Below are 72,089 nucleotides of genomic sequence, written 5' to 3' on the forward strand. Positions count from 1 at the left end.
GATTTTCCTCAAAATCATCCTTGTTACTAGGGAAGCATGACTTTTCTTCTTCCATCTTCTCTTGGAGAACAATAGCTAAGGTATTTTTTACATGAGTGTGGTATAATGTTAATAGGAGGAGGGCACCAATAGGGTTCTCATTATAGTCAAACTTCATTTTATGGAGCTTCCCCTCTTGTTGGTAAAAATGGAATATTACAACCTTATGATTATATTCCCTTACTAACCCCCTACATGACATAATATATTCTTCCATTCTTTCTTGCATGATTTGAAGGCTTTCCGGATTCTCAGAGGATATGTTCCCCACCTCTTTGCTATTGGCCTCCAATTCTATAGCTTATATTTTCTCGTCATCCTCTTTTTCTTGATCATGTTGGTCATCCAAATCCTCATATGGTAATGAGCCATATTTTTGTTCGATATTATGAGACAAGGAATTGAATGCAATATTATAATAGGAAAGCTCAGAGAAAAGATAATATGTGGGGCTCTCTTCATACTATTTCCTTATGTTGTGGAGGTCTAACCTAATCTTGTTATAGAAATTGAGTATGAATTCTTCGTTCTCATGCTCTATGAAATGGCCACAAAGCTCATCCCTCAAATTCAATCTCTCCCATAGGTTTTGGATTTCTTTGGGTCTAATATCACAAATACTTATCAAAATCATCAATTTTTCATGATTTTGCATATAATACCAAAATGGAGTCCCCGGGGTGAATCTAAGTGCCTTGATAGATGCTTTCTCCACCCTACAAGCAATAATCTTCAAAGCTAAATCAAGAACTACGATTTCGTTCTTCCAATGGAGTCATTGAGAAAGATATTCCAATGTTTTTCATAAGGGAGTAAGGCACACGTCTTGTGTCCTCGACAACAACGCGAAAAATGTTACCACTTAGATTAGAAAGGGTCCTAGGAGGGGATCCTATAGAGAAACTGCTAGATTAAGGGGCAATAATGGAGTGATAGCCAACTGCCACCTTATCTAAGGTTCCCTACTTTTTATGGACTTTCATCGATGGGAGGAGACTCGGTATAAGGGAAATCACTAGATGAATGGATCAATAAGAGGATAAGGAGCAAGCCTAAGTCCTATTCACAAGATGATCTCAATTAGATATCATTCTTGCTTCAAAATCAAGGTGGAGGACTCTCTAGGAAGGGCTAAGATGACTCTTGAGGCTAGGCTTTGGGGATATATCTTATTAGGAGCGCTCCTATATAGGAGAATCATTATGGAGAATTATCCTTTATGTTATCTTTATGAAATTAGAGTTATAAATTCCAGGACCACACAAGACCAAGTGGACCCAAAATTAAGTTAAGTATAGAGTTGGTCAGCCAAGGAGGGGCTTGATCTAATTAAGGAAGAGAAGAGGATCAAAGGAAAAGTTTTCTTTTGAGGATTTGATGCAATGAACCAAATGAGGACACTAGCCAAGGGAAACTTAGGGCAATAAATGATCCTTGAGCTAGGGATTGGTATATCTCAGGATCCCACCACCGGAATTGCTTCAAATTTGGAGGGCCTTTAGAGCGAACTGTAGCTCATTTATGGACCAACAATCGAGGTGTTTTTATGGCTACAATGGAATTTATTTGATTCCCTAGGTGACTTATTAGGGCTAGGTCTAGAAAGAAAAGGAGGTGAGAAAGGTAATCGTTTTAAGTGACCACCAGTGGATGTATCTATGATTTTCCTTTGTGAGAGATAGAGTTAAGGTGAATTCATGATATGGAGAGAATTAAACCAATCAAGGAGGCCTTTAGGCAACTTCGCATGGAAATCAGGGCATGGGAGAAGCTACCCAAGGACTATATACTTTGATGTGAAATGTTTGTTGAATTATCAAGGTATATTCAACAAAAATAACCTCTAGGAACAATCATGCATTCACAAATGACACATGCAATGATGTGACACTTCAAAAGATTAGAATTTCCACAATTTCACTTAGAATGGTAGTAAATTTTATACATAGATAGCGAAAATCCTAGCAACATTCATGTGATATGATAAATACAAGAATAAACATGAAAAATAGATCACTTACATGTACAAAGATTATATCCAATCATCAAATCATGAAAATAATGAAACTCCAAGATCAAGAGAATAATATCCAAACATCAAAATTCATCCATGAAACCAAACTTGTCCTACAAAATGGAATGCGAAATTCTCCAAGTGACTACTAATTCCAAATCCAAGTAATAATGAGAGAAATCAATCACCTCTCATCTATTTATACCATCTCTAATGAGTTTGATTTTCCTAATTAGCCTAATTGAGCCCCAAATAATAAAATAATGTGCAATAATAACATCCAATGGTGACAAGCCCACCAAGATAGCTCAATAACACAAAAATAAGCCTCTCAAAAGGGCATAATGACCAATAGAATGATTCGTTGGGCCTTTGAGGAGGCCTAATGAAGTCCAAAGTGTGCCATGGTGAGAAAATGAACTCCAAACATAGTGGACAAGGGGTTGGCCCCAAGTTTTCCAAGCAAGTCACTGTGGTGCTCCCAAGTGGGTGTGGGGGAATAAGGACATCCTCATGGGTTTCCAAGTGGATAAAAAATTCTGTAAACCATCTGTAAGGGCTAGGATGATGACATAACCTCCCTTTGTCTCCTAAAGTGAGACACATCCTCATCTATACCTTGGAACATCTACCAAGTGTATGGTGCAAGTGTGGAGCCCGTTTGACATGGCGAACTAGGTGCATCATCTTCTTCCAAAAGGTGGAACACAAGAAACCAACGAGTGGTTATAGGGATCCATGAAGAACTCTCTGCTATGGTAGAGGCCCATGGCTCTTAATGCTCACCCTACAAGTGTCAATGTGGCCCTCTAGAGGGCTAGGACCCTGTATAAGGAGACCAAGCCCCAAATGGAGACCAACCTATAGTCCTACATAATATCCAATGCATCCCCTTGTCCTCCAATACAACAAATCATTAGAATAATTAAGTAAAATAGCTTACAAGCCATCTATTTAATGGGGCATTTCAAGGTGGCATGCCCTTCCATAATGGACTTTGGCATGTACAAGTGTCTCCAAGCTCAATAAGGGGTTAATCAAGGACCCTATTAGGTGGTTTCAACCTTTAAAGGGGGTGACATGTCTATGGTACATCCATTAGGTGGAACATGATAAATGATATAGTGATGGAACAGAGTGGGGGTTAGGGGAATGCTCCAAGCCACATGCCATGGTACAAGGGTAGTTATAATAATGGAATCCCACACTTGGGTATATGAGTGTAGGAGGGAGTAAATCGTGGTACATGAGTTACCTTAGACTTTGTTTATCCACCCTTCTTCATATGCCTTTTTCCTTTAAATGATTTTTTTCTTCATAACTTCTTAGGGCTCTAGGGGATGAGAGCATGATGTGTAGGATATAGCAGTAGGTACCCTCATTTAAGGTGGGGCATTTCATTTCCCACCAGATGTTGGGAAAATCATGGGTTCCTTTATGTGGAGGGGGCTTATCTAGGGCCCATAGGAACAAGGGTGATGGCCATGGGTAAGGGGTAGAGCCCATATTTAGCTTTTGCTCACGTGCTAAATTTGTATGTCCCCACCATATTTTTCATTTGTGGTACATTTCCAATTGAGAGTGGCCAAATTATGCCTTTTCTTTTCTTTTTAGCTACATCAACCTTCAGGTCATTGTTGCAAGCCTAACCCAAGGTGTGGACAAGGGGAAGGGGAGGCCAACACTATGTGGACCCAGATGGGAAAAATGATAAATGGGGTTAGAATGAGTGGAAGGGAGTGAAGTATATGGTGTCAGGAATCAAGACCACACAACCAAAAACAATATTTCCCATGTAGTTTCAATTCTAAAGCCAATGCCCAGTAAAAGGAGATCTCACGGGACTAGGATACAAGGGTAACCACCAAATTAGGCAGAGGAGACAAGAGTACAAACGTAGCCCACTCTTTCTGTCGAATCACTCCACCAATCCATGCCTAAAAGTGTCCATGATAAGTAAGGAAAATTACTCAACTATATTAATGAAAAGCCATACCTCCGGGGTTGGGAGGACCACCTTCAAATATATGATCATAATAGATGGGTGAGGGACCATATGGCTAGCTCAAGTGGCAGAGATAATGGCACATAAAGATATCTGGTGGCAGCAAGGGGTTATTGGCTATTGTCTGAGGACCATCTAGGAGAAAAATTATATCTTATGGATACTACCCATAGGTAGTAGGTAATAGGAAACATTGAGGAATAATAAGTTAATGCACAACGTTCAATTATTGGCAAATGCATCAAATACAGGCATTTAGAGACGTGCAACAGAAGTGAATAATGTATTGGAGGCATGCATTATATACTTAATACACAATATAGGGCTAATTATTGGTTTTGATAAGTGTTCCACTCCTGACCACATTGAGAGAGAGGCCCAATGAGTCCTTTCCAAATAATTCTAAAAGCTACTAGAACCCATCTACTCTAAGTCAATATTACATTGGTTTGTAGCATTCATACTGTTTGCAGCGATAAATATGGCACATATTTTCATTTACAACATTGACATTTATCTCATTTGGAAACAACCTATTAAATGGAACAACACCTATGGTTTTATACCCTAATTTGGAGCAATGTATTCATGTACAATTGCATTGAGTTATTCATACATAATTACAAAGCCAATGATTGTTACAACCTTACATTACAAAACCAACAGTTATTACAAAGTTATAACATATATTCTATGTATTAAAACGTCATGAACACAGTGTTGATTCACATATAGGCATGCTCGCATCGATATTACAATAAACAAGGATACAATGAGTTGGCATTGGGGTTGGCGTTGAAACTTATTCTTCTACTCAGACATTCGTTGTCTACAAGGAAAAAAGAATTGAAATAAAACTCACCACAACATTGATATGTGGCGCTATATGATGGAATTATATATTATGGCAGCTTTATAAGATGGGGGCATTATATTATTATCACAAGGGTGTGAGAATTTAAGAAAATCTTAGTGTTATAAATTGTTGCATTTAATTTGTTGTAGAGTGAGTTGAACGTGTTCGTGGACCTGTGTGTGTAAGCAATAAGCACCTACATTTTGAGTGCATACGTTTCTAGTGTTGAACAATGTTGACCTCTCGCACATAATATCATATGATACATTTGATGGAACATAATATGGGCAATGTAGGGACCTTATTATTTGAACATTATATATTATATATATATATATATATATATATATATATATATATATATATATATATATATATATATATATATATATAGATAACAATGTTGACATCTCGCGCACAATATCATATGATACGTTTGATGGAACATAATATGGACAACGCAGGGACCTTATTATTTGAATGTTGGATATATTTGAGCATTGGATATATATGTGTTTGTGTGTGTGTGTGTGGATACAATATATATTTTATGCTTCAATGATATATGGTCTAATGCTTCAACAATATATGGAATGACATACAATCTTATATGTTATAAGATATGTTCTTTACAATGCACATTTATCCTATGCAATAATATATGTTCTTCAATGTAATAATTTACAGTGAACGTTGTTCCTATACATTTAGGATATTCCTTTGAAATGTCTTAGATTACAATGAATTTCAAATGTTGTTGGTAGCACAATGTGATATGTTCGTTGCAATGTGTTAGATTGCAATGAATTTGCAAATAAATTGGTATAAGGTTAATGTTATAGCGTTACAATGTTGCAAACGATATTACAATAGGATATTACGATGTGTGGAGAGCAACATATCTATTATAGAGAGTAATGTATACAATTTGGAAAGCAATGTTAATAGGTTTTGAAGCAAATTTTTGTGTGTGTTAATTTACAAACTTATTATGGAGTGGGTTACATTATCTATTATTTTGGAGAGTGTTAATACATTTCGAATCAACCAAAAATTTGCTAGTGGAGCTATCTTATTATTGGAGCATTGATTATATTGGAGGTTTGTGTATATCATTTGATTATCACTTAAATTGGAGCAGCATTAGATTATGGAATAAGTATTGGCATTACATTGTGTCAGTTTAAATAAATTACAAACATTTCATTGTGTACAATATATCATGGAAACATTCATATATTATGAAGAACATAATTATTCACATCAATTGTTGGTGTGAATCATAGTTTTGATTGATATTAATACTCATCATCAAAAGAAAAATGCCCAGATTATAAGCTAAGAATGAAGGACAAACAAATTTCCAAGAACCTAATTTTGAAATCAATGCTCAAAGAGTTGATAAGACTACCAACAAATACAACATAAATATAGATGTTGGCATTCAAGGATGAACTGACTTGTTGATAGGCTTTAAACTCCCTTTCCATTGATGTCAAAGGGGGAGGTAAACAAAGGAGAGGATAAGTGTTTTCTTACAACAAAATGGGGAGGAGAAAAGTTTTTCCATCAATGCCAAAGGGGGATATTGATGGCATTATTGTCATTGATGGAAAAGGAGTAGAAAAAGAGAAACAAAGGCATAGGAGAAGAAAGGTATGTTGCAGTGATATTTGACAACAAAATATGAAGGTGATGGCAAAGGAACAACAAGAACAACAAAGGGTAAAGGAGCAAGAAAATATGATGGCACATGTATTGTTGATGACACACTTCTATTGATACAAGAATTCTCATACCTTGGAGGTAAAGGAAAACAACTTGTTAGCCTATTTCATATGTTGTTTGCATATATTGTTATAGCAAAGAAGCACGAAGGTATACTATATATGGTTGTTATGTTTGCAAAGCAGATTGGTATGCTTGGTATGCTTGTTGTCTAAGGCTGATTTGAAGACTAGTTTGGTTGAGTTGAATTATTGTGATGCAAGGCAAATACAAGACTCCATGATAGCAAAGGCAAGACAAAAGACATTATGCAAGGCAAGGCAAGATGTAAGGCAAAGGCAAAGACATTAATTTTTTTGTGATGTGGGGCTATTTGAATATGAATGCAATATTGTATTATTGCATGCTATTTATTTATTTTATTGACATGAAGAATATGAATGCATGACATTTGGATATGATGAAATTCATTTTATGTATTTTAATATTCAAGAGTTTAAGCAATTTTGGAATTGAAGAGACACCTTTGGAATGCAAAGAGACAAGTCTTGTCATTTCATATTCATGTGAGTGGAACAAAAACAACCATCAAAGTTCATTTATAAATTTGTGCAAGGTTGGAGAGCTGGGGCTTAGATTATTAGAGAATGTGAGAGCTTATTGAGATGTTACGCATTAGTTACTTGACACATATAGAGCAAATGTGATGAAGGTTTATGGAGAAGAAGAATCCAAATCATAGATGGAGATATCCAAAACTATAGACTAGGTAAACCAACATATTGTTTTCATTTTGCATGAGGGGATTGGGTTCTCCTTTCAAGTTGTTGCTTGAAAAATATCAAGTTAGAGTTTTTTGAGGTAGGATCCTCTTGTAGGTTGTAGCCTACGGAAAATGTGCGAGAGTTGAAGCTTCCTTGCATGTTGTAGCTTGCAGAAAATTGAGGTGGCAACTACCTCTAGGTTGGAGCCTACAGAAAATCAAATGTAATAAGGGAGTAGGAGTTTGCCTTTGCATTACAACAATAACAAAATTTTGGTTTTCTCCCTTTATAGGTTTCCACTTATATCTGGTGTCCATATGTGCTTGATTTTATGTGTTGATGTGATGTTATGGTTTAGTTTACTTATTACTTGTTCTTCACATATTTAATATGCTGGTCATTATGTGTTAAGATGCTACTTTAAAAGTTCAGTTAATGAGTATTAAAAAAATAAATTAATGTCCATGAATGTACTAAATTGATTGATCCCCACCCCTCCCCCTTCTCACCTCGGTTTGGTTAAGTTTTCATCATTTCATGCTACCAACTTTCTAAACGTTTAAACTTAACAAAACTACATTGATCTTGGAGTAATTCTCTTATAAAGATAAACCGAATTTGATTTTAGTGAACATTAATCATAACATGAATTATAATTATTGAATAATAAACTAGATAGTAGAGATGCAAATTGAAGAAATAAACATCATCCACTCATAACACACTACAAAAAACTTTTAAAAATGAAATGAAGTATATGGAAATCATATACTTGTTTATGTATAAATGAAAATTATATAAACTACAGTTTTTGTTTTTGTTTTGCTTTCTTTCTTGTGTCTAGAGGAACCAATTACTGGGGTAGGCTCGTACTCGTGTGACATGAAGTTGATTATGGCCGCTACCACTAAACCTCTAAGTGAACCCATGCACGCCCCTACACACGAATCACAAGGCTTTTGTGGGGGGGGGGGGGGTTTGAACCTTGAATCATGCACTTCACAAAGACTTCATATCATGGTGATCACCAATTGAGCTACCCCTTGGGGGCATAAACCACTTAGTTTTAAACTAAGATTTCTAATAAAAATTTATGAGATGACTTTTATTAGTGGCTAAACTCATAACAAATATTTATGAGTTCCTTATTAAAACTTTTGGATTGCTCAACTCCCAAAACTTTGTAGAATGAAAAAAAATCTCTCTTTAAAAATATCCAACATATATCTAGATGTCCAATATATATCTAGATTAAATTTCAATTTGAGGAAGATTGTCACTATACAGCTTTATAAACTCTTAACTTTACAAAACTATAATGATCTTAAAACACTTTTTTCATTTCTTTTGAGTATATAAATAATATTGTGAAAAATTCTAAATAATTTTTTATTTCTTAAAAATAAACCAAATTTAATTTCAATAAACATTAACATCATCATCATCATTATTATTAAAAATCAATAAATAAATGGAAAAAAATAACATTATCCACTTAAAACAACACAAAAATATTTAAAAGAAAGAAATAAAGTGCATGAAAATCATATAACTCATTATATGTAAATTAAAATTATATAAGACGCAATCTTAAAATTAAAGTTTCAACTAAATTTTTCATGAAACATTTTATTATTATTGAATGAGAAATGGTCCAGTTGAAGAGGAGGGAAGGAATCAAGTAGTGGACTATGGGCCCTCCACCCAACTTTCATGTTGGTCGCTTGGATCACGATGGGCAATCACATAGGAACATGGATGGAGGCCGTACGTTCCAATATTGACTAGCATTATATGTTGGATTATTTTAAATATTTTTTAAAGTTGGATTTTTATTTTTATTTTTTTAAGAGTGAAAAGGTTTATTATAATTGAGTAGTTATTTAGTATTAGGTAGATATTATATAAGTATTTATTATTAAGTTTATTAAAATGATTTTTGGCAATAATTACATCGAATTTATTTGTTGCATTTAGAACCAAGCAGTGTGGTTTATTGTCGAGACAAGATTAAGAATGAGATCAAGGCCACAAGTTAAATAGAGAGATCCATTGGCTATAAAAATGGCTATTTTAGACTAAGGAACCAACTACTATTCACTAAGGAAAAGACTACTTTTCACCAAGGAAACAACTACAAGGCATTGGGCACCAACTACAATTCCCTGTAAAATAAAACTAATTTAATTAATTAATTAAATAAATGGTTAGTTTGTTAAATGAAATCTTTTTTTTAATAATTTGTCCAATTATAAAACTAGTTCGTTAATTAATTAATATAATTCTGAGATTATTTACTTAATATTTAGTTATATATAACTAATTTGTTTTAATGAACTAAAACTCAAAACCTAAAACATTAGTTATTTAATTAGTTAATATGATGCTAAGTTTATTTATTTACACCATATAAGTAACTCAATAGGTAATAAATTAAGGATTAGTATTATGAATATTTTTGGGATAAATTGTTTATAATTATTTAACTTACATATTAAATTTATTTAAGTTCAATTATGAAAGGTATCATGGGATAATTAGGGAATAATCACCAAGGTTTATTAATTAACCCACTAATTATTTAATGAGTTTATAAAAAAATAAAACAAAATAAATAATAAGTCAAGTTCAAAAGTATTTTAAAACAAAACCAAGAAAATATAACATAATAAAATAAAAATAGGGAAGCTTTATAAACCTTTTTTTTTCCAAAGAAAAAAATCGAACTTTTTATATAATTGATAAAAAGTTACAAGTATATATGCAGATGCATTCAGTTTGCTGTATGAGAAAATCCTACAGCTGCTCCAGAAAAACAGTCTATCTTCTTTGTACAAAAACTGGGTAGGAAGAGACTCTGGACACCTGGGTCAAAAGATTTTAACACCCATTCCAGTTACTTTCTACAATCAGCCCATATAGAGACCAAAAAATGACAAAGTTCCAGGTCGCGTATCTACTCCTGGGCCTCCTCGTTGAGGAAAACAACCCACATATGGAAGTTAGATACCATGGAGATGATAAAAAATAGACAACAGTTTGCCAATAGAAAGACTGTACTTACATCCGGTTTACATCAGTTTTTTATATAGCATATGTAATAACAAACAGAAAAAACAGTAAAGACTAAACATAGGGAGGTTGATCTGACACACGGATCTGATCATGATCTTGTTCAGCTATTTTCCAACTGCCCATAATTTGCTGCAAACCATCTTTAGAAAGCCTATCTGCTGCTTCATTTTTGTCCCTGTAAATATTTCTAATTGAAAAAACATTAAAAGAAAGCTTTAAATTCAAAATTTCTTCTAATAGAGGTCTCAACATGTAATTTTGACATCTACTTTGACCATTAACCCACTTTACAACATTTAAAGAGTCTCTGAAGGTCTGAACTGTGAAGATGTTCCTGTGGATAAGCCAGCAAAGAAGAAACTTTAAAGCGGAGAGTTCAACAAAATTGTTTGTTTCGCTGCCAAGGCCCACTGAAGCTTTTAGAATATGATTTTCATTTAGATGTATGATTATCCCTGCTCTTGCTGAGTTGATCTGAGAAGCCCCATCGAAGTAAGCCCATGGGATCCTTGCTTTAATTTGTTCTTCTTTGCTCTTTTTAGGATTCCTTGCCTCCTCTGTTTCTGGGATATTGGATAGGATAGCAGTGCATTGGAGAGCAATAATTCCACCCGGGGTTTCTTTATCTGAAAAAATACACCTGTTCCTTGATATCCAAACGCCCTAGCAAATGATGGGAGGCAGGTTCCGCAGATTTCCTTCTGTATACTGCCTCCACCACTTTTCCCAGACCACGGATAGATGATCCCCTTCCTAGCTTAACTGCTTTTGTAAAATATTTTGGACCTCTCCCCACATTCTTTTGGCAAAAGGACATTTTAAGAACAGATGATTGATCGTCTCCGAGTCATCTTTACATAAGGGACATATCCCCGGGCCTTGCTTATATCTGGACTGGAGTATGTCCCATGATGGAATTTTCCTTTTTAGAGTACACCAGAAGAAAAGCCTGGCTTTTTTTGGGCATTTAAGTTTCCATAACTGTTTGGCCCACCACTCCGGCTCTTCCCATCCTTTTTTTGTCATTAAAAATTTATAACCGAACTTTGGAGAGTAGGCCCCAGATTCTGCATGAGCCCATACCAACTGGTCTGGGCTGTCTTTCAGTCTTACATTTGATCTAATTAGTTCCTAAATGAAAGCCTTCCACTCGTTCCACCAGTAGGGTCTGAGATCTAATTCTTCACCAGATTTCCATGCTTGCCCCCAGATTGTGGATTGAGCGATCTTCTCAACCTGATTCAGATAGAGAATGTCCTTTGATTCCAAATGTCTGATCAAACTTGGGGAGAGATCGAACTGTCCATTACAGCCAACCCACGGATCTTTCCCTATTCTCAAATTTTCTCCATTTCCAACCTGCCAAGCCAATCCTTGTTCGATAATTTTAAATGCTTCTGTAGTAGCTTTCCACACCACCGAAGAATTCCTTCCTTTCTTATTTGGGTTTCTGATCCATTCTTCTAGGGGTACAAGGTCTACATATTTCCACTTTACCACTCTTGTCCACAGATTTTCTGAGTTTATGAAATTCCACCCAGATTTTGCTGCCAATGAAAGGCTAAAGTCATAAAGATTTTTGATTCCCCATCCTCCCCATTCTTTTGGTCTTGCCACTTTCTCCCATGCAACCCAGGGGAGGACAGAGTCCTCCTTTGAGCCAGACCAAAGGAATCTGCTGCATATTCTTCTGCTCTTGTTTAGGATCCCTTTAGGAACCCAGGTCAAGGCTGCCCAAACAACCGTCATGGCTTGCAGAACAGATTTTACTAGAGTCAATCTACCAGCTCTAGATAGCCACTTGAAACTCCAATGTGTGATTTTTGCTTCGATTTTTGCCACTAGCTAGTTCCAATCCTGTTTTTTGTACACATTTGGCTTCAGCCAGAAACCCAAATACTTGAAAGGATTTTCCATGTTGTTTACATCAGAAGGCAGAATAGAGGTGATCAGGCTTTTCTCATGTCTATTGAAACCTTCCATAATGAGATAAGATTTCCTAAAATTTACTTGCATCCCTATGGCTTTCATGAACAAATCAAGAATGTTTTTTAGTTCTTTAATTTCATTCAAACTCCGATTTGTAAATAATAAAATATCGTCTACAAAAAGGAGGTGAGAAATGAACATGTTTATAGCAACTTCCAAACCTTTTACCAAACCTGCTCTTCTGGCTTCTAGAATCAGTTGACTTAGCCCCTCAGCCACTAGAAGAAAAAGCAGAGGCGACAAAGGGCATCCCTGTCTTAGGCCCCTTTGTCCTTTGAAAAAGGAGGATGCGGCTCCATTGATTAAAACATCAAAGCTGACACTAGTGATTCATCCCATTACCGAGTTAATGAAGTCCAACTTAAAGCCTAGATGGGTTAATAGCATCCTTAGATAAGTCCAGCAGATCCTGTCATAGGCTTTTGACAAATCAATTTTAATCACAGCTCCTTTCTTGTTTGACTGTCTGATACTGTGTATTGTCTCCTGTGCTAATCCAATGGCTTCATGGATTTGTCGACCATCTAGGAACCCAAACTGTTCACTTGAAATGCATTTTGACAGGATCGGTTTTAACCGGACAGCTATCACTTTTGCAATAATTTTGTATATACAGTTACACAATGAGATAGGCCTGAAGTCTTCAAAGGATTCCGAATCCTCCTTTTTAGGAATAAGGGCTATGAATGTAGAGTTGAAGGGGGAATAAACACTACAACAAAACCAGCGATTAGCGTCCCTTTTTACTTATTTTTTTGCATCTAGAGCCCATTTTTGGTGCTATTTGCATCCATTTATCAAATATGGTGCAAAACTTGACACAAAATTTGCATCAAGTTTTGCACCAAATCTTACACCAAGTTTAGCACCAGGTATTGCAATAGGTTTTGCACCACGTTTTGCACCAAATTTTATGCCAAGTTTTGTGTCATCCTTTACACCAAGTTTTGTTCCAAGTTTTGCATCAAGTTTGGCACCTAATTTTGTTTGACATACTTTTGCATCCTCATTTGCATCCACTTTTTTCACCTACACTTGCATCAACTTTTGCATCGACTTTTTCATCCTTTTTTGCATCCTTTTTTAAATCATTTTTTGCATCCATTTTTTCATCCATTTGTGCATCCCTTTTGCGCCAAGTTTTACATCGAGTTTTGTGTCTAGTTTTGCATAAAATTTTGCATCTACTTTTGTTGCATCCACTTTTCCCTCTTGTTTGGCATCCATATTTACATCCTCTTTTGCATCTATTATTGTACCCACTATTGCATCTAATATTTTTGTGCCACAATTAGCGCCTAGTTTGGCACCTCCTTTTGCACCCACTTTTGATTATAATTTTGCATCCACGTTTGCATCCTCATTTGCGTCTAGGTTTTCATCAACTACTACATCAATTTTTGCATCCCTTTTTGTATCCAATTTTGGACCGGGATTTGCATCGGGTTTTGTGTCTCGTTTTGCATCTACTTTTGCAAATACTTCTATTGCATCCACTTTTTCACACAATTTTGCATCCACTGTTGCACCCATTTTAAATTTCACTTTTTGCATCCCTTTTTACATCTTCATTTGCATCATACTTTGATTCTTTTTTTGCATCTATCATTACATCTACTTTTGTTATGCCACAATTTGCACCATGTTTTGCACTCACTGTTGTATCCACGTTTGCTTCCAATTTTGCATCCATGTTCACATCCTCTTTTGCATCAAATATTGCATCTATTTTTGCATCCACTTTTATGTCAGGTTTATGCATTGGGTTTTGCATCTCGTTTTGTATCTACTTTTGCATCTACTTACATTATATCCATTTTTTGCATCCAATTTTGTTTTGCCTGTTGCATCAATGTTTGCTTCCACTTTTACATCCATTTTTGCATCTTATTTTGCATATTTTTTGTCTATTGTTACATCCACTTTTGTTGCACCATATCTTGCGCCTACCATTGCAACCACATTTGCTTCCACGTTTGCATCCCCTATTGCATCCACTTTTGTTTCATCCATTTTTGCATATACTTTTGTTTCCGTTGTTGCATCCACATTTGTTTCACCACAATTTGTGCCAAGTTTTACACCTACCATTGGACCCATGTTTGCTTCCACTTTTGCCTTCATGTTTGCATCCAAGTTTGCATTGACAACTGCATCTACTTTTGCATCCACTTTTGTGTCAAGTTTTTCATGTTGTTGTGCATCTACTTATGTTGTATCCACTTTTCATCCAATTTTACTTCTATTGTTGCCCCGATTTCTATGTTCGCTTTTGCATCCCTTTTCCAACACTCATCATATTTTCTGCATTGATGATATTCCTTATGGCATTGACAATTATGAACAATTGATGACAATGTCAATAATATTGACAATGATGAAAATGAAGATGATGGCGATGACATGAATTGTGATTATGATGATAAAGACGATAGTGGTTACAATGACAATGATGATGATGGCAATGATTATGATGATGACGATGCTAATGACATTGGAGAATCTTCCCAATTTTAGATGTTGTCATTGTCATAATCATAAGAATTATCTTTGGTGTCATGATCATCATTTTCATCTAGGTCATCATCAAAAACAATAATGGCATGAATGATGATGATGCATGATTACAACAATGTCGATAGAAATTACATTAATGATGATGATGGGGATGATAAAAATGACAATGACGATGATAATGGTGGTGATGATGATCATCATCGATCATCTGTCAAAAATAGAGTTGTCATTTCTCTTACGTACATCAATGTGTCCTAAACAACCCTTTTCTAGCACTGATCACATTTTTTGGGTTGATGATATTTCTTACAACATCTACAATTATGAACAATTGCAAACAATGTCCATAATGATGATGATGATGGCATGAATGGTGATTATGATGATAATGTAATGATGGAAATAACAATGACAAGGATGATGGTGATGATGATGACAATGATGATGATAATGAGAATGACCTTACAATCTTATGGATTCGTGAACAATTACTAGTTTCAATACCATCTTCTGGATACGTATTACTATCATACTTTTTAAATTTTTTGTCTCTCTTGAGGTGTCTTACTATAATGGTGTTGTCAACACTAGAAAGATATCTTGTTGTAATGGTGGTTCTAATGTTAGCACTAGCAAAGTTTTTGTTAAATTTTGGTTAAAAAAAACCGATTTATGCAATTATTTTGACAATCTATGTAAAAAAGTAAATAACATCCAATTATTTTGACTGTAGTCCCATTGATTATCATGAATTCACCAGTCTGAAGACCATCTTCTACATACATATTATTATTAAACTTTTTGCATTATATCCCTCTTATATCTTGTGGTAATGGCAATATTAGCACTAGAAAAATATCTTGTTGTAATGGTGATGTTAGTATTAGCACTAAAAAAATCACTAAATTTTGGTAAAAAAAGTTTATCATTTATTTATTTTTAATTTGGGAAATTTTTGTTTTTAATTCTATTTTTATGAAGTAATATTTTTTTTGGTTGAATTTTGGTAGTAACTAGTTTTTGGTCTAATCATATGTATTAACCATGTTCTTTATGCTACAAGTATAATTGTTGGGACAAAATTGCTCTTTCAAATAAGTTGCAAAAAGCATATAAATGGAAGAATAGTGATGACAACTATTTTCATTGTCCAACTGTTCAGTATATCATGTATGAAAATATTCAACATTTTTATAAACAATGGATTAGAGGTGAGTCTGTAATTGTACATAATGTTTGGATGATACATAAAAACAAATTTTGTTTCATTGATGTGGTTAGGATCTACTTTGGATACGAAACCCTAGGTTTGGAAGTATGCAAATAATGAATTTGGTTTACCTTTGATAACAAATGAAATTTTATTTCTTTTTCCTTGTAAAACCAAGGAAGATATGGCAATAATTCTCGTTAGAAAACTACTTCTTGTTGAAGGTTTATAATTGGTTGCAAAAGTTCAACAACTGGGTATAGAAGTTTTTAGTTGCTATTAAGGAAACAATGTGATTATAGGTTTTAGCAGACATAGATCATTCTTGGTATTTGATTCACTTTGACGATGGCCTCTTCTGACTAATATATGAGATTGTGAATTTGTTGATATTTTTTAGATTACCAAGTAGATATAGTTGTTTATAGGAATTTTGTAAAACCTGAAGTATTGACAAATGGTTTTTCACTGTTAAGCAAATTTAAGTCAAATTGGGTTGCAAAACTTAAGGAGAAAGCAAAAACAATTGTTAGTAGTTGTGAATTGATATAGTCATTAAATAATTCCCAACCATTTTCTTTGTGCCACAAGTCTAATTTTCAAGACAAAATTAATAATTTTGTTCAGTTACAAAGAGCATATAAGTAGAATAATATCAACCGTACTGGAAACTATTTGTAGTGTCCATTAACTATTCAGTATATCATGCGTGAAAATATTTAACATTTTAAAAAACAATGAAAATGACAAGTGAACTTGTAAATATACAGAATTCTTGGATGATACATCCGAGACAAAGTTGCATTCATCAATGTGTTCAAGATCTACCTTGGAATAGAAACCATATGTTTTGGAAGTGTGCAAAAAAATAATTTGATCTACCTTTAAAGATAGTCTAGTATGGTAACCTTTTATGACCAATGATTTTTTTTTTTTTTCTCATCATCATCATATACATATATATATTAGAAACCAAGGAAGATATGATGATAATCGTCATCAAAAATGACCTATGATAGTGGTGGCGATTGTGAATATGATGACGATGACAATGGCAATGAGGATGATGATTAAATGATGATAACGATGACAACAATACAATGATAGGGACCCTATGCCATTAGGGATTCCCTATATGGGGAAAATATTACCTGCGTGTGGGAAAGTTATTATTGATCACAAAAATGAATAAACTCAGTAGAAAATTTGAATCACCTTCATTACCCATCCAAATATCCTAAATAATTCGAATTTTTATTGTAGTGTAGTTTAATATATTTGTGTTAATTAATTCCATAAATTCAACTTAACAAGTTATATTTGTGTGTTAAGCTATATTTGTCTATATTCACAATATAATATGAAGAACAAATGGGTACCTACTTCATATGGATTAAAAATGCTTCTACTACTTAATGTGAATTACAAGTGTAATCTTAGTTGGATCTCCAATGTATCTTAAGCCATATTTTCATTTTATTTTTAGTACTATTAAATGTTATTATGTCCTACCTCATTTTATTGTTAGCATTGTAATAAAAATATGCATTTTGCTATAGAATTAGTACTAACATCTAATATTGTTTTTTTCTAGAACGCTATAGGTAATGACCACGAAGATGATGATATAGACTATGTTTAGGTTACATCATATATTAGAGATCATGATGATGAGGATGGTGATGGCATTGGTGATGATTATGTGGATGACATTATCAAGATGGTCAGGATGATGATCATGGAAATGATCATGAGGATGAGTTTGGCTATGATTTTCATGGTGCTAGCTAGCCATGCGTTATTTTTTATATTTAGTTGGATGTCTTAATATGGTAATCATACATTTGAATTTTAGTTTATTTGAATAATGATGATGATACTATCTTGTTACCTTGTGAATATGTCGAAATTTTTTTACAATTTTTTTATGAAGAATTATTGTGTATGATGAGATTCCTATTTTTTTATGGATGTTGTGAATTTATCTTATCATAATGATATCTATGAAAAATTTCTATTTGGTAATATTACATTGACTTTTAGTTGATTGATTAAATATGATGATGATATTATCATTTTTCTCTTGTCATTTTATGTATATATTGAAAATTATCAACATTATTTTGATGAAGAATTATTATGTATGATGATATTACTATCTTTTGATAGATGTTGTAAATTTACCTTAGAATAATGGTGTTCATGAAATATTTTGATATGATAATCACAAATTTGAATCTTAGTTGATTTGATTAAGGATGATGAGGATAGTATTAGTATTATCTTGTTACTTTATATATGTGTTGAAACCTATCAATGTTTTTTTATGGAGAATGATTATGTATGATGACATCACTATTTTTGGATGTAATGTTGTGAATTTACCTTAGAATAATGATATCTGCAATAGATGTTGATTTAGTAGTAATATATGTATATTGAAAATTGTCAATGATTTTTTCATGGAGAATTGTTATATATGAGGATACTGATATATTTTTTATGAATATTGTCAATTACCCTTAAATTTGTTTACAAATACTAAATTATGAATTTGAATTGTGATATATTCTTAAATGTGTTATACATGAAAATACCTCCTCATTATTTTGGAGGAGAATACTATGTTGTTAGTTGAAATACCCCTTTCTCCTAAACTATATAAGCCTACAAGTTACATACCATGAGGACCACGGGATCCTAGTCTATAACAAGTTGTCCCCTTCATCTAACTTTTGTTACCAAAATAATAACCACCTAAGAAAAAATTAAGAAACTAATAAAATTATGCCATGTAGACAATTTTTTAATATATCATTTTATATTCTTTTACCAAAACTACCCAAAAGATTGTCACATTTATCAAAATAACTGTATATGTATTTTATATTTAAATTAATATATTAGCACAAGAATTAATAAAATATAAATTAAAAAAGCAAATTCAAAAGTTAAAGGAAATTTAAATTTAAATTTAATTTACCAAAATAAACGTCACTTTTATAAAAAATAACCATCTACATGTATTTTATATTGAAATTAATTTAGTAACACAAGATTTAAGAAAATTTAAATTTAAAAGGAAAATTTAAAATATAAATTTAAGTTACTCAAATAAATGCACTTTTATCAAAAGAACCATATATTTATAATTTATATTTAAATTAATTTATCAATACATAAGATTTAAATTAAGAAAGTAAATTTAAAATTTAAATTAAATTTAGGATTTAGGATTTTATATTTAAATTTATTTATTTAACATGCCATGATTTACCCTTCATTAAAAATATTCTAGATATTCTAACTTTTATAGATTAAGATATTAAATTTATTTTTAATATTTAATATAGTTTTGGGTCACTTGGGCAGCATTCATAGTTAAATTAGGTAAGTTATATTATTAAAAAAATCCACTGCCTAGTCACAACTATATGTCTTTTAAATTTTAAAGGATTTTGATTGGCTTACACATTATGACATGGAAATTCAATGTTAACATTTTAAAATGAAAATTCCTCTAATGTGATGAAAAAAGCTTGAGTTAACTACAGTTTGACTCTCTTGTTCACTTGCGGAAACTCATATGGTGGAATGTGATCTCTTTATCCTCATATTTAGATTTTTCCTAAAAAATAAAAGCATACAAAAGTGGGAAAGAGCCATAAAGCATGGGGAAGCTTTTTCCTAAGCACGAAAGCATCTAAAAGGTGGAAAATGCCATTTTTATATGAGGAAACATTATTCACCCAAAAGCTTTTGCCAAGATTGAACTAATGAGGAATTTGGGAAAGCTTCATAGCCTTCACATTCCTATATATTGGAGGCTTGGCCATTGAGGAAATAATGGGAATTCATGTATTGTCATGCTGCTGAGATCTATCTTGAGATGGAGAGTTTTGGAGCTAGGAGTTGGGGGAAGGTGTTGTTGCAACTGTATCTGATGGTTGTAACTTTCCTCCAACTCCTTTATTAATATAGATTAGTCGTTCTTCCTTCCATATGCTACTATTCATTCTGTATTTATCCTATTTAACTAATGAATGTATGGCATTTTGGTTTATATTTCTTTATTCAGTAATATTTATATGTTTACGATAGTTTCAATTATCAAGATATTATGTTGTGAAGTTTTCTTTGTTCTCTCTCTTGTGTGTAGGACCATGATTTGGAGCTATCCAGGAGCGCTTCCCAGCAACACTAAAAACTCCAATAAGACCTGCATGCGAGGACTGACATGAATTCATTCTTCTTTTCTTAATCTATACTCTACACCTTGATCTACTAAGAATCTTGAATCCTAGAACAACCTTTCTCTTAATCAGTCTATATTAGGTTTCTATGGTAAAATGAGAGGGTTTTATGTTCATCTAACTGTGCATTAAATCCTATAGAAAAATGATATTTAGAAACTGTAATATATTTCACTATGTAATAAAATTAGTAAAATGGAAGTAAAAGTAAAACTCTAAACAAGAAGCCAAAAGTGGATGTAACCATCGATGCAAATTTGAGAGTAGAATTGGATGTTAAACTAGCCATCAAAAAAAGATGCAAACAATGAGACAAAAAGGGTTTTAAAGTAGAATTAAAAAAGGGTGTAAAACTAGACACAAAGAAGGGAACAAAATAGGGCATACAGAAAGATACCAAATTGGGCGCAAACAAGGATGTAAAAATGGACACTAAAATGAGGATCAAATAATGGTGTAAAATTAGGATGAAAATTTGGGTGAAAAAAGGATGTAAGAAAAGACACAAAACAAGAAGCAAAATGGGACTAAAAAAGGGTGGAACTAAGGATGCCCAAAATGATGCATAACTAGATGAAAATTTAGACCAACATCTAGGTGCAAAATAAGATGCAAACGTGGACGCAAAATGTGGCAGAAAAAAGGATGCAAATTTGGATGCCAAAAAGGATGCAAAATTAGATACCAAAAAGGATGGAAAATTGGACATAAAAAATGGTGAAAATTGGACATAAAAGTAGAAAAAATGGTGCGAAAATGGGCATAAAATGGCTCAAATTCGGATGCAACATTGGATGAAAAATGAGGTGCAACAAATGATTCAAAATTTGGTGCAAAAACAAATGCAAACGTAGATGAAAAAAATAGCTCAAAATTGAACGTAACATTAGGCACAAAATGGGATTGAAAGGTGGATGCAACACATGGTCTAACATAGGGTGAAAATTTAGATGATCAAAAGGATGCAAAATTGGATGTAAGAAATGTTGTTAAAAATGATGTTAAATTGGATGCAACGAATGATGCAACATCAGGTGCAAAATAGGATGCAAAAAAGGGAGACAAACGAAATGAAAATGCATATGGAAAAAATGGTCCAAAAATGGATGAAAAAATTGGCACTAAATCAGATCCAACATATGGTGCAAAATTAGATGCAAAAAATGGTGTAAAAAAAGGCAGAAAAATTGATACAAAAATAGATGTAAAAATAAGTACAAAATTAGAAGCAAAAAATGGCATAAGAGTAGAGGCAAAAACTGGCACAAAAACGATGCAAAAAAGGGCACTAAATCAGATGCAAAAGATGGTGTAAAACTCGATGCAAATTACGACACAAAAATAGAAGTAAAGAATGGCACAAAACAGGAAGCAAAAAATGATGCAAAAATAGATGCAGAAAATGGCACAAAACTAGAAGCAAAACCTGTTGTAAAACCAAATGCAAATCTTGGTGCAAAATATGATGCAAAATTCGGCGTAAAAAAAGATGCAAAATTTGGTGCAAAAAAGGACGCTTTAAAAATTGTACAATAGAGCCAGATTTAGCGCCAGGTTGATCATCCCAATGGAGAGAAAAATACACTAAAATCTGGTGCTAAATCTGGCGCAAATTGCTTGTTTTGTTGTAGTGAAATCTCACCTTTCCTCCTCGACTCTTCCACCACCTCAGTTAGTTCTGCTCCGATTTGTTCAAAGAAATGTTGGAAGAGTTCTATGGTCCACCCGTCCGGGCCAGGGCTCTTATCTTTGGCCATTGATTTTATAATGCCTTCCACCTCCTCCTTGGGAACTTCTCTGATTAGATCCTCTGCTTCCTCCTCCTCTACATACCTGGGAAAAGCTTGAGCAGTTCTGATTACTTCTGCTAATGTTATCCCTCCTTGGTCAGTAAATAGGTTCTGAAAGTGATTCCTTCCCATTTTGGATAGGGACTCAAAGGAGTTGGCCTCTCTGCCCTCATAATCCCTTAGCTTCCAAATCGTGTTCGCAATCTTCCTCCCTCTTGCATAGTTATGGAAAAATTTCGTATTTTCGTCCCCAGCTTTTAGCCAAATCGCCCTGCTCTTCAGCCTCCTTTCCTCCTCTCTGTCCAGCAAGTTTTGGTTCCTGTGCTTTTTAAGCCGCAGTATTCTTTCTTTGGATTCATGAGTTGCATATCCATCTGTCTTAGGGTCTTCCAACTCCCGTAATTCTGCATCAATTTTGGTGATTTCCTCATTTTGCTTTTGTTTCCTTGATTTTGCCCATTCCATGGTAGCTTTTTTCAGTCTTTTTAAGTTTTCCATGAAAAGGAATCCTTTACTTTCCCTTGAGTTTCTATCCGGGTGTCTCCATATTTCCCTGAAGAGTCTATTGAAGGAATCCTCTTGTAACCAGGACGCGTTAAATTTAAAGGGGGCCGCTGGTTTATGGGGAGGTTTGGAGAGCTCCAGAAGAACAGGGAAATGGTCTGAGTTCCCTCCCTCGCCCACCCATTGTCTGAACATTGGTATTCTGGATGCCAAGTCTTCGCACAACAGGAACTGGTCCAATCTCTTTGCAATTCTTTCAACCCTTGCTCTTCTATTCCTCCAGGTGGGTTTTAGTTTGATTAAGTCTACATCAATCAAGTTATGGGAGCTGAGGGAGTTCAAGAAGAAATCAGAGAGTGGGTCTTCTCTGGCTGAAGGACCCCAGGCTTCAGCATTCCCCAATGAGAAGTTTAAATCTCCTCCTATAATCAGGTTTTGATCTTTTAACATAGATTTTGACAAAAGATCGGTCCAGAAGGTTGCCCTTCCCTGACAGGGCCCATAAATATTTAAAATAAACAGGGGATAACCGAAATCTGGGCATTGAAACTCCATCCCTAGCACATGAGCCATTCCCCAGTGGTTAATTAGCTGCATTCTTCCTTCCCTGAAACCTATGGCCATTCCGCCCGAGTGTCCAACAGAGTCTACTGCTAAAAAATACCAGCCTGGGAGAGTAGCTCTAAGGGTCATCTCCACATCTATACTTTTGCCTAGGGTCTCTTGTAGTAAAAGAACATCCGGGTTATAACGCATAACTATCTCCTTTAGCGCCAGTTTTTTGGGTTTACTGGCTAAACCCCTGCAGTTCCAGGATAAAAAGATGATTTGATAACATTTTCATGGGGATTTGCTGCTCTAAGCGCCCTAGGGATAGACATTTGCTTACTGTTTGCCACATCATACTTCCCTTAACCTGTGCTTTGGACAGGTTTGGTTTCCTGCCTCTAGCCTTCCTTTTGAAGGCCTGAGATGAGGATGGGCCTAAACCACTGACCATTTCAGCAATTACATGCTTTTTGTCAAGGGATCTTAGATTGTAATGACACACCGGGGAGAAGGGAACATGTTCTTTTATTCCAGGAGGGGCATCTTCACAATTCAAGTCAGGGGATGGTATAACAACAGTGATGCTTTCAATATTTAAATGTTCATCATTGAAACAATTATTTATTTGAGAGCCAGATATCAGGCAAGCATCTTTAGATTCTGAAGATAAAGATGGGTTACTTGATTCTAGTTGCATACCCTTTGTGTCTTCAACCGGGATGACTGTTGTTTCCTTGAAAGGCTCCTTTGATAATTTCTCGGGTTCGTGCTGGTCCTCAATTGCTTCTCCTTCCACTAGCTGGGCTACTCCGACCTGTTCCTTTTTGTCCCCTTTATGGATAAAATCCACCTCCATAGAATCCTCCTCTAATATTTCTTTTGTTCCAGGATCCTTTTCTAGCTCCACTGTCGTCTCCCCCTGATCGAATTTCTTCTGAGTCTTTCTTCTGCGATTGCCCAGCGGACAATCTCTTGCCAGATGTCTGTATTCGTGGCATCTATGACATCTAAAAGGTAGATGTTCATAGTCCAGCGGTTGCTCAAAAACATAATCTCTGTATTGCAGATTGATGGATTCCACAAGTCCTTCTTTTGGATTTAAGCTGACCAGGATCCGGGCCATGGCTCTGTTGTGAGTATGAAGGAAAGACATGTCCGCCTCTAGGAATGTGCCAAGAAGGTTTCCTATCGACCTGAAAACCGATTCAACCTTGAGAAAAGGGGGTAGACCAGGTGCCCTAACCCAAACAGGAAATTCATCTACCTTCTCCCTTTTCGCATCAAATAAGGGAGTCCATCGTTTGAATAAGACTGGGTGATTCCCAAAAGCCCAATTCTTCTGTGAAACCCAGTCCGCCTCTTCCTTTCTTTCAAATCTCACCATAAACCACCCTTTCACTAGGACTGCTACCTTGAAGCTTTTAACCGGTGACGTCTTCCACTGATGCTCCGCCCAATGTTTTATGAATTTCCCTGAGTAGCTCTTACCTCTAGCCCTCCCTACCAGAGTGCATTCCGCCACCTCTATAGTGTCCTCTACCTGTACATCCATACCCAGGACTAAGTTCCCTTCAAACTTTTTCTTCTTTAGGGGTTTCAATTTTTTCCTTTTCTCCCCGGTATTTTCTTGCCCAGAGTCCTCCTCCCTATCTTGAGGTATTGGGTCACTCTTGGCTGCTTCTGCTTGATGTCCAGGCTCGATATTGTCTAGGGTTTGATTCCCCTTGGCTGGGTTCTCTGTTGAGGTTCCACCTCCAAATTCTTTCTCTATGCCTATTGCGGGTCCGGTGCCCTCTTTCAACAATCCAGAGTCTGGGTTATAGCTTTCACCCCTTCGCTCTGAGGGTTCCCCCGTTCCTACACCAATCACTCCAATTCCCACGCTGGGCCTGTACGTTCCTTTTGCGTTTATCGGTCTGGTGATTGCCGGCAATCCACCCCCCTTCGCTACTGCGATATCGGCTTTAAGGCCTCCTCCCACCGATCTCCAAATTCCATGACTCACTTTGTAGTTTATGATGTCTTCGAGCCCTCCAGATAAGAAGGGAGCATTTAGAGGGGGTTTATCCTTTCTTTCTTGAGTGCCGAAAGGTTTTTCTGTCAGATGAAAACCCTTCTCCTAAGTACCTGTAGCTTGAAAACCCCTTTCTCCTTTGCTATTCAGCCCGGCCAGCTCCAGGCTTTCCTCCAGCTGCCCTTTTGCTGCTCTGTTGCTCCATGAACCTTCCAAAGCGAATTCCTCGGATGCATGACTGCCAGCTGACCCAAAAAACTTGTCAATATTTTGGGCGGTTACCTCCTTTCCCCAAACCGACAAGATGTCTTCCGGTGCAGGGTCTAGGTCGACTGCCTCTCTAGGTTTCACCATGGTAATTACCCTGCAGTAAACACTTACAGGCAACCGTTAACGGTCCGTTTCCTTCAGCAAATGCTATATTTAGCCTCGGGTAGTCTGGAAATGCTGCCAACGCATTCACCTCAAGGGTTATAACCATTTCTTTGCTCGGTTAAGTGTAAAACCTCCACGTTCCGATATCGCCCTGCAGTTTGAAACCCTAGCTGTCCTCGTCTTCCTAGTCATCCAGTCATATGCCTCGATGTGAAAACCTGCTGACCCATCTCGTACCTCCTAGTCTTCGTCATCCTGCTTGGGGTCTAGTCTGCAGCACCCTAGGCCGACGGCCTAGGCTGCGCTGGTTCGAATCCTCCTGCAAACGGAACCCTCATCGCTCTCCCAAATGTTCCTTGTTTTCCAATCAGAAGCTTTATAAACCTATTATTATCAATGAAATTGAAATCTAGGAGAACTAATATGATTAATATACAATAATATTAATTAAATAAAAAGTTAAAGAGAATCAAAGGAAAAACTGAAACAATAGACAGTGGGATAAGGGAGATTTAAACAATCTTGAAGATGAGGGAGAAAAAACAGATAAAAAAGACCAAAACAGAACTAAAAAAGGGGGGAAGGGGGAGGGGAGATAGGGGAAAGGGCAGGGATCGAACAACTGCTAATCTTTGAGCGGTCATCTCTATTGAGATTGCTTGGCCTTCTTTCAATTTCAATGACCTTCCTAAATTTCCGGTGATGAAAAAGAGCAATCTTAGCAATAACCTGCGCTTCTTCAATACATATATGATGCTTAGTCTTATATCCACGACTTGTTCATGAATTCTCTGATTAATAGGACTTCTTTCAATTTCAATGGCCTCCCTAGATTTCCGGTGATGAAAAAGAGCAATCTGAGCAACAACTTGTGCTTCTTCAATACATATATGATGCTTAGTCTTATATCCGCAATACATATATGATGCTTAGTCTTATATCTGCGGCTGCTCATGAATTCTCTTATTAGTAGAGCGCACGGTTTCACCCACATAGGTGTCCCACAGGAGCAAGGGATAACATAAACAAGTTTCATGTCCTTGGGGTCAATAAGGTCTTTAATAGATCTAGAACTACGAATGGTGTTAAGGGAACTAATTAGCTAACTAGTTTTATAATTGGACAAATTATTAAAAAATAAAATAAATAAATAAATAAAATGATTTCATTTAACAAACTATTTATTTATTTATTTAATTAATTAAATTAGTCCCTTGTAGCCATTTCCTTGGTCAAAAATAGCCATTTCCTTGGTCAATAGTCCTATTTCCTTGGTCTAAAATAGCAGTTGAATGATGGATCTCTCTATTTAACTTGTGATATTGATCTAATTCTTCATTGTTGAATGATGGATCTCTCTATTTAACTTGTGACCTTGATTTGATTCTTCATCGATGACGATGAACCACACTGGTTGGTTCTAACCCGTGGACAAATGAATTCCAATATGATTATTACAGAAAGTCATTTTAATAAACTTATATGGATCACAAGCCTAAATTCAATATTTATTATTAAATTTTATAGTAGTTGTTGTTGTTGTTGTTTTTTTTTAATAATGGTGATAACTGAGTCTGTATTTACATAATAATTAGAAATAACTGTTTTTATAGCTGGTTTGACCATTAAATTATGATAATTTTTTCTCATTTTAAAAATTATATATATATAAAATTGTTAAAATATTAAATTTATGTATTTTAAATTATTACAAATTTGAAAAAAAATAAAAATATATATTTAATAAACTTTAGTTTTCTTTGTTTTAATAAATTTAAAACAAAAATAATTTTCATATTACTTATAAGTCCTATTTTTTTTTTCAAAATAATATATTAATTAAAAATAAATTAATGTTATACCTATTAATCATTTTCGTATTCAATAGAATATGTTGAAAGATTACAAAAAGTTATATACTAATCTGTAACTTGCAGCTAACTTAGTTTACATGTGACTCCTTTCCCTCCTGTCTTTATATCTCATTACAAATATATATATATATATGTGTGTGGGGCTTTTTTGGTAAGAAATAAATTAAAGTTTATTTACATTATTTTCCAAATCCATTTTTATATGAAGCTCAAAAGATTTAATTTTTAAAAACTGAAAATCCAAATAATTGTGCATTAATTCATGCACACCACCAAGGTAACTCCACTGCTTGCAGTCCTTAGTTTTCATTACAAATAATTCAGATTTAGTTTTCAGGATTTAAACTAAAATCCAAATAGGGCATAATAACAGTTGAAACCCAATACCTATGAAATGAACTTTTACATTTCACTTCTAAATCAATGTACGAATCTCCCAGTTTACAATGAAAATGTAATATAAATTTGAAATTAAAAAAAAATGCTTATTTTGATTTGATGAGTGGTAAGAAAGGTAGAGAATCCATTAATGGAATTTGGATACATTCACTACAAAAGAAGAGTACCGTACCGTATCCATAATCATTGATGACAATTTGATAACATTGGATTTCTACTCTTAATAAGATTAAGAATCCTCTCAAACAAGAAGACATCGCAGGGAATCCTGAGAACCCCCTGCTGCTCGTATCCGAATTCCTGTACAGAAGCCTCTAGCAGCTGCCCAAATAGGGGATGGCTGAGAACGCTGGCTTCTATCACAAATCTCATAGTAATATCGTGCCCCACATATAGAGGCAGGCACCCCTTGGGAACAATACTGTTACCATCTGAATCGTGTCTATCTCTGTCATTCTTCCGTATTTTGACAAACGCCAATGGCCGCCTGGAGGACCGGATATTGGTAACTCTGTGTAGCAAACGATTGAAGTGGCCCATTCTGGACGAGATTACGAAAAATCCAGCCTTCACCAGATTTAACAGAGCAGGAGAATATATGGCATACAATACAACTCCTCTGATAAGACTCTCAATAATGGAGGCCCCTGCAAGTTGCAAGTAGAAGAAACGAGAGCAAGAATATTATATAGCAAATGCCCGCTGTGCAATGATACCATACTTCGTGTACCTTCCACGTGATATTTTTTTATTTTTTATATATATAGAGTATCCAACAAATAAAGAAAAAGTTGCACTCCATTTGAAAAGTCAAAGCAAAATCGAACGTTCAGAGTCAATAATTGTGCACATTTTGAATACGCAACTGGAAGGGTGGAATATTTAGGTACACTGATGACCGTACTGTTCAGCCAGGAATATTTAATTAGACAGTACACCACCGTGTGCTTCAGAGTCAATTTATCAGTCTATACAATTATCTCCATCCTTGGGAGATGGGTGGATAAAAGATTTTTTTTAGGAGTGGGTATATGTAGCCTTCGCAGTAGATTGATAAATATGTCGGGTTGATTTGATTGTTCATCAATATTTATTAGTTTATACGCTTATTAATGTGTGGAGTTGTATATGTCTAATTTATATTAATGGGTCTAAATATGTATGGCGATTTTGTTTAGGAATCAATATTTATCAGTCTATACGCCCATTAAAGTGCAGGGTTGTATATGCCCTGCACATATGCCAATTAAAGCGCAGGTTGTATATGCCCACAACATACGCCCATTAAAGTGCAGGGTTGTATATGCTCACAGTATGGCCACCAATACCTATTAATGATGGTATAGACTAATAAATATGCAAGGTAGTTTTGTTTGTAACAAATATTTATCACTCTATACGCCCATTAATGCGGGGCTGTATATGCACAGCCCCTTCCCAAATTTAAACAAAAACATAATCTAACTGAAAGCATATACAACCCCACCTATTAATGAATGTATAGACAAATGAATATACATAGCCATTTTAATTTATACTTTTACCTTATTTATTAGTGTATCAATAATTATTGCAGCAGTAAAAGTGAAATTTCAGTACTGAGAAACGATCAAATTCAACAGTTTTCATAACTTCATATCTAACAATTTTGTTATCCGTCTCTTAAACTGTTAAACAATTTTGATGGTTATCCGTCTCTTAAACTGTTAAACAATTTTGTTTTGTATTTTCAATTAGAAAAACATAGATTTCTATTACTTCGCTGTAAAAAAAATTACATTTTTCAGTTAGACCCAGACAGCACCAAAAATAATATCTCGTGGATTCAGAGTATCACTTGAATCCTTACAAATAATATCTCGTGGATTCAGAGTATCATTTGAATCCTTACATTATAATAATATGTTAAACAAAGACACAGAAACCGCCCTGAGTGATGTTACAAAAAAATTGTTCTGTCTATGGTATCTAAAATTCACGTAGTTCTCTACTAGAAATTTAAATTTGTATATAAGACTCTAAGGGAGGTAATTGTTTTAGTAAATTTATTTGAGATTTATATATCGGAGAGGTAATTGTTTTAGTAATTTAATCTGTATTTAATCTCTGTAATTTGGATTTGCTTAGTATGTTAGGCATAACTCCATATTAAAATGATTGAAGTACACAAAATAATCTATTGTGTAATATATTGTTTTTTACTTTCATTTTTTTTGGCAAGCACATAATTAATATTTACATAGTGTGTGAGACAATATATATAAATATATACACACGAAAACACCACATCATAGTTTTGGTATTGCTTGATTTTGTTGCAAGGGAAACCATATTAATGGAAAAACCATATGTTCTTAGATAACCATATATGGTTATTCAAAAATAGAGAAAAAAACTAAATGTTTGGTCCAAATATATCCACCTTCTAGCCTATCAATTGATACATGCATGTAAATGAAAATTCCTAGAGGGAGAAATGTAACAATAACATGAAGTTATTGTGATGGAGAAAAATCAACAAGATTTTTTCATTAACCAGAGAGTTTATTGGCTTAGGTGTAAGGTTGAGCCGATCTTTAATTCTTTGGAGGCACTAGTCCATGGATTTTACAAATAGTTAAATCTCATTCAACAATAGGATAATTTCCTCCTTAGAATCATTGTGGTCTAGGAAAATTCGTCATAACAACGTCTTCACTTTTCAATATAGTCCAATTGTTTACAGGAACTTGTTGTGTTCCACAAGTATGACTAGTGCTAGGGAGCTTAGTGTCCACTTCCCCTACAATGTCTGCATCTAAAAAACAACCTCTCTCCCTAATAATATTTCTCTCTTCCTCCTTGAGCATAACTTCAATAACAAGCGATGTTTGGAAATGATAAAGGTTAGTGGAGGATTTGGCTCACTAGTGAGCATGACAGCCCCCACGGGCCTTAATAGGTGATACCAATGTTGAACTTGTCTCTTTGTATCAACATGGAAGATACACAAGGAACAAGAAAATGACTATGGATAAGAATAGAGTGTGATGTAGGAAATAATGCCAAAGAGGGAGGGGTCAAATAAAGCCCGGAAAAATGAATGAAAAAAGTAGGCAAACCAAGATGGGAAACTCAAGCAAGAGACCCATACATCTAAAGTGTTCACAAATGAGAGAAGGTAGAAGAAGAAAAATATCCCACAAAGAGGGTAAATGGTTAAAGTAAGAGTGACACCATTCCAGTCCCCACAATGATGTGGAAAGAATCATCTAGATAGAATGACAACCCAAACAAGACATCCTAGAGGTTGCAATGTTTAGGTTGACCATTCCAACCATGGAAATATCACGTAATGGATAAAATTTAGATTGAATGGACTGAGCAAAATCATAAATAAAGTTTGTTTGAGGTAGGGATTAAAATTGCGAGACAATAAATATCGAATAAGATCGGAGGTGGTAGACAACAATGGAAATATGTGTTCTTTTGGAGGCCACTTAGTGATATAGTTATCCCATAAGAGGAGTTGTTGGCACATCTCTTTGCATTAGTGCTCGGAGGGATGGTTGACATGTTGCCTCCCATGTGTCTCATCGTATATCACCCTATATGTGGATTAGAGGTCCATCTTCCTAAGTTGATCACATAGTGAGAGATCTTCCCAAGCCTTCACTAGAGGCTCTAAAGATAATTTAAATCCTTCATTTGTGATGTAGGAGCATCCATACTTAGCTAGCAATGTGATTGTATGTTTACATGTTGTGGCTAAAAAGAGATGAATTTCACTAACCTGAGTGGTCAAAGTCAGTTTTAGTAGAGAGGGTTGGATCTCTCAAAAATAATCTTTATATTTAGTTATTGTAATAATTAGAATATTGTATTATTTTTAGATAGGAGATAAGTTGTTAGCATAGGTGTGTAACAGAGCTTGAGAATAGAGATTTAATTGTTAGACTGATTAAAATAGGGATCGAGTTGTTAATGCAGTTAGGATAGGATTCGATTCATAAAGAGAAAAATAATGTAATGACAAAGGTTAGAGATTGAGAACAAAGTGAGTAAGCAAGAGTTTGAGTGATAGATAGGGTTTGAGATTGAAACAGAGGTCATACAAACAATTGTAATCGAGCCGAGAGGTCCAAGACTATAATTTCCATTTTGTTAAGTAATTGATTGAAGTGTGGTGTTGCATGTTAATCTTGGTGCAAAATTTCATTTATATATGTGCATTGGTGTTCTGGACCCTAATTGGGTATTTTCCTCTGTTTAAACGTTTTATTCATAAATCACAGTTGATTAAGTGTTAAAGGTTAATATTGAGCTTAAATGTTAATATTGTGGTTAAGCATTAAACTTCCCTTAAGCGCCTTTATTAAAAAGTTTGTTTTAAACACATGGTTAGTATTTGATAGGCAGGAAGTGGTATATCGCACACTTAAGAAGTGGTAAGTGGTATTGTTCCAAGTCTGCGCGATTAACCTTATAGGTTGACACGTAGCACGCCAAAACAACTTTTCTCGTGTGCTTTCGATTTGATAAAAACAGCAATAATCCACATGAGATTGCGTGATGACCGTTGGATCAAGCAGGGTCAATCGATAGTTCTGATCATCCGGCTAGTTAGTGTGTGATACGACACGATAGCTATTGGATCTGAAGGAGCGAAACCAACGGTGCATATTGAAGCACTTGGTCAAAGGAAGAGTTAAAGTGGGATTGATAGTGATTAGTCAGCTAAGCGAGAGCCTCAGGGGAAAAAAGGCCATGTACAAAATCCGTTTAAGTGCAGTTGATTGGTTACAAAGTTAACCATTAGTCTATTCTCAAACTACCACCTCATTTTGTCAACCTCCCGCGTCATTTTGGTATCAGAGCATAGAGATTAAGTGTTGCTGGCATAGGTTGAGGAAGACCTCAAGAAAATGCAGTTCTATTGGATGAGATCTAGAGTCTACGTACAAGGATGGATACAATGGAGATTGCTCAGAGGAGAGCACCTGATGAAGGAGTTTCCAGTGTTGCAGAAGAATCTTCCAAGGAAGAATAAGAGGAGGAAAATGAAACTACCAAATTTATCAAGATGTTGGCTAAAGTAAGTGGAAGACCAAAGGTGGAAATACCTTTATATGAAGGGAATCTCAATGCAGAAGAGTTGATGGATTGGATCAGTTCAGTGGACAAGTATTTCGACTATGAGGAGGTTGATGATAAAAAGAAGGTGAAATTTGCAGTTACCAAATTGAAAGGTCATGCAAATATTTGGTGGGATGAACTACAAACATCCAGAGCAAGAAAAGGAAAGTCCAAGATAAAATAATTGGATAAAATGGTGAGTAAATTGAAAGCTAAATTTATGCCAAAAGATTATCAGTTAAATATTTTCAGACAATTGCAGAATTTGAGACAAAAAGGAATGACTGTCAAAGAATATACAGAAGAGTTTTATAAGCTGAATAGTAGAGCAGGACATGCAGAGGATGACATAGAGAAGGTAGCTAAATACATCAATGGCTTGAGGTATCACATACATGATGAGATCAACTTGTTGAGTTTGAAAACAATTGAAGATGCTTATCAATCAACTTTGAAGGCAGAAGAGAAGATGTTGAGAAAACAAATCAGAGGAATAGAGGAAAAAGTTCAGCAAGAGGCAGAGGAACTACTAGACCAAGATTCAAGCAACATTAGAGTGATGCAGGAAGTTCAAGTAGTAGACCACCACAGAGAGAAGACTTTAGTAGAGGAATATTTGCACCCAAAGGAAGAGGCCATGGAAGAGAAATTCAGTGTTATACATGTGGAGAATGGGGACATGGATCATGTGACTATCCTCATAATAAAGCAACAAATCAGAGGAATGTGAATGTGGCTGAGGTAAAGGAAGAAAAACCTCAAATTGCAAACAAGGAAGAATCACCTGAAGAAGGAGAATCCTTATTGTTGAAAAGGGTATTGCTTAAGGTAGAGAAAGAGATAGGAGAACCAGCTCAAAGAAAGAGTTTATTCAGAACTACATGCAAGTCCAAAGGAAAATGTTGTAAAGTGATAATTGACAATGGGAGCACTAATAGCCTTGTTTCTACAAAAATGTTGGACAAGCTAGGATTAGTGAAAACAATACACCGTAGTCCTTACAAAGTGTCATGGCTGCAAAAAAGGACATCAGATTATTGTGACAGAACAATGTAAGGTAGAGATACAAATTGGTACTTATAAGGATGTGATTAGTGATATTGTGTGATGTAATGCCAATGGATGTATGCCATGTGTTGTTGGGAAGACCTTGGGAGTTTGATCAGAAAGCTATTCATGATGGGAGAAGGAATACTTACACTCTGGAGACGGATAGAAATAAACACACACATATACCATTGAAGGATGAAGTAGGCAAAGAAGCACCTAGAAACAACGTTATGCTGATGAGTGGAAAGAGTTGTTGTAAGAAGTTGGAAAAGGTGAAGAAATGCATTTTGCTGTCATAGGGAGACCTAAGGTAATTTTAACTTCCACAAACTTAGATGATTTACCTAAAGAAATCAAAACTCTGTTGAATAATTTTACTGATATTATTGTGGATGAGTTTCCAAATGCATTGCCACCAATAAGGAGTATTAGTCATCATATTGATCTAATATCTGGAGCAAGTTTTCCAAACAAAGCAGCATACAAATTAACTCCTCAAGTGAATGCAAAAGTTGGAAGACAAGTGCAAGAACTGATGGATAAAGGATTAATCAGAGAGAGTCTTAGTCCATGTGATGTACCAACAATACCTAGTACAAAGAAAGGAGGTGAATGTCATATGTGTACAGATTCCAGAGCCATAAACAAGATTACTATCCGGTATAGATTTCCTTTACCATGAATGGATGATTTAATGGATTGTTTAAGTGGGTCAAAGTATTTTACTAAAATAGATCTAAAGAGTGGATATCATGAAATAAGAAATAGAGAAGGAGATGAATGGAAGACCGCATTTAAAACAAATAGTGGGTTGTATGAGTGGTTAGTGATGCCTCTTGGACTCACTAATGCACCTAGCACATTCATGAGATTGATGAATGAAGTCTTGAAGGAATATGTAAGAAAGTTTGTCATTGTTTATCTTGATGATATTCTAGTTTTCAATAGAAGTAAAGAAGGACATCTGGAGCATCTTAAGTTGGTTTTAAGAACTCTACAAAAAGAGAAACTATTGATAAATTTGAAGAAATGTAGTTTCATGAAAGAAGAATTAATCTATTTGGGATTTGTAGTTTCTAAAGAAGGTTTGAAAATGGATCCAGAGAAAATCCAAGCAATTTGGAATTGGCCTATTCTAAGAAACATATTTGAGGTAAGAAGCTTTCATGGTCTTGCAAGTATCTATAGAAAATTTATTAGAGGTTTTAGTTAGATTTGTGCACAAATTATTGAAACAATCAAAGAGACTAATCAGCCATTCAAGTGGACAAAATCAGCAAACATAAATTTTAAGTTGTTGAAGAAGAAAATTACATAGAAACTAGTTTTAGCTTTACCTGATTTTGGGAAAGTATTTCAAGTTGAGACATATGCTAGTGGAGTTGCAATTGGAGCAGTTTTGAGTAAGGAACAAAGACCAATAGCATATTTTAGTGAGAAATTAAATGAAGCTAAGAAGAAGTATTCTTCTTATGATAAATAATTTTATGCTATTGTGCAAGCTTTAAAAAAATGGAGACATTATTTTCTACCAAAAGAATTTATACTGTATCCTGACAATCATGCATTATAGTTCATAAGCAACTAGCCAAAATTGAACCAGAAACATGCCAAGTGGGTAGAGTTTTTATAGAGCTTTACTTTTGTGATAAAACACACAAGTGTTAAGTTGAACAAAGTTGTTGATGCTTTGAGCAGGGTAAATTTAATTGTGAAAGAATTAAGAGTTGGTGTTGTAGGATTTGAAGAAATCGTTGATATGTATAAAAATGATACAGATTTCAAATATATTTATATAGCTGTACAAAATCCAATAGTTCATAATAGAAACCAGTGGTTAGATTATCTTATCCAAGGAGGTTTATTGCTTAAAGGTAACAAACTGTGCATTCCCAAATGTTCTATGAGGGAAAACATAATCAAGAAGAAACACAGTGGAGGATTATCTGGTCACTTTGGACAAGACAAAACCTTTGCTCAGGTAAATGCCTTTTACTATTGGCCAAAGATGCAAATTGATGTTAAGAGATTTGTTGAGAAGTGCAGGATATGTCAGCATGCTAAAGGGAGAAGCCAAAAGATAGGATTTTACTAGCCATTGCCAATACCATACTGACCATGGGATGCAGTTAGTATGGATTTTTTTTTGGGTTACCTAGAACTCAAAGGGGGAATGATTCCATTTATGTTGTGGTAGATATATTTTCCAAAATGGCACATTTCATTGCATGTAAAAAGACTAGTGATGCAACACATATTGCTAATCTGTTTTTTTTAGAAGTTGTAAGGTTACATGGATTGCCTGTAAGTATTGTGTCTGATAGGGATACAAAGTTTGTTGGGCATTTCTGGAGAACTCTTTGGAAGAAACTAGGTGCTAACCTTAGTTTCAGTTCAGCATACCATCCTCAAACAGATGGACAGACCGAAGTGGTAAACAAAAGCTTGGGGAACATATTGAGAAGTTTAGTGTACCAAAATCCTAAGCAGTGGGATTTAGCACTTGCTCAAGCTGAGTTTGCTTATAATGACACTCCAAACCAAAGTATTGGAATGAGTCCATTTCATATTGTTTTTGGAATGAACCCAAGAGGTGTGTATGAGCTCAAAAATTTGGGTAGACATGAGACAAGAAGTGCAAAAGCTGAAGAGTTTGTAGAGCAGATGCAGAGACTACAAGAAGATGTCAAAGGCAGATTGCAAGAAAGCAATGGAAAATACAAACAGAGAGTTGATATGAAGCGAAGAGAAAAATAATTCCAAGTGGGGGATCTAGTGATGGTATACTTGAGAAAAGAGAGATTTCCTATTAAGACTTGCAATAAACTAAAGATGAAAAAGATAGGCCCGTGCAAAATTGTGAGGAAGTTTTCAACTAATGCTTATGAAATTGAATTTCCTGAAGGGATTGGGATATCACCTATATTCAATGTTGCAGATTTGTATCCATACAAAGAGACAGAGATAGAGCTACAAAAGGAACCTACAGAAGATGAAGTTCAAACTTAAATCGGGAAGAACAAACGCCAAAGACAACCGAGAAAGAAGTGGTAGCTGTGTTGGAGAAAAGAGTATCCAAAAGAACCAGAGGACAGGTTTATTTTCAGTATCTAGTCAAATGGAAGGGACAACCAGTAGAGGATGCTAGTTGGTTGACAACAACAGATTTGCAGAAGTATGGAGTAAACCCTGAAATTCTGATGGGGGATTCTTTTCTTGAATAAGACTTGAGTGTGATGCAGGCAATAATGCCAAAGAGGGAGGGGTTAAATAAAGCCTAAGAAAATGAATGAAAAAAGTAGACAAACCAAGATGGGAAACTCAAGCTAGAGACCCATACATCTAAAATGTTCACAAATGAGAGAAGGTAGAAGAATAAAAATATCCCACAAAGAGGGTAAATGTTGCAAGTAAGAGTGACACCATTCCAATCCCCACAATGATGTGGAAAGAATCATATAGATAGAATGGAAACCCAAACATGATGTCCTAGAGGTTGCAATGTTTAGGTCAACCATTCCAACCATGAAAACATCACATAATGGATAAAATGTAGATCGAATGGATTGAGGAAAATCATAAATAAGTTGGTTTGAGGCAGGGATTAAAACCATGAGACTATAAATATCAAATAGGATCAGAGATGGTAGACAATAATGGCAATATGTGTTCCTTTGGAGGCCACTTAGTGATATTGTTATCCCATAAGAGGAGTTGTTGGCACATTTCCATGAATTAGTGCTTGGAGGGATGGTTGACATGTTTCCTCCCACATGTCTCATCCTATACCACCCTATATGTGGATTAGAGGTTCATCTTCCTAAGTTGATCACATAGTGGGAGATATACCCAAGCTTTCACTAGAGGGTCTAAAAATAATTTATATCCTTCATTTGCAAGTCTATTTGACAACTTATTGCTAAATATCCTTATGCCAGAGAGGGGAGAATTACCTAAAAGTAATGAAAACTTATGGCTACTTGTGCAAGACTAGATTCAAGTTGTTAGTTGGTGCATACTTTACTAGGTTAGAGTCATTGAGAATTGATGACCATTTTAACGATTAAATTAGGAATCCCATTCGACTATAAAATTGAAAATATTGAGGGAGGAAGATAACTTCAACCCAAATTCAAGAAAATAGAGATCAATGATATTGTTAATATCGAAGCCCAAGGATCCTGCAAAGAAAAGGATGGTAGCTGCTTGAGAATTTGAAAGAACACCTCTATATCTATCTAAACCAATATTACCCTTGGAAGCACCTTCAAAATTGAGCTTGATGTAGTTATATGAGGGAGGAAGTTAGGCTTTAGGAATCTACAAGTGGAGAGGCATAGTATCTTTATGGGGAAATAAATGATGCCTATAACTATATTATAATTTTGAATGATGATAAATTCACTTCCTTGATATTTCTAATCTTAATCAAACTAGTGATGGATTACAATAGTTTCATGAATATTTTGTTGAATTTTTCTCCCTACAATTTTCTTGTTTTATGTGATGTTATGAAATATATGCTTATTTCCTTCCTTCTAAAATTCCTAGAGAATGAATCCTAGTGATATTATCCATATACGATTTAGGATATGATTTGTATAGATCTTGGCCTCCACCTTGTCAAATTTTTCAATAAACTACTGCAATTATAATCAGATTAACACATGAGACTCACTGCATTCACCCATTGTTGGTTCACAATGGACAAAGATTGAAGAGATTTTGCATCTCTTCAATATCATCCCGACACATGTGAAAATAAATGGACCCTAGAATCCTCATTTGATGAATATGCCCCATGTTAAAGTTCATCCTCAAACTAAGATACAAAGGAAGTGGATACTTTAGGCCAAAGGTTTTATGGTTGTATTTTAATTTGTGTATCTACTTTTGGGTCATTGGTCAACCCTGCCTCTAGAGAGAAGGGTTATTTTATATTGTATGAGGCATTTTGAACACATGCCCATTGGAGAATATCTTGTTCATTAGCCTTAGAAATAAATATTTGTTGAATATTTTCCCAAAATGTGTTCCAAGTTGCAACCTTTGACTTTGGATTCCAAGTGGACTCTTATATTAAAAGAAATTGGCTACTATTTGTGGAATATGTATTCCAATAGTGCGCCATAGGTTTTCAAGTTGGCTTTCATGACATTTTGTAGCTCATCCAATCCTTCTTGGCTGACCAAAATTTTTGTAGTTATTTCCATGAGTATTCCCAAAATAGGGCTTGTTGTCCACTACTAATCTCCAAAATATAGGGTTGTTGCATTAGGTTGATTCCTTTATGAGCTATATTACAAATGGATGATCCCACCTATGATACATGCATGCAAATAAGTTTTCAATGAATGATACCTATACATATTTCATATGCTAAATCAATTTCTAGAGATCCAATGCACCCAAAGCTTACCTCCTAGAACAATGTTTAAGATTTCTACATCTTGAAGGCCAAATCATCCTCTTAGCTTAGGTAAACTAGTTTATCTCATGCTACTAGGGCCCATTTTCTTTCCTTAAGAACCCCTTACCAAAGAAATGATCTTTAAATGTTGTATTGTAGATAGAGTTGAGACAGATTTAAGAGTTGTTACGATTAGGAAGAGATAAATTAGGTGAACATGCAATACATATTTGAGAAGAATTAACCCACCTACAAATTTGAGGAAGATAAATTTCCCAGAGGAAAGCTTCAAGTCCATATTATTTATCAATTCTAACCAAGTGCCCACTCTTAGGAGTTTGTAATCAGGGGAACCCCAAGTATTTTGAGAGAAATACAATTATTTTGAATCCCAAAATGTGAGTGATATGACATTGGATTGACAAAGGGTTTTAAAAAGGAAGAGATGGTATTTTGATTGGTTGATATACATACCTGAAGCCTTCATGAAGTTGTCAAGAAATTGGGAAAAGGTGAGAGTTTTGTTCATTGAGCGAGATCCCATGGACATGATGTCATCAATGAATTATTGATTTGATACACAAAGATCTTCCCCAAAAGTCTTAAGACCTTTGATCTTCCCCGTTTCAACAACTTCCTTCATTTTTCTTAAAATGTTAGTTTCCAGAATAAATAGGAAAGGAGAGAGGGGATATCCTTGCCTAATGCATCTAATGGGGTAAAAGTGGTCGAGGGAGAGCCATTGAGAAGGATGGAAAATAAGGAAGTGGAGATCAATAATTTATCCAACTTGTCCATCATGTCTCGCAATCATAATCTTCAATAGTTTGAAGGACCAATATATCTTGTTAAAGGATTTGGAAAGATAAAGTTAAAAATAATTTATGACAAAGAATATCGATATATATCACAAAGAATATCAATATACCAGGTTTGTCTCAAGTACATATTTAATAAGGTTAATGAGCCATCTAAGGAAATCCACCGAGAACTTCAACTTGAGATTCTTTCAAATTCTTTTATACAACCAAATCCAATATTTAAATTTATAAGTTGGTTTGAGAACAAATCTAAGGAAATTCATATCTAAACCACAACTTATTACTTGAAATGGGAGCAAGTCCAAAATATCCTTTTCTAAATACGAAGGTAATAGGCCAACTAAGATTGCTATTTTTTTTTAACAGCTATAGGTTCTCATGGATTTATTTAAAATTTTTATTGACTCTTTGGATGTAAAGCTTTAAGAAGACGGAAAGTATTAGAGCTAGGTTGTAACAAATGATAAGGTTGATCAATGAGCAGGATTTGTCCCCAATGAATGCCAACATGAATTCAATTGATAGATATATAAGATTAAAACATCAAACTTGCATATGGAGACATATGGCCTCAAAATTTACCACAAACCAATGCTCACATAAACTCAAAACATGGGAAAAGGACATAAATACTTAAAACTTTCATAGAAGACAACCCTCCCATAAACTCAATACACAAGAAAAAGACATAAATAATTAAAACACAATTATATGTGCGTGTAATGCATCTACGCTGTACCTATTTGATTTTTTTTCATTATTATTTGACAATGAAATGGTTCCTTTGTGATTTATAGCTTCGAGAATATATAGATGACACACAAGACTACATCAATATTTATGTATTTCCTTTTTGGTGACAATTTTGTATAGATGTTAATGGACATATTTTGTTATCTAGATGTGTGGTTCATATAGTTTAAAATGATAGCTTGTGACTATGTGATGCCATGATTATTTATACATGCAATGGTATGATAATTTGGTGAATTCATAGGGTGATTTCATGAGATGACTATTAATTTTTGTCATATATAGAAGTGTTCTGTAATATGTGTGAAGGATCTAGCTTCAAAATTGTATCAGCAAAAAAAATTCTAATACTAACTTCATCATGGTATCAAAGCGTATTTTTCTAAAAATGATCAACAAGACCTTAAAAGAAAAATTCAAGCTTAACATGGTAGATAAAATCATTCTAGAGAAGCTTCAAATGAAAATCCTAGAAAACCTCTTTTGTTAGGCCTATTGAAGCCATAAGATAAAATGATGTACAAGTTGGCTAATGGATATAAATGGATTTCAAGCAAGCCCAAACTTGAAGCCAAGCTCAAAAAAATCTAGAGTAACAATGCCAACAAGAAAACCTAGCTTTATCAGTTGAAATCTATTTGGAAAATGCATTTAGAAACAAAAATAACATATTTTTCTTGGTCCTTAATTCATGGAGTTTTTCTTGTAAGGAAATACTTGAAATACCTAGGTATACTATAGCACCATTGTGTAGCATGATTGGCCCAAAACACTTGTTCTAGTATTGTAAATATGTTCAATCTCCCTAGAAATGGGCATACAAGCTATCATTTTACCTTAAAGGTCACCCAATTAGGAGATTCTCTCCCTTGGGCCATGGATTTTCACACAACATATGACTATATTAGTGTTGTTATTTTATATCATCTTTGGAAAATGAGAAATGAATGTATATTCACCATTACATATTAAAGAAAAGATTTTAGTTGGTGAAATTGAACTCTAATATGTGCCGGTTCCTTTGACAAATATAGGTGCAACTTGTTTTGATTAACTAAGAATTTTCCTTTCAGCTACAAATTATGGTGATTGTTTTCATAACCTTTTCCTTTTATAAAGTGCACACAATATCCTTTGTATATTAAAAAATATATGAAATATTTTATCAAAAAATAAATGGACCCAACATTATTCATACAGGATCACAACACTTTTAAATTTCAGGCCATGGTAAGCATATTTTGAACTTCAAAGTTCAAAAATCAAACCCTAAATACTAGGAAACTTAAAATCATAAGTATTACAAAAACATTAAATTGTAAATTCTAGATTCTACAAGAACATCACACTGTTATGAAATTCAAACTCTCTAACTAATATTTATGGAATTACAACCAATGTACTCCATCCTTGTGGCGTGCCTAGGTTAAAATTCTAAACCCTTTCATTAATACGACCTAGAATAGTGCACTTCCTGCATGACTTGCACTCTATAGTTATGCAAAACAACCAAATAAGAGTAGCAATTAAATGTGGAAATATGTTAAGTCTGGTGCAAGCATCCCACCTCTACCTTTGTACATAAATACATATTTCCCGTATCACAACTATAGCAATTTGTAGATAACTTTTAACTTAAGAAAGAATATTTAAAAGAGTGGAAAATTAGAAAACTAGGGTGGTCAAGAGTTTGGTTCAACCCAAATCTAAGTCAATTTTGGTGGAACTCTTAATAAAGTGAGATTAAAAAAACAATAAACTCCACATCCTTTTAATAAAAGAAATAAAAAAAAAATCCATAACTCAATACAACACCTACAAGTCTTGTGGTTACAACCTTGAGTCAGTTGAATTACATGCTTAGATTTTGTACACCACTTCCACATGTTTCTCTTTGTGGGTGCATCTCAAGATCTCCTCCAATAGTTGTTCTACTGATTTAATCGACAATTAAAGAATCAACAAAATAATAAAATAAATTAACAAACATTTTTATGAATAAATATAATAATTAAAAATACTTGAGTGCATGAATACTATGTTGGCATTGATGTGTGCTGCAATGTTGCAGATGTGTTGTTGATTGTCATTGATGTCAATCTAGTTTCTTTGGCTACAAATGTGTTGGCTATACACAAGTATAGATGGTTGTAGGTGGCTTGTGTGTGGATGATTTGCAGATGGTCATTAGCATGTCTACTTGCTTAGACTATCTTGGAGATGGTCCTTGGCTTGTCTGCAGCTTGGAGATGATGGTTGAGGTGTAGATGGTCCTTAGAGGTTGGATGTTCATGTGTTGCACTAGCTTGCAGGCCTTCCCATGATGATGGTTTTCATGATCATGTTGTTGCATACAGATGGTGAGTTCTACTACAGGTGTCAAAAATATTGAGGTTGTTGCTTGAGGAGCTAGAGGTGTTGGTCTTGGTGCTAAGGTTGGTATTATAGGTCTAGCATATCATGGACTTGTTACTTTCCTATTCATCAATTGAAGACCTATATCAGATGCTTGGAGGAGTGTATAGGAATAGAGGACGATGATTAATCAAGTGGAAGAGGTTATGGAATGAAGAACAAATGTTTTACTTCAGTTTTAGGCCCAGTTGTTGAGTATGGTGTTTGGATAGAAAGGGAAGTTTTGGATTGGAATTTATGGGAAAATGAAGATTAATTTCGAAATTATGAGACATGGGTTTTGTGTAGAATGGACCCAATTATATTTCCCATGAGACTGTTTTCGAAATTCAGTCCATATTTGGAGAAAACAAAGGTTCTCTACACTGTACTTAGGCAAAGAGGCTTGTGTTAGTGACTCTAGTCACTGGCATAATGTGTCGTGAGAGCGACTAAGGACCTAGACGGTTGCACATTGTGTCATGGGAGTGACTGAGCCTGTAGATGTGTTTTCTCCACATTTCTTGCACTCATTAGGTGCTTATTTGTTTTTCCGACATGTCTTGTTCGAGACTCTTCATGTAAAGGTTAGAAAAAGGTAATTGTGCTTCTATAAGTTGGTTAAAATGGAATATTCACAAGTAAATTAATTTAGTGGATTGATTATGTTAAGAAGAATTCAACAGGGCCACTTCTAGTATATGAATAGAGCTCCATTATAGATTTGGAATTCATTGTGTTAATCATTTCAAAAGGCTACAAATAGACAGAGATCAGGAGTCTATTTGGTTGGCTCTTGTGAGAGTGTGAGGTTATGCCATTGTGAAGGCATTGTGAGTGAGTAGAGTATGCAATAGTTGCTCACATATTTTATGCAAAGTTAGATAAAATATTTGTGAGCAGAAATCAGAGATAGAATTGAGAAGAAGATGTAGAATCTGTGTGTTGATTGTGGCAAAAATTTGTGCAGGTTATTGTGTGGTTGAGACAGGTGTTGTGGTGCATGATGTAGTGAAGGATTATCTTCACTAGATTAGATTTATGATTCAGAATTGATGAGCTGAATGCTACAGTTGTTGGGTTTCTCATGTTGAGCAAATGAACCCAATATGAAATATTATAAAACATGGTTCAAATGGAGGAAGTGAAGGCACATTGAGGCTTCAGAAGAGACAATAATCTGGAAGTTCATAGTAGGAAGGGATTTATCTATTCAATAAGAGTTGGAGAGTCCCATTGAAGTGGGGTGATGATCGTTGGTTATGGGAACTTCCAGTGTATGGTGGTCCGTAGATCCACAAGGGGAATATATTTATGAAATTATAGATGCCATCATATTGTAGTAGAGGCCAAGTCTTCCATCTTATGGTTGTAATCTAATCCATGTAAACTTGTTTAGCATAATAGTAGAAGATTTTAGCATCATAGTAGCAGCAGGGTGGTTTTCTCTAGAAAGCGTTTCCACCATAAATATTTTTGTTCTTATGCGTGCATGCTTCTTATGTGTGTTGATATTTCTCATGGTGATTTCACATGTTCTTATGATTTCATTTTATTGCTGCATATATGTTTGATGAGCTAATAATGTGGATATCCATGGATAATAGATATTGAGACAAAGTTTAAATTGGTGAAAATTGTTTAAAATCCATCACTAATGATTTACCCCACTCTCAGTAGTGAATATATTTCCAACAACCTAAATGAGCTTCTCTTGGTTTCAAGAATAATTTATTGGAGTGGTCTAGTCCTGGAGAAAACCTCCCTCGATTTGATAGTGCAACAACAAAGTCAACATTGGCTTTGTTGTTGCTTTGTTGGATTGAGAGAATTTTGTTCCAAGGTTATCCAAATCCTCATTTATTCTCTACTGAATAGGGCCAACCATGTGAGTGGAATCCCTTACAGCCGCTCCCCACCCCCTGACCCCTCACATCACTCTCCATTCCCCAGTACCCTATATATCTACTAGAAAATAGTTGAAAGCAACACATTAAGATTCACACATAGACACTAGAAAAAAAATATTTATAAAGAAACATATGTGGTTTTATACATAAAGGAACATACAAAAATCATTTATTAACATAAAATATTCATTCATTCATTTTTTAATCATAGACACAAAATACTCCATCACAGTAAATTTTAACATCAAAAATATGTTTCCATAATATGGTACATGATGTTTCTAATTATATATCTAGTACAATCATTTATTTTTCATTTTCTTCTTTTTTGAAATGTATTGAGAAACGACATCAGTTCCTTCTTCCCCTTTAGATGTTATGGCCTCTGCAATCTATCTTCTTGATGACCTGGTCATGTACTCACCACAACGAGGCTGTTTTAAGAGGGCCAGATGATCATATGTAACAAGAAATAAATGTTAAATTGATTTTTTTTATTTTTATTTTTATTTTACAAGTATTTCATTAATAAAAAGAGAATTAGAGAGTTCTTTACTTGCTTGATTGGTAGAGGTAAGTGGAGTAGTTTTGAATATGACCACATGTTCCTTTTCTTTTCTGGCCTCATCCTATACATGCCCTGGAGCTAAAACATGAAAGGTTATAGTTAATACACCATTTGAAATTAAATATTTTTAATTGTAATCCTCTTTCTACATGAAGAAAAGGTGAGGCTACCTAATGATTCAAAGAAATCATTCAAATGGAACTATCCTGATCTTTATTCGCTGCCCTGCCTCATAGTTCTCTAGATGCACTAGGGTTGCTGGATGCTTGCCCATGCGCCCCTGTGGCTGCTACGCTACAACGCTCAGCTCTGCTGTACTTTCACATCGCCCATGGAGTCCAGCGGGGGCCCTATCCCCCTCCCCATTCCATCCCCGGAGGTCCTAGCGTTCAGGTCCATGATTGCTGCAGGCTCAAAGTGCCCTCCCTCTGCGATTCAATGGAAGTTTATAAAGAAAATGGATACTATTCCTTCAGTTGCCCTTCCAGAAGAAGAAACCTGTAAAGTGGCCCTAAATCTGGCTGAGAGAGGTCTCATAGGCTAGTTCACGGGCCTCTGGCCTTCTCTTAAGTCAGTGGATGATTGGACTCAAAGGAACTAGACACCATTGACCAAAGAGGGTGTCAAAAGCTATTTTGTGGGCAAAGGTTTCTTTGTATTCATATTCGAAAGCCCGGAAAATAGAAGCTTAATCTTTAGGAATGGCCCATACTTCATGGGTCCGCAAGGACTTTATCTAAACAAATGGTCTCCAGATTTTGATCCTACCCAGGACATCCCCTCTGTTGTTCCAGTTTGGGTGAGACTCCCTCATTTTCCCCTCCATTGCTAGAACCAAAAATCTCTCCAGATCATCGGTAATGCTCTAGGAAAATACATAGATCAAGCCGCAAGAAAAGATCAGTATTCATGTGCCCGCATTTGCGTAGAAGTGGATCTAGAAGAGGGGTTGCCGAAAGCAATTAAGCTCACTGTTGCTGGGTGGACGCATGTCCAGGAATTGGATTACGAACAACTTCCTTTCAAATGCAGACATTGTCATGGCCACGGACACTTTGCAAAGCATTGCAAGAAAAAGGCTGAGGAGCATGTAGACAAACAAAACGGGGAACAATGGACTCTAGTCCAGAAAACTGCTCATCCAAAAAAAGGCACTGGTAAAGGCAACATGATAGGAGTCCCAAGCAGCTCCAAGTCCAACCAAGAAAAGGAAGCAACCATAAAATGGTACAAAACGCATCCAGATCAATCCAACAAACCCAGTCTAGGAAAATATGGAACAGACATAAATCCCACCTTCAAGCAAAGATGAAGGGGAAAATGTACAGATCGAAGCCTCCCAAGATAGCCCCTCCAATCCCTCATATGCAGAAGTCACAAGGAAAAAACTTCCGGAAATCTCAGACTCTTCAGAGGACGAAACCTACGAACGCCCTTCAAAAAGAGAAGGAAGGAAATCCCACAAAGAAGTTAGGGAAGAGGAGGCTGAAAGACTAAAATTACAAGAAATTCAGTCCACAATAGAAATGTCTATTGGACGAAATACCAGACCAAGGCCTTCTAAGGGAGGCTCCAACCCCCCCTCAAGTACATAATGAAACTCGTCTCCTGGAACTGCAGAGGACTGGGGAATCCCTCTAAAATTGAAGTAGTTAAGGACCTCTTGAAAACAGATCCCTCAGACATTCTCATGCTCCAAGAGACTAAGATAGAAGGGCGAGCCCTTCTAGATATCAGCAAGTCAAAATGGAAGAAAAGTTCAGGTAAAGCAGTCAGCTCAAGGGGCTCTTCTGGAGGGCTGGCAACTCTCTGGACCGAAGATTTATTCCAGCTGAATAAATCCCATGAAACCCAACACTGGATCTTCACGGAGCTGACACACTGCGCAAGTAAGTTGACCATCTCTCTCTTCAATCTTTACGTACCTGTCGTTTACTCTGACTCTCTTTGCTTTTTTAGAGTAGCTTTCCCCCAGCAACATCATCATAGCCGGGGATCTTAATATAGTTCTGAAAGAAAAAGAGAAGAGGGGTGGTTCCAGTAGCAGAGATCCCATGTTGGCCATAGTGGAAGAGCTCACACAGCTTTGGGATCTCTTAGATTTCAATCCCATCCAAGGTCTTTTCACTTGGTCCAATAACAGAGTTGGGTTGGACCACATTTCTGCCTGCCTAGATCGATTTCTAGTGCAAAGCTCCCTAATGATGAACAAAAAGATAATCATCTCTAAAATTCTTCCTAAACTGACCTCAGATCACAAGCTTGTCCAACTTCTACTGGAAGATGAAGAAGACTTGGGCCCTATACCATTTCAATTCAGCCCACTTTGGATCGAGAGAGAAGGCTTCACAGAAATAGTGAAAACAACTTGGGCCAAATCCTTCTCAGGATCCTCAAGTTATGTTTGGGAGCAAAAACTTAAGGCCACAAAACAAGCATTGAAGGAATGGATAAAGAAACTAGTCCCTACTCCAACCAGCCAAAGAAAAGAAGCAGTGCAGACTCTGCAGTCCCTGCAAACAGATATGGAAAGCAAAGATATCATAGTAGATTTTTTGGAAAAAGAAATAAAAGCCCAACACTCCACATACCGATCCTTTCGAATGGAAGAAGAATACTAGAGACTCAAATCCAGAAGTTTGTGACAATATAGAGCACGTATGTCTAGGAATCATATAGCAGAAACCAAAATAGCAGAGGGCCAAGTCTGCAAAGGTTTCAATCAGGTCAAAGATGCTGCTGAAATCCACTTCAGGAATCTATATAGTGAGGGAACTCATGGCAATGAGGAGGAAGTTGTCGATTTCCTCTCTAACATCCCTTTACTCATCAGCCCTAAAGATAATACAGCCCTCTCTAGACCCACAACTGAGGAGGAAATCATCAAAGTTATTTGGTCCATGGAAGCAGATAAGGCCCCTGGGCCAGATGGATTCACAATACATTTCTACAAATCTTGCTGGGATATCATCAAATCTGACCTTCAAAAAATGATAAGAGGGTTTATGAAAAAAGCCAAGATAGGTGGAGGAACCAATTCCACCTACCTAGCCTTAATTCCCAAGGACTCCAATCCTGAATCATTTGCAAGATTCAGGCCCATATCGCTTTGTAATGCTTCTTACAAAATCTTGGCCAAACTATTAGAAAATAGGATCAAGCCTCTGCTCAAAATACTGATCTCCAACTCTCAAGGTGGATTCGTGGCAGGTAGGCACATTCTAGACAATGTTATCCAAGTTCAGGAGACAATCCACTCAAGCAAATAATAGAAAGAGAAAGGTATGTTGATAAAAATAGATATGGTGAATGCATTCAATAGAGTTAATTGCTCTTTCCTCATAAATGTTCTCCTCTCCTTTGGCTTCTCGCCTGATTTTGTTCACCTTATAAAAGCCTGCATTGACAACCTATGGATTGCCCCTCTAATCAATGGTCATCCTACCAATTTTTTCCAAGCTCGGAGAGGCATTAGGCAGGGATGCCCTCTCTCCCCCTTTCTATACATTTTAATGGTTGACTCCCTTAGTCGAAAATTCTTAGCTGAAAGAATTGCTGGTACCCTTCCGGGTCTCAAACCTTCCGTTGGCGCAGACCCTCTGAACCATGCTCTCTTTGCAGATGATTTCCTACTCATTGGAGGTGCCTCCACTAGAATTACCAAAGCTTTTGACACTGTCCTTAGAAATTATTGCAGAGTTTCAGGAGCATTAGTCAATGAGAGCAAAAGTGAAGTCTTCAGCTGGAACATAGACTAGCAAGATCTCATAAGCATTTCAAATCTCCTTGGGTTCAAAGGTCATGCTCAATGGGATAGGATCAAGTACCTTGGCTTCCCCATCACAAATGGAGTTAATAAGAGATCGCTCTGGAGCGAAATTATCAGTAAAATCAAATAAAAAATGTCAGGTTGGGGAGGCTTATGGTTAACAGAAGGTGGTAAAGACATCCTAATCAAGTCTCTGCTGTCTGCACTTCCAATCTATCAAGCAGCATTTCCATTAGCTCCAAGAAATGTGATGGACCAGATCTCTAAACTCCCCTGAGATTTCTTATGGCAAGGTGGAAAGGGCAATGAAAAAAATGCACTTAGTAAACTGGGATTTGGTTAAAAAATCGATTGCAGAAGGCGGTTTGCAAATTCGAGATCCCTCTCTTGTCAACATAGCACTTGGAGGTAAGATTCTATGGAAGATGGTCCATGAGCCCACTCATCTAGTCAGCATCATTCTGCGGACAAAATACGTACACAACAATTCTCTCAAAAATCTGCAATGTGACAACTCTGTTAACTGCACGCAGGTTTGGAGACTATGTTGCAAAAGCAGTAATTTCTTCAAAAAATTTGTATACAGAATTCCTAGCAATGGAAAGCGCACAAACCTGTGGCTTGATTGTATCATGGGTCGTGATCCCTTGGCTGAAAATGAGGAAATCACAGAACTTAGAGAATGGTTGGAAAGTGCGGGTATTAACAGTATTTATGACCTTTCGAAATGGGATCATCGTGGTGACTGGGCCGGCTGGGATTTTCATGGTGTCCTTGTTTGGTTAATCCCTCAACAATACTTACTTGTTGAACTGCTGGAGGAGTCAGTCCCTGTAAATCGATTCATGAAAGACAACTGGGGTTGGGGCCAAATAGGAGCATATTCTACAGTAGCAGGTTACAGAGTTCTACAAGCCTCAAGGAACAGCAGCCAATCTTCGGCCTTTTGGAAACATGTCTGGGAACCATTAGCCTTACCAAAAGTGAACTTCTTTTTCTGGACCCTGGTTCATAATAAACTTCTAACTAGTGATAATTTAGAGGAAAGGAACATAGCAGGGCCACATAGATGTGTGCTATGCAGAAGCAACCTTGAAACAACCCAACATTTATTCATGGATTGTATATTCGCCAAAGAGGTTTAGGGACTTATCCTTCAGGACTTCCATATTTCTGTCCCTTCACAGACTTCTGTCTTGGAACTTTTCGCCTCTTGGAGTCTTTTCTACCCTCATAGAATTCCTATCAAATCATTTTGGCGCAAAGTCTGGACAGCTTTGCCCAAATACGTTTGCTGGCAGCTCTGGTTGGCCCACAATGAGCTGATTTTCAAAGACTTGCAACACTCCCTGTTGCATGTAGCAGCTAAAGCCAAATCCTTCCTCTTGGAAGCTGCCCAGCAGCAGTATTATAAAGAAGACTCTTTGCTCCTGCCCGAGGAAAAGAGGTGGCTTGGCCCCCTTGAGCCATATCCTCGAAAGTATCTCCTTACCCCTCAAACAACAAATCCGGATTGGCATAAAAGAGATCCTGATGACACATTCCAAAATTGGTGGCGGATTCAAAATTTAACCACAATATTCTTCGATGGGGCTTCCAAAGGAAACCCCAGTGTTGCCGGTGTAGGTGGGGTCATTTACTCCCCGGATGGGCCTTCAAGAGATTTCTTCTAATGGGGTTTAGGCTAGGAAACCAACAATCAAGCTGAGATCCTCGATCTTCTAAAAGCATGCCTCATAGCAAGAGACAAAGGTGTTAAAGACCTCCAAGTCTTTGGAGATTCAGAGATATTAATAAAAAAAATAAACTCGGAGGAACTATTTAGCAATGCTAGTCTCAACAAAATTTTGGACAGATTGAAGAGAGTCCTTCTAGACTTTGCTTCCTTCAAGTTTTATCATATGCTCAGAAATTCAAACAATGAAGCAGATCAGATGGCAAACAAATGTTGCTCTCTCATGAAAGGGCAGCTAATCCTAAATGATGAAAGTACTATTAGCTCTGCTACATGTTGCTGATGTTCGATGAGCAAAAGTCGATTTGGTTCTTGGTTTTGCTCAATGGAGGCCCATATTGATCACTGTCACCTTCCCCTCCATCTCGTCCATCCTCCTTTCACCTCCATTCCCCAGGGCTTGCTATCGAAAATCATATGGAAAACCTTTACTCTCAAGCCCCAAGCGCAAAGTTTTAAACCCCATAAGACTGCTTCCACACAACCTCGTGCTTCCGCAACCCATCGTCATCCTTTGATCATAGTTGTTGATTGTTCCGATCCAACGATCCCCGCCACAAATAAGTTGCCTGCCTGACTCTCGCCGTCCGATCATCTCCGCCGTGATCGGACGGCGGTTGCTTCCCCCACTGCTATAACTTAACCACTCGTTAACTCGCGATAAAGTGGTTTTCGCCACCTCCCGTCATCCACATGTTGCACGTTGAATGGTATCGCTCCCCTGCGTACGATTACCGCCCGACCCTCGATAGTGGTGCAGGGAATACCACTTGTTTCCCAAACCGCTTTTCCTGCTCGTTATCTCCCGTGCACGTTCGACTCCCGATAACCATTGGATCTGCAGCCCGAGATCCAACGACTTGTGATCACCCTGCTCCCGCTTCCTCCTGATCCATCTCGCCGAGAGATCTCCTCCATCCATCCATGCGATCCAACGGCTAGATCTTCCTCCTCCATTCATCTACCATGTAGTGTTTTTATCCTTGACCTGTACCATGCAGCGGAAGGACGAAGGTGGCAAGTGTTCATTACTTTGCAGAATTACTCCTCAACAACTGCATTCAAGAGCAGTATGACCGAGAACGAGAAGGATGTGCCTCGAGCAGATCAACACATTTATTAGTTATGGAATTTCATCCATATTACACTCCACCTGCTCAGAGAAGGACAACCGAGCAGCAGAAAAGATCAAATCCATTCATTAAAGCAAGCAGATTGTAGCAGGGACGCCATTAGAGAGTTAAAGCGGTTGGTGGTCCATTATGACCCCTCCACAAATAGAACAACAACATATCTTTGTAATCAAACTCTATATATGCCCAGAACAGAGATGTAATTAGGGTTGATGGTTGTTGTTTTGATGTAAGGTTCAACTTCTAGAGACTGTAACTACTTTGATACTTGCAGTGTCTGGTCTTCATTTTCAGCTAATACAAGCTTCTTTTGCTGTTAATTGCTCACTTTCCATTTCTACTCTATTCTAGGTTGTGCCTGTTATTCATTTGTTCATGTGCTCTTGATATTTAGCATTAGAGGGGCTGTCATCCCACCTCTGTGTTGAAGTCTAGTATGTATCATTGAATGTGTTATGCAAGTTTCTGTTTACATAGTGCCAGAGAGCTGTCATCCTATATGTGCATTAGAAAATTGATTTGTAGACCTCTTTATTGGTTGCAGCCAACCATCACATGGTCTTGTGCATCTACTGGTGTGGTCAGTATTCTCCATGTTCACCCAATCCTAAAACTGTGAGTAATTGGTGGTCTAAAGCCTTGTAGTTTGGGGGTGTTCACCCATGTATGGAGTTAAGCATTGTAGAAGTGGTTATCTAGCTTGGACAAGCATCATTCCTTCCATTCATCCATTTCCAACATTATGTTGAGTTTATAATGTTCCCAAGCATCTCTGAGATACAACCTAGGAGAGTTTCTTGGGGTGATAACAAGTACCTTTCCAATTCCTTGAAAATGTTGTAGCTCAAAAGCAGTATTTGTTGGACAACTGCATTGTAATTGGGGTCGCCTTGGCAAAGACCCATACTCTCTTCTACAATTAAATAAAATACATACTCGTTTCAGTTAAAAAAAAGAAAGAAAAATAACTCATTCAAAGGAAATATCATTGAATTATTTCATTAATAATAAAAAATACCTCTTGAATGTAATTATTTACCTAGTGCACTAGTAGAGACCATTGGAATGGTTTCCCTGTGCTCCTCTTCCTATAGAGGATCCTCATATATGACATGCTCTGCCATTGAAAGAAACAAATATACAAGTGCACAATCATAAATGAATAAGTAAAAAAAAATTAGAAGTACCAAATTTATAATTACAAAATTATTAATTATATGATTAATGTGAAGCCATATTACCATCGTGGGCCTCATTTGTAGTAATAGCATGGGGTTGCACGGGAGCACCATGTTCTATCTACACTTGACTATCGATAGATTGTTCATTGATATTGTTTCTCCCTTGCTTAAAACAAAGCAACACATTAAATTTATGGACATTATCGAACATGATTGTATTTTATAAATAATGAAAGGTTATTGTGGATTGATTTTTATTTACTGTGTTCTTCAAAATGGGTCTTGGAATTTGTCTCATTGTTATTCGGTGATGAACAACGATTTGAAATCCAAACATGGAACCAAGCTAGAGGTCTTCTTCTAAGGCTTTGGTTCCATACTCAGCACCCTACATTACATAAAAGTGTTTATTTATTTTATTGGCTGGTGCACTTACCAGTCAATCGAAAGGTGATATAAAAAATAAATTTGTTAGGTTCTTTGGGTACCTACAACTTGTATTTGTAACTTTAAATAGTTGTCCTAACTTAGTTTGTGCTTCCCATGTTTCTCAAGACTTGCCTTGGTGGTTTTTAAAGCGTTAAGGAGCCTACGAAAAGTGTCAAGTATGTAATATAATGCAATTTTATTTAAAACTAAAGAAAATTATAAGTTTGAGTTGAAAATGTAACTTTTGGTGCACGAGGAGGTGTTTTTTGTTCTTTTCTTAGTTTCTTCTCACTTGCATCGTTGATGAGAGAATTCCATTTCCTCATAGGAATCATGGGTGGATGCTCATACCTAGGGTTATTTTCCAAGTGAATCATATACATGTCCCATACATATTTTAAAGAGTTTCTGGCTGCGAAGATGACCTCACTTTTATCGAAGGTATCTACCCAAAATAGATTTCAAGGTAGTCCATGAGGTCCTTCTTTAGGTTATAATTTTTGGAATTCCACCATTGTGCATATGGTTGGCCCAAAAATTAATAGTTATTTGTCATTTATGTGTTTTTAAAACAAGTTGTTTCCTACATGCAAAATGATATGATCATTAGTTTGAAAATAATAATCTTGATGATTTATGTTTGAGATAGATAACATGAAACAATTAAAACATTAAATACTACTTGGGGTTTTTGGTATTTTTAATTGGAACTCTTTCCTCATTCACCAAAAAAGTGCATAGAATTGTCCCCACATTGACTACGTGTGATGATATAGGAAATGAAGCCATAGTATCAAAAATAGGGTCACCTCTGTCACCACCTCCAGAGCCTGGTTGTGTTTTTGCCTCGAGGGGTGTGTGCTCATGGGACCCAACTAAAGGTGTGGATCCAGTTTGAATATTGGGACTATGACCATGCGAAGGTGGAGAAGAGAATATCCTCACAATTAATGTTGGCTCGTGGTTGCCAGATGATGTAGTGTCTCTTCCAAAAAATTGTATATAAGAAAGAAAATGCTTTTTTATTAGATAATTTAAAAGTTAAAAGACAAACTTTCATAATTGAACTCATGAAATAAAAAAACATGTTAATAATGGTAATTACATCATATGTATGAATATCTTGTTGTAACTTGTAGATGCTATATTTAATCTTAGTAGTTTTTTCTCTAATGCGAATAAAACAAACAAGTTCTTTGTTCGTTTGAATCACAAGATTTTTGAATGTTACGATTGGGTTTAGGGAATCAAACAAATCATCACCTTCATGTCCCACGGACTACATATTTTGACAAAAGAGAATCTATTTCAGTTTTTTAAACAAATAATCAATTTCACATTAAATGTAAATCAAAATTAAGTATGGGGGTTTCTAACTATGTTAGTGCTTTTCCATGACTAACCTACCACATTATAATATAATTTTTCACATAATAAATACATAATAAATTAGAGGATGATTGAATTTGGACTTTGGTTAGTTGGATCATATATACACATTCTTATAAAAAAGTTAGCCATAACTTCATTTATTTACCCCTAAAAAATGAAAAAGACAATAGAAATAACTTTTTGATATCTCGGTCCTACGATGTTCATTGACCATGAATTTTGATAGCAGGTTATTGAAAATCACATCCAAACACTCACCAAACTTCAACATCAAATTCATTTTTTTATTATCTCCAAAATGGTGAAAATCAATGCCATCAATTCTAAAATATAAACTGGCAATTCAAGGATAGACCATGGAACTAGTTCTATCATAATCACACCACCACCACCTTCTTTTGCTAACATTAACATAAACACAATAAGTATTTTTCATTTATGATACTTATTTTAGTCTATTCTAGATTTTTTTTTTCAAGCTACTTATGTTTATTTTTCTTCCTAGCTACTATTAGTTGTACTTTCGCTATACGAAGAGGGAGGGGGAGCAGAAGGTGACAAGTTGCACATCTAATTGAAAATACTTTGAAAAATATACATAAGATTATTGTTCTTTTGAATTGTAAACGTTAAATATAAGAATCATTAATGAAAGGTTACAGACTTCCCCCATAACAACAATGTTTGTAACTATTAAATTCAAGTTGTAAATGATCAATAACTCTTCTCCTGAAGCTATTGATTTGATTGCACATATAAATACATGGTTTCCTTCATGTCTCTCAAATATGAAATATCTTCTTTTTGAGAAAAAAATCAATGTTTACTTGAGAAAGGTCCTTAGGGACCCATCATTTGACTAGATGTTTGTATCTCAAGGGCACCTCAATGTCATCTCTACTCTCAACATCATAAGAACATGACCCACCTTAAGCAAGAAAAAAATAAATGTGTCTATGGAATTTTCTTATGATTTTCTCACCTCTAGTTGATCTCAATTTGTTAGATGTGATAGATCTCTTACTTTCCTCCACTCTACCTAAACTTCCCTTGCTCGATGAAGACATATTTGACATGTATCTTTTTGGTCGTGCCTACAATCCATCGAATGAGAGAAGAAATTTGCAAATTGATGGCCTATAGCATGCAACTCAATTATGTCCAAATAAATCTAAAGATACTTCAAGGTGGTTATATCAGAGCCTTTGAGCCAAAATATCACATGTTCTTACTTTTAAGATTAAAATGCCTATCTTGAAAAATGTGTGCTTCTATGTCAATGAGGTATCAATGTAAAGAATGAGTGGATACTTGATAGCTCATTGACTCACAATATGGTTCATCATAGATTTGGTAGCTCATTGGTTCATGTATTAGGCACAAGGACAAAAAAATCCCCCATTGTTAGGTATGAAGAATTGAATCTCACCAATGTTTTGTAGAAATACTATTATCCTCCCAATTTTAGGCACGATAATGGGGAATGTGTTTGAAGCATGAACAATATTGAGTGGTTGGGGGGGGGGGGGGTTTAGCCAATATTTTTCTCTATAGGTCATTCCCTTTTATTACAAAATAATTGGATCATCAATGCTTAGCAACACATCACAATATATAGGCAAACCATAACATAGCCATGATCATATAAGTAGCATATCTAAGCACATGGCCATGATAATATCAAAGAAGATAAACATAGGATCAACCAACAATAACATCACAAATAAGATGAATCAAGATATAAGGTGGAAACCCAAAGGGTAAAAATTACCATCAACTGATAGTGTTCATCTTTGTTTTATCATTATTCAAAATATTCTTCTCTACTTAGTCACTGGCCACCACCAATCTGTAAACCTCTAATCATAAAACAATGTGAGTCACCACTCACTCAGAATCTACCACTCCAACCATCTAAGGAAGGCCACCGACTTCACTAGTTTTCCAATCACCACTGGAAGGAAGCCTCTATTCCTCGAGCAAGTTCTCTATCATCCATTAGAAGTGTTATCACTCAGAATTTTACTGAGTTGTGTAAAGGAGAATTCTAAGGTAAGCTAAAACCAAGATTTCATATTGGAAGCTAGCCCTTCTAACCTAGAGATTACTCTCTCTTGAATGCAATTACTCAATGTCACTACAACAACTAGTTCTTAATGAATACAATGGCTAGATGTTTTGTAAGGAAGGGTTTCAAAATAACTATGGTAGGGCTAAGAAAAAAACCATTAGGCATGGAGTAATAAATTATATATCAATCAAAGGTTTCAAGGCATAACTGATGAATAATTAGTTCTCAAAGGCGAGGTAGATAACATTCAACTAGACATCAAATTTTTGTAGTATTGTGGGCGAATTTAGGAGCACAATCCATTAAAATGAGGCATCAAACAATGGATGAATCTTGTGTTAATTTTAGAAATAAAAAGTGATAATATTTGAATGCAATGAAACAAATCATCTCAAAATGAATTCTATATCATGTACACTCATTCAAAAACTAAAGAAATTACAGAATCATGAAATACATAGAAAGAGATACATTTACTGGAAAAATAGACCATAAAATGGCATCACAAGAATATTAAAAAAACTATCCAATTGTCTACCTGAATATATTCTTTAAATATTAACACAAACTCATACAATGTAGCCAAAATAATTCACTCAAAACCAAACCCCTTCAATATTACAAAAACCTCCACATATAGCTGAATTATAAGGCCTTTTCCCCATTTATTTTTTATTTTTAAATAAATACAATAGGTCGACAATATCAATTTTACAGTGTAGATGACTCATATGAAATTTTTCCTTTAAAATTCTCTCAATCAACTCTTTGGTGTTTTTGGTATCATGAAAATGGTGGTTGAATTCAATGATGGAGATTTTAAACAATTGACAAATCAAAACCTATGCCTGAAAGTGAGAGCCACACTTGATCTATACATAAATGTTTAATGCTATCAGTCGAAATTTAATATTTATGGTTGAAACCAGACACTAATGGTATGGATTTTGATCGTACTCTTTCTTTCGTCCATAGAGATGATCAAAACTCGTGAACTTGCTTCACTTTATTTGGCATTTGGAAGTGAAATTGAAATGCTTAGGAACTTTTTGAAATAAAAAAGGAGGAGATAAGATCCATCCCCATATCAAAATGATGAGGTGGCTCATCAATTGATGACTAGGCATTTTTAAGGAAAATAAATCTAGCGAATTCCTGAAAAATAGGGTCCAACGATCCCTTCGTATCTCCAAAAGCGTGATAGTTGTGTAAAAAAAAGAGAAATTTTTTTTAAATGATCCCATTCCCAACAAAAAACTCTTTTTGTTTCCAAAAATTAATTTCCACTTGTTTGAAAACTCCTCTTCAAGACAATAACTAAAACTAGGAAAAAACATGGTGTTATAGAAAATTTTGTCAGTTCTTTTGTTTTGTCACTTATCATTCGTCGACCAATCCTTGTATTAATTGTGTATAGATGCTCACCTTGGATCGTAATAACCATTAACCTCAATCTTTTTCGATCCACGTTAACAATTTTTAAAATCCTCATTGATCGGATACACAACTACAGTGCGTTGGATTATAATTTGGCAGCTCGTTTTTCAAAAAAATGAGTAATGGATTTACACTTAGGATTTCATCACGATTATTTAACATAAAAAAGGATAAATTAAAAAAATATTTATATGTGTTAACATCGGCTCCAATGGGGATGATATCCTCCCTGTGAGGTAGCAAAGAACCCATAGACCAAGTTCATGATCCATTCATTTTCCAAAACCTCTTATACCTGCAACCTATTCCAAACTCACTGCTCCTGTCATTCATTGAGACCAAAACTGCAAACAATCTTTAAACTAAAACTAATGCCAATCATACTTACTGCATAAAATCCCCTGACACTACAATTAAAACAAACTTTAAAATGTGCTCTTCATGAAATGGGCTTATTTATGTGCAACTTCCTACCCTAATCTAATCAACTAAACTAACAGATCATGTAACATCAAAATTCTAGAGTAGCCAATCAAGTAATTGGATTTTTTATTGGACTATGCTTTCACCTTCTTCAAGCAGTAAGAAAAAATTGAAATATGGAAATTTAATGTGAATTTTGAAACCAAATTCAATATTCACAAGTTTTGAAAAAGTAAGGTCACTTATTAACTCCAAGTTTGCCACAAAAGGATCTTAATATGAATGAAAAATGATGTCACAATAATCCAAGAGGTATTCACTTTGATCCATAAACTTTCTAGTTGCATTTTTACTTAAATTGCACAATTCAACTTGGTGGGTGTCATAAAGAGGTTGAAAATTTTCATAGGATTTTTGTAATGGAATACTTTCGAATAAAGCAAATATCTTTGTTTTTTTTTGTCAAATTCATGCAACTCAAGAAAACCAAAGAGATATGGGACAAAATCATTCAGAGCTACGAAGGAGACTCTCAGGTAAAATGTGTTAAGCTTCAAACTCTCAGAATTTAGTATGAAACTCTTAAGATGCATAGTGATAAAAGTGTTGCTAGTTACTTTTTACGTATAGATGATATTGTTAATTGTATGAAGAATCTGGGTGAAGAGATAAAGGAAGAAACTTTAGTTGAGAAAATTTTGATATCTTTGTCTTCTAAATTTGAGTCAAAAGTGTCTGCCATAGAAGAAAAACAAGATCTTCAAACTATTACTATGACTCAACTCCATGGAATCCTAACTGCCTTTGAAATGAGGAAAGGAGTTCCATCAGATATGAGAGAAACCACTTTTAAAGCTTCAGCAAAGGGAAAAGAAATGAAAGAGCACAACGAACCAGGAAACATTTCAGAAGATGAAGATGACGTAAATTTTGTCAAAAATATTCAATGGGGTTCCAAAAGATTCAGAGGTAAGGTACCATTCAAATTCTTTGCTTGTGGTAGAGTTAGCCATTATGCTTCCAAATGTCCTCATAAATATAAGTATGAAAAGAGAAAGGAATATGCAAAAGGCAACAGAAAACATGTTGTCAATAAAAGGAGTTACTATACACATGAAGATAGTGATGGTTTATTAAATAGTGATGAAGATGAAACTAAACAACATTATAGATTACTCATGGCTTATGACAATGATGATTTTTTGGATGCCTTTAAAGAGGAAGACTTTCTTGAAGAAATCACAAAACTCAAAATCTGCTTAGAATAAAAGAATATGATCATATATACGTTGACACACCAACTCACTGAAAGAGAAAAACATAATAAAAATCTTGAATGTGAAATTGTGGGTCTAAGAAAAGAACTTGAGAAGAAAAAATCTCTTAACCTTAGATTTGCTAAAGGATCTGAAACTTTAAATGAAATCATCAAAGTTCAACATTATCCTCTGATAAATACAGGTCTTGGATATAATGAAGAATCATCTCAATCACAAAAGCCATCAGCCTCCACTAGAAGCTACCTTGATGTAACAAAGACTAGTGAACAATATCTTAATCGTCAGAAAAGACCTAAAATTACTCACCAGTTAAATCATACTCAATTTACTCCAAGGATGAATATTAGTAAAAGCTTCAACCAACAGGTAAACAATGCCAAAAGATTCTCTGATTGTAGAAATTTCTTCAATGGCCAATGTTTTTCATGTCATAACTTTGGGCATAAGGTTGCTCAATGTGTTGCTTACAAAACCATCATGAATAGAGAAGCACGAAATCAAAGGAGTGTAATAGGAATCAAGAAAAGTTCCTATAATGGCTTTTCTTCTCTAGAAAATGAAAAAGAATGTTTGATTTGTAACAACTTTGGTCATGAAGAATCTGAATGTAGGAGAAAATCTTGACCAACCCTTCAAAATGAGAAAACATCATTAAATCCCAAGATACGGAGAAAGAAGGAATCTCAATTAGAAAGATGTGGCATAGCTCTGTATGCTGAAGGATAAGAAAATCAATGGTACATTGAGAGAAGATGCTCCAAACACATGACAGGTGATAAAGAGAAACTTCATTCATATAATGCCTTAGAAAAGGAAAATAATGTCTCATTTGGAAATGACACTCCAGCTGTCATTAAAAGTAAAGGTTTTTTTTTCTTGAAAGAAAAGGTTAAAGTAGGAAATGTCATGTATGCAGATGGTTTAAAGCATAACCTGTTGAGTGTGAGTCAAATGTGTGATCAAGGAAATGAAGTTGTGTTTTGATCAAATGGGTGTGTGGTTCATGAGCTTGACACAAAAAATACCATGATTAAAGGTACAAGAACTCCAAATAATTTATAAATACTCAAAGGAGGACAACAACAATGCTATCTAAGCAAAACAAATGAAAACTGGCTATGGCACAGAAGACTAGGACATCTGAGCTTCTCAGATAAGAAAAGCATGCAAGCTCAAGGTAGTTTGTGATCTTCTAGATATTAGCATCCCATAAAACACCATATGCAAACCATGTCAAGTCGATAAGCAAACTAGAGTTCACTTCAGTGCAAAAGAAGGATCTGCAAGTAAGCCTCTTGAACTCATCCATACTGATTTATGTGGTCCAACAAGGAAAAAGTCACCTCGTGGAGAAGAATATTTTATTCTATTTATTGATGATTTTTCCAGGATGTGTTGCATAGGTCTACTAAAGCATAAAGATGAAGCATTTGAAAAGATTAAAGCCTTCAAAGATTTAGTTGAAAATGAACTAGACTGAAAAATCAAATGTCTTAGATCTGATCGAGGGGGAGAATTCATATAAGATGAATTCTTTGACTTTTGTGAACAAAATGGAATAAAAAGGAAATTACCCATCACAAGAAATCCTTAGGAAAATGGTGTGGTGGAAAGAATGAATAGAAAAATTCAACAAATGGCTCGATCTATGCTTGATGAATATGGAACTCCTGCAACCTTCTGGGGTGAAGCTCCATTTTCTGCCATGACTATTCTTAACAAAGCGAATGTTCGGGTAAATAGCAATCAAACTCCATATGAAATTTGGTATTGTAAGCCTCCTACTCTAAAACACTTTAGATTTTTTGGAAGCAAATGTTTTATCAAAAGGACTAATGAAAAACTTGGTAAGTTTGAACCGAGAGCAAATGAAGGAATTCTTCTTGGTTATTCATCCATAAGTAAAGGATACAAATGTTATAATAAAAGACTTCGGAATTTTTTTGAAAGCATTGATGTTTCAATTGATGAAGCATGCCGAAATATGGGACAAATGAAATCAACAGAGGAATATGACAATGAGGAAGTTGGGGAATGATTTCCCGCATCAAATCAAAATGATATAGAAGAAGAAAACAGTGAAGCACCAGAAGAAGATACAACAAACAGGTAAAATACTCCATCCAAGTATGTTCAAAAGAATCGTCCAAAATCTCAAATTCTAGGAGAAAAAGGGTCTGGAGTATAGACAAGAAGAACTCTTACAAGGACCTCAAGTTATCTAGCATTACTATCCTCCACAAAATCTCAAAATGTAAATGAAGCCTGCAAATATGAATGTTGGGTCAAGGCCATGGATGAAGAACTTGACCAAATTGAAAAGAATGATACTTGGGAGTTAGTTCCTAGACCTCATGATAAAAATATTATAGGAACAAAATGGATATTCAAGAATAAGATAAATGAAAATGGAGAAGTTATTAGAAACAAGGCAAGACTTGTGTGCAAAGGGTATGCTCAACAAGAAGGTATAGATTTTGAAGAAACTTTTGCACCTGTTGCCAAACTTGAAGCCATAAGGATGTTTCTTGCTCTTTCTAGTTTTCGAAAATTCAAAGTATACCAAATGGATGTAAAATATACCTTTCTTAATGGAGATTTAGAAGAAGAAGTTGATATTGAACAACCAGAAGGATTCACTCTTGGAAATGATGCAAAAGTCGTATGCAAGCTCAAAAAGGCTCTCTATGGTCTGAAATAGGCTCAAAGTGCTTGATATTACTGCCTTGACAAATTTCTACAACAACAAGGTTCACAAAAGGTTCTGTAGATAGCAATTTATACACAAAGATTGAAAATGATAAACTGCTAAGTATTGTTGTTTATGTTGATGATATCATCTTTGGTAGCAATGAAGAATCCATGAGTCAGAATTTTTCTTCAATAATGCAACAAGAATTTGAAATGTCCTTACTTGGTGAACTTACTTATTTTCTTGGTCTACAAGTACAACAAAAAAAATATGGTATTTTCCTTTCACAAACAAAATATCTCAAGAAGATCTTGAAGAAGTACGGAATGGAAGATTCTAAACCAGTATGTACTCCAATGGTAACAAGATGCAGTCTCAGTTCTAACGATGAATCACCAGTAGTAAACCAACCAACATACAAATCTATGATTAGAAGTTTGCTCTATCTAACAGGTACCAGACCTGATATCATGCATATAGTAGGAATTGTTGGAAGGCTCCAAGCACATCCAAAGGAATCAAATCTCCAGAAAATTAAAAGGATTTTCAAATATCTTCAAGGAACTTAGGACTTTGGCCTTAGGACTTTGGACTATGGTATGCTAAAGATATAGACCTTACTCTTCATGCATATACAGATGTAAATTGGGAAGGAGATGTCATGATCAAAAGAGCACTAGTGGAGGTGTAATTTATATGGGTTCTCGGTTAGTTTCATGATTCAACAAGCAACAAAGTTCGATTTCCTTATCTACAGCTGAAGCAGAATACGTCGCTGTCGCATCTTGCTCCAAACAACTACTTTGGATGATGCAAACATTGCAAGACATTCAGATCAAATGTACTCCACCCATTTCCATTCTATGTGATAATACAAGTGCCATCATTATTTCGAAAAATCTTGTGATGCACTCCAAGACCACTCACATACCCATTAAGTACCATTTTATACGAGAACAAGTGCTTGAACAAAAGGTTAAATTAGAGTATGTTCTGTCCAATGAACATGTTACTGATATATTCACTAAACCGCTTCCCAGAGAAACATTTGAATATCTCAGACAAAATATGGGAGTAGTTTCTGCATCATCGTGCTGTTTGTTAGAGTTCTATAGTGATAGGATTCATAATTTTGAATTGGCTGAGGTTAAGTCTTGTAACATTGTACATGTCTTTGCTTTCTATAAATGTTTTCTATATTAAAATAAAAAAATGTAAAGAGGGTATGTCCTAAAAGAAATATCAAAGGACAAAAAGAATAAGAAAAGATAAAAAAAATGAAAAAATATGAATCCCAAACAAAAAATAGATCATGAAAGTGTGCAAGTCCAAGTGCCACTACTTTTTACTATTACTATCCAAATAATGGTTGTGTGCAGCTTGTTATCAATGCCACAACCCATGATATTCAAACTATTTAACCTTGACTATTTCATGCTTTGAATTTCATGTTTATAGTTAGAGAATAAAGATCTTGCTAAACAGTCCAATCTTGGCAGATCTGTAGATAGGTAGAGAAATAAAAGGAGCTCATCAGTTTAATCTGAGCCCTTGGAAGATATAAGGTTAGAAGTAGATAATTTGTTTCATAAAAGAAAAATAAAGAAGAGGGTTTGCTAGCTTAAGTGCACCCAACAAAGTAAAGAAAAAATGTTAGGCTAGGTAAAAGGGTAAGTAGAAGAAAGGTTGCTGAAATACAAGCTATTTAAAGGCATAAGCACTACTATCACGCTTAATTGTGTGTTTCAGTGTGCATGAACAATTATCAAAGTAAAAAGAATGCCCATAAGATGATTTTCCTAACTCCCCCCCATTGCATTTCACCCCGACTATGTACTTACTAATTTCCCTTTTACCCCTTCATGGCTTATGAAAACACCTTTTCCCTTCATTTTGACTCCTACACCTTGGTTTAACACATTCCCTAGAAAATTACTTTCCAAATTCATCCCTCTACCCAAAAATCCCTTTCCACTAGTGTGAAACCCGTTTTCCCCTTGGAAAATCACTTTCCCTTTGATTAATTCCCATAAAAACCCTAAAGCACCCATTAAAAACCCTTTATCCTAAGTTTAAAACCCCCTCACATGGCATTATTAATTCTGTTATAATATTGAACGTATTCCTATAAAACCTTCGACCCACTTCATAAGCCCGTAGTTAATCATTGGGTAATTACACGTTAAGTGTGATTAACACTTGGGCCTCACTAACTTCTGCCCCCATCATCTAGCTGTGCAACTCTGCCACACGATGGCCATTGGATTTTCCACCCCCAGATCCTATGACCATCTCCCATATCATGCATGCTCACTTCCCGATCTTTACCAGCTCGAGAGCACGCAATATGGGTGGTATTTCTCAAGCCCCCTTGGGTTACGTGGCGACACTGCACTAAGTCGTGCACTCTCAGGAAAATACGCTTGACCCTCATAAGTGGTGCGATGCCCCCCAATACCGCCTCCCCCCATAAAACAAAACCACCATTGTTCATTCAATTTCCCCGCCAATTCTAACTGCTCCCAGTTAAAAGCCCACAGGCCCCCATTTTCACCCTTTTTCGCTCGTTTGCACTGCGAAAACCTCCAAAGAATCCCTTCGCCTCTCGAGCTTCTGCAACTACTTATCAACCGCCGAATGCCTTCCAAAATTCCATCAAACACCTAATTCGGCCATCCACAACATACCTAAAGCCATAGAAACCTCTGTAACCGCCATTCAAAAACTAGTTTGCAGCCCCGACCATAAAATCCAAGTATTTCAATAGTCAACTAGAACAACCCTCTCAGTTTAAAATGTACATAAAATTCAAGAACTAAATGATTGAATTTAATTAAATTCCCCTTCAATTGAGTCTATTTCCTCCTTGAATACCAAAACCCCTACCTGCAAACTGCCATTACCCTATCTCTGTACCAAAATTGTCAAGACTTCACTTCTAGAGCTATATAAGCCCAATTTCCACAATTTATTACAAAAATGGCTGCCTAGACCTCTCTGGATGTCAGACCGGTGACAACCCCTCATTTAGACATTGACCACTTGGCCCTGGCAGACAAGGATTTCCAAATTAAGGATACAGCTACTCCAGCCCACCTTTTGAAAATCCATTGCTAGAGTAAAGATAGGTTCCTAAACCATGCAGATGACATACACCTTTGGGAGTCAAATTTTCCCAAGTATACATTCCCAGAAGTTCACCCATTCCCAAACATTGTACATTTCTGCCATGCTTGTTATAACCCTAGCCAAAGGGCTATAATTTCCCCAAACCAAGATTTGTTGTTCACCATTACTTCTGAGTCCATCAACCAGATGCTGCAAATCCAGCCTAGCCCTAATCTGACTCCTTTGTCCATTGGAAACCTATTGGACCTATACATTACACTAGACCCAGCAAAAATCAAGCAAATTTTCTAGAATTTCATCATTGAAGAGCGCCATACTCCCAAAGGCACTCCACCCTATGTTGCCACCAATTTTTCAGAGACTGGTAGGCGCATAATCACCAGGCTATCATGAATCCTAGGATACACAACATATGAGCATATGGATGAGATAGTCATGCCTTCCATGTCAATTTTCACTCTAGGCAAGCCTCCTACTATCATATTTGATTATGCGCAGTTCATTGTAGACATAATGCATGAACAATTCACCAGACTGCCCACTAAAAGAGTTTTCAAATAATCTTCAGTGTTGTTTTATATGTTTTTGTATTATTAGATAGACAAATTCCCTGTGAAGATCCAAAAAGTAGACACCAAGGGGAAGGAAATATCAGTCATCTACTGGACACTCTTGGTCTAGAAGTTTTCCACTGCATTCACCTACAAATATGGAGGAGAACATTGCATCAGAGGAAATAATTGACATTGAGGCAATGGGGCAGATAAACAAAGAAACAACAGAGACAGATGCATCAGGTGAAACACAGTAGCCATCAACCTCCAACACACAGATGATACGAAGACAACAAAGTGTGGAGGTTTCTTCCTTTGTTAGGCCACCTGACAAGGAAAAAGATATCAAAGAAATATTTAAAGAAATAAAGATGAGGAATGAAAAGCTAAAGGCAGATGCATATGCTAAATACCTAAAGCTGACACCACCAAACTATAATAGATTGATGTCAGCCTTTGACATCAAAGAGGGAAAAATTCATGTGTCATTCTTACAGAAGACTATGCAGCAACTAAAGACCTCAGCAGATTACAAGAAGACCAATTTTGAGGTGTTGGCCAGGAATGTTCATCCCATTAATCAAATAGAGTTCCACATGGAGGCTGGAGAAATGATTTTCTCCACCCTCACAAAAAAGGCCATGGTTGCTTTCAAACTGAAAGATTCATTGGAGAATGTGACAACCCAATACAAATTGGAGAAATCATCCTCCATCGCTAAAGACACAAGGATAAAATCATTGGAAGACTTAGTCATTGAACTTGGCCATGATCCAAAGGATATTAATGCTGCTAAACAACTAATCAAGAAGAAGAATGAGGATATAACTACCCTCAAGAAACAACTCAAGCTACCTCAATTATAGCACCCACAGAAGAAGGAAGTCCTAGAAAGCTAGACCAATCATGAAGAGATGATGCACTTAGTGTTGTAGTTGAATGACCAGTTAAAGGAGATGGAAAAAGAACCAGATAACTTTATTCAGCTCAAACAAGATAATATTGATAGTTCTCCTCCAACTGTCATTCCAACAGTGACTACAGTTGTACCTTCTACATTGGCAGTAGCCTTAGCTCCCACTGGTCCAATGGCTAATGCACTACTAGCATCTACACGAACTACATCAGCAACCAGATCAACAACAACAGGTACCACAGGTGATGAGGCAAACATGCTGGTCAAAGCAATGGAAGAAATGTCCATTCAGACCACTGAGATGAACATACTGAAAGAAAAAGTCACAAGCCTAGAGATAGATTGTAGACTATCCCAAATCATGCACAAAGAAGAACAACAAAAGGCTACAAGGATGAATGAAAGAATAAAGAGCCTGGAGAAAGAATTAACACTGAGTGAGCCTTTAGGAAAGGCTAAGGAGTTACTATGGGCCAATATCATTGACTCTGTCAATGATATTTGGCCATCCATCCAGGTTATTTTTGAGCAAATAGATTTAATAAAGCAGGCTACAGAGGCCATTCAAAAGGTCAAAGAAGAACTTGGAGAGATGCCAGAGGAAGCTGTAAGAATCATTCAATTCCTCAACTCCAAGAATAAATATGAGTTGCAAGAACTTGACATACCTGACAGAACAGGTACAATTTTGGAAGTCAAGAGGGTCCTCGCTAAGAGGAATTTAATGTTAAACTTAGAAGATAAGTGTCAAACCATGCAACTAGCCATTGACAGGTTCATGGTTAAGTTTGAACTTTTGAAGGAAAAGGGATTACCTAATCCCTTAGTTATAAATGATAAATTAATGACACATGAAGATTACAAAAGGAAAATCAGGGAAGTGGTGAGAGAGCTGGTAAACACTTCATCCATGAGTGGCATACCAACAAGCAGAGTGCTATATCAAACTTTTGAAAATTTGTTTTACCTCCAGCATGAGGTAAAACACCTTTTTGTCAATAATCCTACTTTTTCCAAATATATAGAGGCATATGAAATATGTAGAAAAATGCTCAATATCCAATTACTAGATGAATAAACATGGCAAAAACTTTATGATTTATTGTAGTAAAAACATAAATAAAGTATGAGTATACAGTAAAAAGTGAAAGAGCATGGTAAAAGGATATTGATAGGTCAACAGAGTCAAAGTGTATCAGGTAAAAGAGTATCAGATGAAAGGTTAAAGTAAAATAGAACATCCAGCGTGAAGACCAAACAACCTAGCAGCATAAAGGGCTAAAAATCAAAGACTACAGCTAGTAGAACCAAAATAACAGGGACAACAAGTAGCAGTTCAATAACTGTCTCTATCTTCTTGCATGAAGATATTTTCCTTTTCCTAGATTAATTCTCAAAGCAGTTTGAGATATTTTGTAAAAAACTTTTTGTATAAATACTTCACCATTCGAAGTATTTAGAGTGGATTGTTATACATTTGTAGAGTTATTTTGATATTGAACCTAAGGGTGATTGTACTATTTTCAAGTCAACGGACTGGAGCAAGTAATAAAAGCATTGAATTGCAAGATTCATGTGATGAGCTATTTGTAGTGAAGTATCTTCTTTATGTGATTTTGTTACCTTTCTTATGTTTTCACAAACTTAATTGTTTTCTAATTTTGAATGTATTAACTAGAAATATCACTCAGAATTTGTTTAAGTACACTCTGTTTTGCATAGTTAGTCATTTACATGTTCTCCTTTGATAATAGGATATGAGAATCCTTAATTTCTCTCCCATCCTGGTTGAACTCTTTCATTCCTTCCATAATTCGGCCTAGGGAACCCTCAATTGCTCCCTGGATACGATTAGAAGCCACTTCACGATCCAACCTTTGAGATCTACAAAAACTCACCTAGTTTGCCCTGCCCTGTAGAAACTATTTTTTAGAGCTTGATCGAGTCTTGTTTGTTCGACTTTTGACTCCGTAGCCCAATGGTAAAGGCAAAGCTCTATCCATCTAAGTAAGTGATTCCACCACCAAAATTCAAAACAAAACCCAAGTGCAATCATAACTAGCCTAAAATTTCTTAAACAAAACAAAATTAAATCATTTAGAGAGAGCCCTCTTGTAGCATCAGGAAGGCTAGGTCCTAATCTCCAAAAGTGGTTTGTGCTTACCTCTATTATTTATTTTTATAAAAACTTTCAAAGGAAATTTTGGAGTGATAACACTGTTAAATCCAGTTTTCAGAGGAAGGTTATTATACACTATTTTCATGATGTATAGTCACGTATACACACAGGTTTCTGTGGCTGAAGGAGCGTAGATGTTTTTATGAAAAAAATAGTAGGTCGGACTCTAATATGAGCGCTCTATCTGATATTGATGATTACAGTATGACAATATGATTTTTTCATTGATTTTTATCTAACTGACAAAGATGGCTTAATGAGTGACTTGTGACAATGCATAGGTAGCACATGTTTAGGGGGAGCATTAGTCTTCAAACACATTCTGCATTGTTGGCATCATGGTTGCGAGTTTAGCTATGGCTTCAGATACTTATATCATTTGTTGCATAAGTCATGTAAAGATTTAGGGTGTGATATGACTTCTTCTGTCATGATCTATATTTGAATGAGTCCTATTGGATATATGATGTAATTTGTATCCCCACTTTGCATGGGATGGATGATGTAATAATTGTTGTATCTCTATCATGTATAAACTGTTGAAAATAACAACAAGAAATGCTAAAAATAACATTTCTAGGGATATCATTTTAAGATATTTCAATTTAATTTGTCCTTGAATTAAAATTGAGAATTAAATTTTGAATTTAGCCTCACCAGCTGCTTGAAAAAAAATTAATTAATTCATGCTGAGTTAATTAGTTGGAGAAATTCAAAATTGAAGCCTTTGTGAAGTCATGAAACAATTATCCCTTTGATTGAGAAAGTTATCCCTTAATTAAGGAGATAAAGATGAGTTGTATTTGAGTTGTAATTAGCTAGCTTAGTTAACTGAGTTAAGTCCAGTTAGATTAGTTCCAAACAGTTTGTGAAACTGATTGCGAGTTCAGTCAGTTAATGCATGCATGCATGAAACTAGTGTACTCCAGATAACTGAATATTCTCTCATAAATAACTCATTCATGTCAGTTCAGACAAAGGCCCAGTTGAGATTAAAGGCAGGGATAATGTACTATCAGTTGCTAGAATTTTCCTATAAGAAAATATCTTGCATGCATAAGGAATTCGTTCCTTGAGGATTGCGTAGTTTTATAATGTGTTGGAGTAGTGTGTGAGATTAGTGTCACACAAGGTTACAACAGGAGCACCCAGGGAAAACAACACAAGGAAATACGAGGCTTGGAGGACAGAGGGAAAGGCATATGAGTTGTGTAGTGTGTCTATGAGCAGTGAGAGGGATTGTATTGAGAGCTGGATAGCTATGAGAGCTAATTCTTTGTGTAATCCCGAGATATTTCCACTTGTATGATAATGCAAATAGCAAGGTTTTTAGCTGCAGCTTTCCTAGACTATTCTTCTGTGTTTCATGTGTGATTGATTCTTCTTCTCTATTATATGTGTTCTTTTTTATCTTGCTCAAATCGATTAAGCTTCCGCAAGTTTGATTGTAGAAGTAGATTAAGTATTTTTCTTTAGTACATTTCATAATCAGATTAATCTACATTGAGTATTTCTACATGGTATCGGAGCAAAGGTGATCAGAGTTGTGAAAAACATATTGAGAAGGGAAAAGTCGAAGGTTGAAGTTCTTGATTGCAGGTACAAAATTGAATTATTATCACACCTCTAAGTTATCCAATGGCATTCAATGGTTTGAGACTAGAGTATGCACTGGATGGAAGCTCGAATTAGATAGCATGGAAGGATTGCATGGAAGTGGTGTTAGAAGAAAATGGTTTGAAGTATTTCATTGATCAAGAAATCTGCAAGCCAACAACAGCTAATGCCCAAGA

General features: G+C 35.6%; 1 protein-coding gene across 1 annotated transcript; it reads right to left on the minus strand.

Annotated features, from left to right (window-relative positions):
- Positions 1-27,850: 27,850 nt before the first annotated feature.
- LOC149212480 (uncharacterized) lies at positions 27,851-52,402 on the minus strand. The gene is made up of 2 exons (XM_089388707.1): positions 52,210-52,402; positions 27,851-28,602 (listed from the first exon to the last, which is right to left on the minus strand). Exons 1-2 carry the CDS (start codon positions 52,400-52,402, stop codon positions 28,139-28,141), a joined length of 657 nt encoding a protein of 218 aa, XP_089244833.1. The 3' UTR covers positions 27,851-28,138.
- Between the last annotated feature and the right edge of the window lie 19,687 nt (positions 52,403-72,089).

This window comes from Pinus tabuliformis, chromosome 1_1, assembly GCF_031772625.1.
Source record: "Pinus tabuliformis cultivar Carrire ecotype Pingquan chromosome 1_1, CPIR1, whole genome shotgun sequence".
Taxonomy (NCBI): Eukaryota; Viridiplantae; Streptophyta; class Pinopsida; order Pinales; family Pinaceae; genus Pinus; species Pinus tabuliformis.

Excerpts from the sequence above, each read along its gene's own strand:
- LOC149212480 (XM_089388707.1), bottom strand. The coding sequence starts at position 52,402 with ATGGATGGAGGAGATCTCTCGGCGAGATGGATCAGGAGGAAGCGGGAG. Across the intron at positions 28,603-52,209 it reads TCGAGGGTCGGGCGGTAATC|GGGCCTCCATTATTGAGAGT; the intron begins GTACGCAGGGGA and ends TGCAACTTGCAG.